The sequence below is a fragment of the Lactuca virosa genome, chromosome 1, assembly GCF_052849685.1.
Source record: "Lactuca virosa cultivar CGN04683 chromosome 1, Lactuca_virosa_CGN04683_v6, whole genome shotgun sequence".
Taxonomy (NCBI): Eukaryota; Viridiplantae; Streptophyta; class Magnoliopsida; order Asterales; family Asteraceae; genus Lactuca; species Lactuca virosa.
The window spans coordinates 202966739-203038827 of NC_136426.1; the positions used below are offsets into that span (position 1 = coordinate 202966739).

The following is a 72089-nucleotide window of genomic DNA, read 5'->3' on the forward strand; positions in this document are numbered from 1 at the left end:
AGGATCTTTTGTTCATTATTTCCAGTCACAAGAACATCATCTACATAAACTACCACAATAACCAATGAATTGTCACTTTTCTTGACGTGCGTTCGGGCTCTTCTAAAGCAGATGACAATTTGTCATACCATTGACGTGACGCTTGTTTGAACCCATACAACGACTTTTTCAATTTACAAACCATAGTTGATGAAAAATCCATGTCTCGGGGTAATTTCATATAAACAGTTTCATGTAAATCACCATGCAAAAATGCATTATTCACATCAAATTGATGAATCTTCCAAGCCTTTTTGACTGCAAGATTAACTAGGCATCGGACTGTATTGAATTTTATGACTGGTGAGAAGGTTTCATGAAAATCAATACCTTCTTTTTGAGTGAATCCCTTTGCTACAAGCCTGGTCTTGTACCTCTCAACTGTTCCATCTGATTTGTACTTCACTTTATAAACCCATTTGCATGAAATTGGTTTCTTACCCTTTGGAAGAGGAAATATATCCCAGGTGTGATTAGGATGTAATGCATCAAATTCTTTCTTCATTGCTTCTTCCCATAAAGGGTTTCCCTTAGCTTGATGATAAAATTGAGGCTCAACAATCTTAGATTGGACATTTAAAGCTAAGAAATCAACTTGATTGATATAATGATCAAAAGATGGTTTGTCTGGTATGAACCAATTTGTGATTGTGTTACAACATTCATCAAAACAATCACCTTGATTTTGAACATTTGAGCAAATATAATCGTTTAAATGAACATGTTTGACAGATCTTCTGGTTATTCTTCGTAACTGGGTTTGAGGTTGAGGAGGAATTTGTTGAGGTGGTTCAGGAATATGATCATTCGGTTCAATGAATTGATCATTTGAAGAAAGAAAAGGTTGAGTTTCATTTAATGACTGAGAAGGTTCTTCAAAAACAGTGGGAAAGTATGAAGCATCAAGATTATAACCATTGTGTAATGGAAATTTGTCTTCAACAAAAATAACATTCCTTGTGACAGAAATACCCTTGGTATTCAAATTGAGAACTTTATACCCTTTTTGACCAAAAGGATATCCAACAAATATACAAGTATCAGCTCTTGGTTGAAATTTTGTCTCTGTTATGAGAATTTGTAGAAGCATAACATAGACATCCAAAATATCTTAAGTTGTTGAGATCTGGTTTGACTTTGAACAACATTTCATATGGTGAAGAATTGTTGATAATCTTTGAAGGTATTCTATTGATAATATATGCAGCAGTAAGAACACACTCTCCCCAATATGCTTTACCAATTCCAGATTGAAAAAATAGTGCTCTAGAAACTTCCAACAAGTTCTTATGTTTTCTCTCAACAATTCCATTTTGTTGAGGGGCATTGGGGCAAGATTTTTGATGAATGATTCCTTGTTCTTGGAAAAACTTAATACCTTCATTGCTTGAAACCATTGCAAAAGCATTATCTGTTCTTATAGTTTTAACAATGATGTTGAATTGATTCTTAACATATTTGATGAAAGCTTGAATAAGAGTGAATGCAAACTCTTATGTTTCATCAAATGTACCCATGTGCATCTTGAATAGTCATCAACAAGTGTTAAGAAATATTTAAATCCATTATAAGTCTCAACCTTATAAGGTCCCCAAACATCAGCATGAAGAAGATCAAACGGATTATTTGACACAGAATCACTAGTAGTGAATGACAGCTTATGTTGTCTTGCTTGATGACAAATACCACAAGAATCAAAAGTCTGTTCATTATAATTTTTCTTTAGTAAAGACATACTTTTCATCTTATAGATTGGTAAAAGACCTAATCTATAGTGCCACAGATGATTATTATCAATCTTATTACAGTTCATACAATTTTTGGAAAAATTGTCTACAAATACAGGATTCTTCAAAGTCTTGTAGTTTCTGATGTAGAGATTTTTAATCCGTTTTCCAATGATGAACTTATTCCTAGATAAAGGGGCCATCATTGCACAAAACTCATCAGTAAAAATCACCCAAACCTTAAGTTGAGAAGTGACCTTTGAGACTGAAATGAGATTGTGCTTGAACTTAGGAACATATAATACTTGTGAGAGCATGATTTTATCATGAATGGGTACAGTTCCATATTGAGTAACTTGTATAGACTAATCATTTGGTAACCCAATCAAATGAGACCTTGAAAATTTGTTTAAAGTAGTGAAAAGCAATTTATCACAACAAATGTGATATGAAACCCTGAATCTATAATCCATGTCGACTGTTCTTGATTTGAACCCATAACAACATTGAATGCATAAGAAACATGTTTTCCATGAGAATCAAGAAAATTACCTGATGTATCCATAGCACCATCAGTAAGAACAGAATTAACACGAGTAGAGTCATTTATGTTGACCTTTGATAAGATTTCAAGGAGTTGTTTGTATTGATCAGGTGAAATGACTTGATTTTTGTCTGGAGTATTGTCAACAACGTTGTGAGCAGTGGATTCAAATTTCTTTAACTTTGTAAATTTGAAATCAGATGGAAAACCGATCAATCTATAACATTGAGACTTGACATGTCCAGTTTTCTTGCAATTTGAACAATACTTATTGGATGATTGATAATTTAGAGTTGAATTGTTAACATGCATCGCCATAGAATCAGTAGTCAGATTTGGAATAGCAGAAATTTCTCTTTGTCTCTCTTCATGAATTAACAAAGAATGAACAGTAGAAATTGAAGGAAGAGGAGACATCATTAGGATTTGGCCTCTAATAGCTCTGCATGAGTCGTTCAATCCCATGAGTAACTGAACAAGCCTTTGTTCTTCCAGAAATTTGTTGATTGCAGCAGAAGATCCACAAGAACAATTAGGAATTTCATGTATAGTTTTCAGCTGATCCCAAATTCGATTGATCTTTGTGAAGTAAGTGGAAAAATCATCTGAACCTTAACTTAAAGAGAACAATTGCTTTTGGATTTGAAAAATCAACACTCCATTGGATTGTTCATACCTTTGATTGATTTCATTCCATATTTCTTTTGCGGTTTGCAAGAAAAGAACACTTTCAACAATTTCCTTAGACAACGAATTCAGCAAACAACTGATGACCATAGAATTAACTCTGTTCCAGTTGTGATAATCTGGAGAAGTAGAATTTGGCTTCTCAATAGATTCATCAATGAAACCGGTCTTATTCTTTGCTGATAACGCAAGAACCAGATCTCTTCCACATCACGAATCCAATTCCATCAAAGACCTTTGAAACGAGTATAGTACTCGGATTATCTGAAGAGCTGAGAAAAAGAGGATTTGAGATATCAATCGATCCTGAAGGTATCGATCCCGTAGAATTACTTGAGGAAGCAGGTATCGACATGATGAATTAAGAACATATACAGTAATGAATTCGAAAATGAAAAGAATGAATGAGAAAGCAGCAATGGAGAAATTACAGATTGAAAAACCCTCTCTCTGATACCATATTAATTTCTAATGAATCAAAAGATGAAATCATTTTCTCATTATTGAAAGAATGAATCAAGAAGATTCATTATATACAAGACTCTTTCTAATTCTACCTTTCGTCTAACAGATACAATGACTAACTTTACCAAACTCAAAATATTTACATAACCAACCCCTGAACTATATACAACTATACACATTTGTCTTAAAGTAAATATATTCCAATACCCATTAGTGATGAACCAACCTACTACCCCCCTTTATTGTTATGCCCTGGGCCGTTGCCCAACTCGCCCTAGGCTTGGGCCGGCCCTGTGGAGGGAACATAATAAACCTTGAAATTTTAGAGTTTATCAAGGTTCAGAGGTGTTAAGAAGGTTGAAATCTTCAAGATCCATGCTTCCTTGCCTAAGCTTTCATGCATTACCACCCAAGAACAACATAAGAGCATAAATGAACACCAAAATGAATTTAAGAGAGAGGATGTGTTTCAAACATCATAAGGGAGGCTAGGATTTCTTTAGAGATAACTTAGAGGTGGTGGAGGATGAAAATGGCAAACCCTAGAGTTAAATGCACTTAAATAGGCCCAAATCCCAAGGCCTAAGGCCTAATCCCAAGCAACGGGGGCGCTTCACACCCAAAGTGAGGCACTCCGCGCTCCGGGCCTCATTTTAGTTCACTTCTGGCTTTCTTGTGGCGGATTCCTTCACGCTTTGATCCATAATTCTATCTTTTCGTAGACTATAAAACCCGCAAACCAAAAATGAAAATACAATCGGAAAACGGGTATTACAATTCTCCCCCACTTGAATTAGATTTTGTCCTCGAAACCCGTCTCGGCTAGAATCTCAAAACCCAGCTACATGCTTAATACATATGCTTCCTCTAAACCACTTCATAAAATCTAGGCATCCGTAATGGGATTTTCGAGACCATTCGGAACCTAACCAATGGCAAAAGAACACACGAAACACTTGGAAACACTCAACTACATCGACTACTTTTTTCCCACTGATAGAACGACTCGTCTCCTCGGAAAGACCACTCAAACTAGGAAACCACCAGTCTATAACTCCAAAAATCATACCAAAAAGTATGGCGATCATCCCTCCGTCATGCCCACCCCTAGTCCATAACTAGGAATACCACCAAACCATGTTGAACCGAACACTCGAAAAATTATGATCATAAATTCCCAACCAATCCCGGATCCAGAAATTTGTGCCTAAAAGACCTCAAATGCACACTTGACTTCCTAACAAGTGATCGCTACCTCATCGCTCCCACGAGCGTAATCCAAGCTGATCCAAATTATGCATGACCACCTGATAAATTACCCAAGAGATCCTCAACTAACATCCTGGTTTGAAGTTCCTGAACCAATTCCCAACAATGGTAACTAAACTCCTAGTAAACAACCCGCAAAAGCAAACATGGATCCATGAATGCAACACTTAGCTAGCGAGTTTCGATGTACAACTAAGACTTCCAACAAAGCAACATTCCACCAAACACATGATCAAAAACCAACTGGCCACTAAACCTTCAATAGTCCACTAATGCTCTAACACCCAACCTTGCCAAAACATACTACGAACCGAGACTTAGAGTCTCAAACACATAACTATCGGGTCCAACCCACATCATCCATAAACTCAATGGTTCACGATACGTTGTGACACCATTTAACCATTGGGATGATAACTTCACGGTTCAATATTGTTCTTGATATTATCCCTCCATGGACCTGAAGACTCACAACCAACACCTCAGTGGGCCTATAGGAATTTGACCATCATCCCACCGACCTGTTGGAACCCAATCAACATCCCCTACCAACCTTTCCAATTGGTCGGACACATCTTGCCAACTATCCAATACATTTTTGCCGATAAGGCAGTTACTGATGACTGACCACGTCCTTACTCACATATTTCATCACTTCCCATGTCTCCTTCATGTATCCACAAAAAGGACACATTAGTCACCATGACTCTCAACATTCACTGCCTTCTCATGTCTCCTCCAGGTTTGCGATGTACATGGAAGAGATGTGGGAAAAATTGGTCGCTAAAGATAAGGGAATACAAGTCTCCAACCGGAAACCAACTGTCAGTATTATACAAGAACAACGTTTCCAGAATGATGACACAACAATTTTGAAATCCTTTTTTTGATACATCAGATGCCAACCGTCAAAATCAAACTCGATGATCAGATAGAACTCCTCTCAACCGAATAAATCAATCGGTCTCCAGTCACTATAACCACTCCTCGGATAGAAATCGATCAGTTTGTCTAACCTCATGCAACATCAGCTAATGAAGAAGCAATGGGTCCCGTTGATAGACGGTACACTCACCTATCGTCTACTGTCTGAACGTTGTGCTACGACATAACTCTAGCTTTCTACCTGTTAAACTGTATGATTGCTTTTACCTTATTAAAATTGGTCTTAGTATTCATTGACCCATGATAACATTGCAACATTCGTTACACACGAGCAACCAAATCAAAACATGAAAAATTGCTAAGGTAATTTGACTAGATTTTTCGCATGTAATTGTACATTTAGCAAATGAACATATGCTAAAATGTACGATTACCTACTAAAATATCCTGCCAAATCCTATGATAACTAATTTTCGGGCTAAAAACAATAAAACATAGATAGAGATAAAAAAATCTAACCGATTGTGTTGTCATTTCGAACCATTTTCTTTAGAGAGAATTTTATAGTGCTCTCTAACAATGTAGAGTAAAAATGAGAAAAATGATTTTTCCTGTTTTTTTTACCCTCCAACCGAATCAGCCCTTGGCCCAAAGATTTTCACAGCCTATCCATACATATTCATAGTCAACATGTCTAAGATGACCCCGTTTTAATCAAGAAAATTTTGTTAAAAATATGATTATAGACAATGTTTTAAAAACCGGTTTAAACCGGCCGGTAAAACCGATTGGACCGGGAACTGGGGAAATGAGTGATTCAACTATCACTAGTTTTATGCCTATTTTTGAACTAGAACGAACCGGTCAATTTTTACAAAAGTCCGGTTAAATTACACCGGTTGAACGGGCTATATTGAATAAAATACATGAAAGAAAACTATTTTGCATAATAATTTTTGTGATTTTTTTCACATTTATTTATATTTCTTCAAATAAAAATATATGGTAAATGTTATGAAGTTTTTTGATGCGTTTGTATTTATCTAAAACTATATTTTGTTTCGATAATATTTTATTTTGTTTTTAATGTATGTAGATTGATATAAAACTTATGATTATGTGTTATTTTAATGTATTTTAATTGATTTACAACTTGTTTTTATATGTATTTTTAATATTTAAACTTGCGGACGTCAAATTCTTGATTTATGTATGTATGTGTAGGAAAACAGAAAAAAAAAAAGATAAAAATCATAGAAACCGGTTTACCCTGCAGTCGAACCACTTAAATCGGTTGAATTGGAAATCAATCACCATACAAGTTCAACCAAAAAACCGGTTTCTAAAAAACTTATTATATGAAACATTTTTTTATTAATTATTGATATTTGATAGTAAAAAGTTGGAAAATGACTTAAAAAGGTAATGGAGTTTTCAAAATGTTCAAAAATATCATTGTTGTTTTTTTTTTAATATAAAAAAATAACATTAAAATATATTTTTTGTACACAGAATACCAACGAAGTACACATGTGTTTAAATAAAACCTTATGATAACCTGTTATATTAAGTAAACGGAAAAATGACTTAAAAAGGTAACGAAGTTTTTAAAATGTTCAAAAAATATCATTGTTTTTTAGTACAAAAAATATCATTGAAGTATATTATTTGTACACGGAAAACGAAATACATATTTTAGTACAAAAAATACCACTGAAGTTTCCAAAATGTTTAAAAAATATCATTGTTGTTTTTTCAGAACACATTTTGTTAACTTCGTTGTTTCCGGATTATATAAAACATGGTCATCGGAGATCATTCACCTTCATACCCGTTCACATCAATTGTACATTCTCTTTCATTCCCTTACTCGATCGGTTTGTATCTAAATACAATCACAGAAAAACACATAACTAAGAATACATCAATTAGGATGCAAGTTGTTCAAACGCTCCAACACATATGATTCTCTCTCTACTTTGACTACAAATCATCATCAAATCATCTACATGACGTTGAGTGTTCCTGACCATTTATCTATCACTAGTCCCGGAAATTAAACGCAACTCCTACTTTCTACATCCACATTTAGGAATTCTCACTGCATAACGTCAGATTCATTTCTCCTTTGTGTTTCTCTTGTGCCACAACACTAATAAACGGCTAACATTGATGTATAATATGTGTATCTATATAACATTTATATGTTTTAGGTTTGAGACATATAATGTGATCGGGAAACAAGAACGTTTAACTAAGGTTATTACCCACTTACTTCTCATGTTATCACAAGAAACGATCGAGTAAGGGAACGAAAAAGATTACACAACTGTTGTGAATTGATATGACGGTGCATGATCTCTGGTGATTGTGTTCTACATAATCCAACAATAACGAAGTTAACAAAAAGTGCGGTATTTTTTGAACATTTTGAAAACTTCGTCATGTTTTTAAATCATTTTTCCGTTTACCTGAAGTAACCGGTTACCATGAGGTTTATTTGTACTAAAAAAGCAACAATGATATTTTTTGTACAAAAAAAAACAACAATGATATTTTTTTTAACATTTTAGAAGTTTCGTTACCTTTTTATGCACTAAAAAAAACAATGGTTTTTTTTATACATTTTCATAACCGAGTAACATGATTATTACCTATGATAGTCGGTTAATGATATTTTATGTATTAAAAAAGTAACAATGATTTATTATTATTATTTTTTTATATTTTGAAAACTTGTTTACCTTTTGAAATACTTGTTCTCTAAAAAGTCTTAGAAAATTGACAGGTTATTTTCTAATAAAATTATTTAAGATCCTTTTTCTCGTCATTATCTAATTGCCAGGTGGTGCTACAGTGCCCGCCACCAATCGCTGCGGCGACGCCGCTTCCCCCAAATGAACTTTAAATCCTTTTCAAGCAAACTCGACCTGCGTTTGTGAATAAACTGAAATATATCGAAGGGAAAAGACTAGCATTTCATCGGTAGACTCGTCGATCATCTACATTTTGGGGAATGGAAGCTTAGTTTTCGAAGTGTAAATTGCAATCTGCGGATTCCAGAAGAAACACCATATGCTTCTGAAGAGTGCGAAATTTCGAATATGTTTTCTTAATCAATTGCTAGTTTGCTACTCGTTCTAAACCCTCACTTCCGCGAAGGAAAAGAAACCGATCGCCGATATGATTCCAATGCATTTCCAACAGCTACAGCTCAAGGCCGAAGAACTACAATCTCGACCTTCCAGGTATTCTTCCGTGAATCGAAATGACATAAACTGCAAGTATTTGTTGATTTACAGAAGTATACATATTTGCGGAAGTAAAGTGTCCATCATTTACTCGATCTGTTACACAACACATCGATACACATTGTTTGAGATGATTTCTTGTAATTACAACATAACATTTTATATCTTAATATGCTGCAAGTCATTGTAAGCAACTAATCTTGATTTTGCTTTGAACTGAAACAATCAATTCTTGGTCCTTAATTCATTTTGATTCATGGTTTATAACTCCTAAATTTTCATTGACTATAAATGTTACTTACTGATACCAAATTCAACCACAGCAAGCATGACAAATTCCAGTGAAGCTTGATATCTGTCACAGAGAAACTAGAGTCAGGTCTACCCATGGGAAGTACTATCTTACAGGTAAATGTCAATATTCTGATCATCAATTAATTGACTATTATCTTTGCTGAATTTTTTGAGATTCATTGGTCTTCTAGCATCCTGATAAAGGTAGTAGGGAGCATACTAGGTAACTTTTTATTTTATTTTTATATATGAATAAAAGGTAAGCTGACTAGAAGTCTAGAATATATAACTTTTAGTGTCAAATATATGCCATTCAAGTATTCAACCATGTGGTAGTCATTATTGGAATCTGAAAAAGCTGCTACTTCCCTTTTTGGATGCTCCTCAAGTCCATATAGGCCAGTGATGTTTTGTCAGTAGATATGTCAATATTGCACTTATGGTGCATACTGTCTCCTTGATTCCAGCCCTAGAGTTTTAACTGGAGTTTCATCAAAATCATAATGAAATTTCCTGCAGTAAATAGTAATCTACTATTCAATCAAAGACATAAAGTTCATTTAAAGGGTTTCCAATTCACCAACATTATGTGGTTCAACTTCTCAATCATTATTACTATAAAGATTCCAATTTCACCTATTTTTTGTTCAAGTTTTTCTTTTTTTCAGTGACAACTTTTTAAAGATTACACACTAATTAATATGCAAAATGACTATGGAATTGTGATCCTTTTGGAATTTCGAAAGTAGTACCAGTGATGAAGTTCAATTGTCTATCCTTAAACTCATGAAACTTAATTCCAATCCTTTTTAATTTGTATAAATGACTGAAATACCCTTTCGAAACCTATTATTAACATTGCACTATGCTGCTTTCTTTGTTTTCTGTTATTAAATTTATCTTTTTACCTAAAGATAGTCTTAAAGAAGTTTCATGAACACGAAATTAATAAAAGGGTAATTTAAATACTTTGACAAGTACTTAAAAAGCTTCTTGATCGAGAAATCAGTTACATTCTAAATCATTTGATAGATTTAGAAGCCAAACAAAAATCTACAAAGTGTGAAAATTTCACTCTAGATTGTGATGCAAATGTCATTCAAGTCATGATATAAGTCATTAGAAAAGAGTGAAGGGAAAGATTCCAAGTGGAGAGGCATTTTGGCATTTAATGAAATAAATTCCACTATTTTCATGATATGCCAAGTCACCCTTGACAATGAACTTTATAAGTATCTTATTATTGTTGATGTAGTCCATTAATACATTATATCTTATTATTTTAAACATATTAATATTAGTTTTGAACTATTTTAAGTATGTTTATTGTGTAAAAACACTCCTACAAGCCTACAACAACATGAACAATAAATATCCTAATAAGACAAATAATTAAAGATTGGAGATTTGTCAAAGTACAATGCCTTCATAAGAAAAAAATTGAAAATACAATGTTGTAATTGTGACTTTGACTTTGACTTTCGGATTAAAAAGGCTATATTTAGCTTGTAGATTGATATATATATATATATATATATATATATATATATATATATTACAAATTTACAAAGAGTCAAAGAACTTAATATAACTACATTACACAATATAAACAATACTATGTCAGAAAGAAAAAGATTTTCTTATAACTTGTAAGATAATTTACATCAAATTTAGAATCAATTAAGTGCCTTTTTGACTTTAGTATTCAAATCAAGAAGCACTTAATCTCAAAGAATGAACTTTGACTCTTCCAAGAAACTCTGTTGACCCAAATTCCCAATTTTCCAACTCTTTTCAAAAAAAAGAGTTAATTTCCCAAAAAAGTAGAAAAAGAAAATCCAAGTCAACTCCTGTGATAATTTGAGTCAATGATATGGAGGTCATGATTTTTTTTTTCTTTTTTCTTTTTCAAATTCCTCCACTACCACACGTTGCTTTGAAAGGTCATTTTCGACTTTTCAAAATAATTATGATTTTTATTTTTGGTCATAAGTCCAATATACCCTTTTGAAAAATTCTCTGGCCAGGAGCAAGGATTGCTAATGGGTCATAAGCCATTTTCCTCCGTTGAAAAGTCTTCCATGTTTGACCAAAGTGGGCCCTCCACTCATCTTGTGTGAGAAAATGTGGTAAATATTGTTTGACTCCTAAGTGGGCTTCTTTGCAGAAATCCAAGATTTTTTTATTCTGACTCAGTAGATGTTGTAGACTATCTTTTCCTTTGGTGGATAAAGGATTTGCTTGTGATAGAAATGCCACTAAGTAGAATATATCTTCATCTGGTATTACTGCTGAACTCCTGTTGCTCCATCTGAAAAATATAAAAAAAAAAAAAGTTTACATAAGTTTCACTTCACCCCCCTGTACAATTTCTCCTTTGCAAAACTACCCCCTCCGCTTCACTAAATGTTTTTGTAAGCAATTGAATCTATCAAATCGTGAAATTAGTTTTAAAAAATTAATAGTTTTATATATATATATATATATATATATATATATATATATATATATATATATAAGGGTTAATCTCATAAAAGACCTTGTATTTTGTGTTTTTTACGGATTAAACCTCAAATTTTTTTTTCCCGAAAAGCCTTCAACTTTGTATTTTATTTTTTTCTGAAAAAAACCATCAACCTTCTAAATGCTTCTAAATAAACCCTGACTTTTTTAGTTATTCTTGAAAAAACCCACACATTTTACCATTTGTTTTGGAAAAAAATGACTATAAGGGCCAAATCGGAAAAAATTAAAAAAATACAAGGTCTTTTTCAGGAAAAAAATAAATTTGAGATTTAATCCGGAAAAAACACAAAATATAAGGTCTTTTATGAGATTAACCCTTTTATCAATTGTAATTATATACAATTGAAATTGTTTTTATTTATTTCAGTATATATTATAGGGTTAATCGTATAAAAGACTTTATATCTTGTGTTTTTTTCCGGATTAAACCTCAAGTTTATTTATTTTTCCTGAAAAAGACCTTACATTTTTTCATTTTTCCCGATCCGGTCCTTTTAGTCATTTTTTTTTTCAAAAAGGTTGAGGGTTTTTTCGGGAAAAGCTAAAAAAGTCGAGGGTTTATTCGGAAACAGTTAGAAGGTTGAGGGTTTTTTTCGGAAAAAAAGACAAAGCTGGGGGCTTTTTTTGGAAAAAAAAAACACAAGATCTTTTTAAAAATCAGGAAAAAACATAGATCATATAAGGTATTTTATGAGATTAACCCTATATTATAAGGGTATTTTTGTCTCTCGATAAAAAAAAATTGAATCTCACATTCCAATTCCTTCATATTCCACTTGAATACGTAAACAAACGATGAAAGTATATAATAATAACCCAGTTCCACGTATTCAACATTCATCATTGTGTAATTTTATAAAGTAGAGGGGTTGATTTGCCAATCTGAAATAGTACAAGGGCTAAAAAAAGTTACTTTGATTTGTTGACGGGGTAAACAAGGACAGGGCCATTGCTTGTATCTGCTAAAATCTTCCCAAAAACTTCATCACCAAATCTCTGAATTTTACTACTTGGAACAAGAAGATTTAGCCATGGATGTGGAACATCCCATAACCCTTTTGCTTGTAGTTTTATCTCTGCTGTATGTACTCTATCCAAAAACTCTATATATGTAACTTCAGTCATAAAAACTGTTGATGGTATATACCTCAACTCAGATAACATGCTCTCAATTTCCTGTATCAATTTAAATCACTAAAACTTTAATAAATCAAAATCAAAACTGGTTTGTATTTGGTTCACATTTATCTCACCTCATAAATCTCACCAGTGTTATCTGATGGATTGAAGTATTTTGCTAACTCGAGGCAAAAAAGGGTTTTTCCTTCTGACTTAAATTGACTTGCTTCATCATCATCTTTTGGGTTAAAAGATGATCTCCAATTATTGAGAAGACCTGTTCTGTTTATAATTACAAGTCCTTCTATATAATCAAATGATTTTTTTGCGGATATTAATCGCTCTTGATCTCGAGTAAATGTTGAAAAATCTGAATACAACACTCTGATCCAAATCACCTGTTCATATTCGTTTCAAATATTAGGTAAACCTTTCTTAAATTTCTAACTTTTTAGGGAAAATTACAAAAAAAAAAAAACATTATAGTTTTTGCAGTTTGCAGTTTAGCCACTAATATTTATGGTCTGATTTAAAAAAAAAAAGTTAGAAGTGGTTGTTAAACCACAAAAATGCTCAATATATAATTCATATATTTGGTAAATTTTGAATTTTTCAAGGAGAATTACAAAAAAAAAAAAAAACATTTTATTTTTTTCAGTTTTGCAGTTTTACACCACTAATACTTTTTTTTTCTCCAATCGAACCCTAAATTTTTTTGAGAATTTTCCAAATTAACTATATTGACCTGTTATATCTGGTCAAAATGTTTAAACTGAGAAAATATCTGAAACATTTATGGTCTGATCTAAAAAAAAAAAAAAAGAAAGTGTCAAACCACAAAATTGCTCAAAAAATAATTCAAGTATTTGGTAAATTTTTTACATTTTGAATTTTTCAAGTAAAAAAAAAAATTATATTTCAGCATTTTTACGATTTAACTACTTTTACTTTATTTTTTCCAATTAAACCATAAAAGTTTCCAACATTTTTCCAAATCAATCATTTTGACTAGTAATTTACAGAAGTACCCATTTTGACCTGTCATATTAAGTCAAAATGGTTCGACTGAAAAAATGTACGAAACTTTAAAAAAAAAAAAAGTATAAATCGTTAAAACCGCAAAATCACCCTTTTTTATTTTCCCATTTTTTTATTATATCAAAAAACAAACAAATTACCATTTCCGCAGCCGGTTCAAGTAAAATCCTTGCCCGTGTAATTATCCCAAACTGCCCAAGCCCTCCAAGAACACCATTAAAAAGATCCGCATTCTGTTCCTCAGAACACGTCACCACCTCTCCCTTTCCTTTATCCCCAAATCATTAATATTATATTAATAAATTATACATTTTTTTATTTTTATATATTTATATATTTATATTTTATACAAACCTGTAACAACTTCAAGCTGGCGGACATTACTAATCTGAGGACCATGCCAAAACGCCTGACCACTAATCCCCGCATTCGACAACGTCCCTCCAACCGTCAAATGCAAATAATCCGTCCAAGATTTTGGCGCGAATCCAAACTTCAAACTCTCCTTCAAAATATTAATCCACAACTCCCCTCCCGAAACATCAACATATCCAAAATCAAAACCAAATTCAAATTCCATTTTCGGTTTCTTCAACGACTCCATATTCACCACAATCCCTCTGTGCGCCTGAGCCTGACCCTGAATCGAGTGTCCATGCCCCCTGGCTGCAACCGTGAGCCCAGACCCTGGCCCGAGGTCCCACACATGGCTCACGGTTGCAGATATGTCAGACACTGACTCAGGGTGCAGGACAGCAAAAGGAAGGAATTGATATTGGTTTCCGTAATCTTTCGCCGCAAATTCGTTGTTGGTGAAAGTGAAATGCCCGTTGATTTGTAAATCCGGGAGGGAAAATTGGGTGTTGGAAAAACAGAGGTTTAGTTGAATTGCTAAGAAACTTAGCAACATGATTGTGAAACTAACGCTTCTTATGAAGAATGATAAAGATCTCATTCTTATTTTTTTTTTCTGGCTAGAAATAAAGAAAAGAGGAGGGGATTTAAAGAGATTTGATAAGGATCCGTGTGTAGACTGTCTCCTTTAAAAGTTTCTGACTCCCAAGGGTGCCTTTTTAGCTTCCTTTTTCATGGAAAAAGTCACAAGAAAAAAGAAAGATTTTGCAATCTTTGCACTTATTTGGTTACAGTTACAACCATATTTTTTAACTTCCCTTTTACTATCTATTTGCCAATTTTTAGGAAAAAGATACATTCTTACATAGTTACAGGTGTCTAAAGATTAGTAGCGGTTTAGTTTTAGTTTTGATTTGCGGGAATTAAAATGGCAGTGTGGGGTCCATGAAATCATGCGAATTTCAATAAAGTTTTTGGGACCTCTTTCAACCAATGGTGTATGGACAATTGAAGAGTTGACAGGTCATTAGAAGACATCAATATCTGGTGCCCATAATCACCCATGCTTTAGTTTTAATCCAAGTAAGAAAGTTACATCCTTTTTTAGCATCTTACTTTTATATAGTTTAACATGCTTCAATTTACTTTATATAAAATATTGCTATTTTCCTTTTCATAATACAATATATTTTTTGGTCCTTAAGTATAGTTGAGTTTTGAAATTTGGAAGTCATTTTACCTTGAACAGGGACCAAAAATGTTACAAGAACCTCAAATAAGAACCAAAATGGCAAAAGAAAACTTTAATGGACCAAAATTGAAAAAACTCGACCAAAAACGTAATTACTATATTTTCTTATTAAAAGGGTGAAGTGTCTAATGTTGAATGCTTAAGAGAAATGAAAGCAAGAAGCTATAAAATTTAAGAAAGTACGTTGCTATTCCTTGGCTTTAATTCTTTTAAAATTGTAAAAAAATAAAATGGTGAAGTTGGGGTGTAGTGCCTTGAATGATGTTGTGACATATATGAGTTTTTTATGGAATATTTAATGCTCAAAGTTGTCCATTGGATGCTAAGATCCATATCTTGTCCCTCCTTACCACAACACACTTGACCCTTTTTCCTTTGTGGGCTATGTTGTGTGAAATCTCAACCATCAAACCCTACTCCCATTTTGTGGTCCAAAACCTAATTTGACCTAATTCTCTACATACTCACCGACCATTGACAAAATCAAAACAAAAAAAAAAATATCAGCAGTCTGCAGTGTGATAGTTTCAGTTCCAATAAATTAACCTCCTTACAGGCACTAGGGGGTCACTGTGTACCTGATTGTACCTGATTGTAAATGGAAGAATAATTTTTTTTTGTAGAATTTAGGATGATGTGATGAATGTACAAGTGTTGATGCATAGGGTACAAGTGGAGTAGTGAGGAGTAAGGACATATCTTTGTGAATGATAAGGGGACAAGTGGGGTGAGATTGTATGCCACTATGAAAGATGAGATTGGCTAGGCTGCCCACTAATGGGGTCCTCTAGAAGTTGGTGATAATAACCATAGATGCCTAAAGAAAAAGAGTTGGTAGGATTTAGACTGATTTAGGATTTTGCTAATTAAGATTACTAGTAATCATGGATGTTTTATCTAATCATGTTACATGTCTAACTTTCAATTCATTCTACTCGATGTTGTTTTGTCTGATTCACACTCAATCAAAATCTAATTTGATTTTGATATCATCTCTCCATTCATGTCTCACATATCAGACATTGTACTTGGACACAAATAAATCCATCTCTACCAAATCTTCACTTGTCTGTAACACTCTATTTATTTCGTTATTCGTATTGTTACAACTTGTTCTTAAATAACGTTGATTTTGATAGGGTATTTTAAGATAATCTTGTTGCTAATAATATAACTGTTATCTGATGTTTATCTAGAAATTATTTTGTTAACTCATAACTTTCTTTTCGTAATTATTACTTTATTTTAATGCATGTGTATGTCGTGCAAATGATGAAAGATACCATCCATATTCAACGGTGGCTTTTATTACCACCGTTTATTCATTAACATCATTTTTCTTATTCCCTTAGACCAGACATATTCCAACTAGATCCTTATCGACCCACATACAGATATAAACAAATACAAAAACATTAAAAAAATATTTTGTGATGTTAGTATAAAAATAAAGAATTGAATTATTAGTATATATACAAATTTTGGTTTAGCTTATTTATGGCTATACATGGTTGTTGTTCGGGTATATTTTTTGAATTTTAGGTTAATCAGGTATTTTCTGTTTTAAAATGTTGCTTAAACCGGAATCGAATTGCATTTCGGGTTGGCCGGTTATTTATACGCATACCTTAATTACATAGAAAAATAATAATTACATATCTAAGAAAAAAAGAAGCAACCAAGACACTTTAGCAAAGAAACGTGGGGACTAGAAAGAAGAAGAAAGTGTAAGTGGACATATAAAATGAATAAAAAATGGCAACCAATTTGATTAATAGAAGCTTATGTTTATAGTCAACATATGCCATCAAATAGAAACTTTTTTAATATATCAACTTGTTTTGTACTTGAAAGATGTATGAAACGAAGCCTTGAAAAGTGAAAACCACAGTGAAAACCCTTAAAAATGCCAAAAAAAAAAAAAAAAAAAAAACTGAAAATTCTATAATTTATCATGGATGCCCACTAAAACTATTAAAATTGCATAAGAAACAGAATTAAAATTTTACAGAAGTTGGTGAATGTGTAGTTTGGATTTTGAAAAACCTTGATAACCGAAAGGCGGGAGGGTTTGTCATGGGTTTTGGTTAGGGTTCTCTCATAATTGCGTTTCAAGAACAATATGGTTATTGGTGTGTTTTAGGGAAGGGTAGAGAGTTAAGATGTTAAGTACCTAGGGAATATTTGCTTTCTTTAAGCAATTCCGTAAAATTTCATACCTTATACCCGAATTGAAAATAGAGTAAATTACATGAATAGTCCCTATGGTTTGGGGTAATTTACATGTTTGGTCCCTAACTTATTTTTTTAATTCGAAAGGCCCCATTGTTTGTTTTTATTACGCGCTTGGTCCCTAATGTTTGTTTTTGTTACTTGCTTAGTTCATGTCTTACCTAAAAAGACTAATATTTAAATAGAGAAAAATGATGGGGTAAGTAAAGTAAGGTGAGGGGGTGGGGTTGGAGGTGTGTTTATTTAAATAAATTAAAAAATCAAGGGCAAAGTAGTCTTTTTAGGTAAGATAGGGAACAAACGTGTAACAAAAACAAATAGTAGGGACCTTCCGAGTAAAAAAATAAGTTAGGGACCAAACACGCAAATTACCCTAAACCATAGGGACCATTCGTGTAATCTACTCTTGAAAATAATACGAGTAAACAGATTACCTTGTTTTCAATACCAGTGATTAACCCATAGCGATCTACCCAAATCGTATACAGGAAGGTCATTCGAGTATCAGTTTTTTACTTTTTTTCCAAAATGCTTATAGGAGAACGTTCAAATGAGAACAATATAAAGGTTGGGAACAAGATAATGAATATGTCGGACATCTATTTTAAAATGTTGTTTTTTTCGAAAAAAATTATGAATACATCAAAATTTGTGATTTTTTTATTCTATATAAATAGACGTTTATATGAATATAATATTTTTTTTTTATAAAAATGGAAATTTTTTTTACACCAAATCTCGTCATTTGTGTTATTTACAAGTTATTAAACTATGTATCTGATTTTTATTATAAGTCCTTTTTTGTTTACATGTGATGATGTGAATAACCAATATATTATAATGAAAACAAGATACAAAGTTTATTTATATGCGGATCATATGTATTATAATGAAAACAAGATACAAAGTTTATTTATATGCGGATATTACATATGATGAGAGTTTTATAAAATAAAAAAATAAGAAATTGTATTTTGAAAGAAAAAAATATCGGTATGGATGTCCATTTATAAAGAATAAAAAATAATAAATTTTGATATATTATATTATTTTTTTATATAATGAAATGTTGAAAGTTATGTGGTCGAAATTTGTTATCGTGTTCTCAACTTTTGTTTTTGTTCTCATTTAAACATTCCTATATCTATAGGGGTGGATGATGAGATAGAATGTTGCCAATTTGATGTGTAATTGTGCAAGGATTATACCATTAAAGATGACACAAGTAGTTTTTTAACAACAGTAAAGCTGAATCAATGTCAACACATCTGAGCCCTAGTGGATCACCTAAGTTCTACATGAAATATGCTCTTAAAGATTGTGCAATGTCACTACTATGAAGAAAGGTGAAGATTATATCCATAAGTACTTATTACGTTCTAGGCAACATTTGAAAAAATAAAAATAGTTGATAGTATAAAAACGGTAATAATCAAACTCAAAATCACCCATCAGAATTATTGGTTCTCAAGCTTGCGTTAATAAAATTCAAGATGAACCATGACGATAAAGTTATGGTATATGCTCTTCAAGATAAATAGATAAAACCATAAATGATAAAATGTTATCACCAAGATTCACATATCTTAAATCCTTAAAGGAAGATGCCATATTCTCAACATCAAGTTATGGTATAGCGTTAATAAAATTCAAGATGAACCATGAGAATAAAGTTATGGTATATGCTCTTCAAGATATATAGATAAAACCATGATTGATAAAATGTTATCATGAAGATTCACATATCTTAAATTCTCAGAGGAAGATGCCATATTCTCATATCAAGTGGTCCATGACATATCTAACATAAACATAGGTAACGCTAAACCATTCAAGTTATTATACAAATCTTGGGATGGATTTGACAAAGTAAGTGTTACTTCTGTTGGTTTAAAAACTTGCAAACATATACCAATTCAATTCATTGGTGAATTTGATGAACACATGGTCATGATATATGAAGAAAGTGTACTTAACCAATACATGATTTTTGGAATAATTTATATATTAAACATCCAAAACACCCAAAAATCTATCTATAAGTATATAAGTTAAACATTAAACATTCAACACCCAAATTAAAATATGAATCTTAAGTTTTTATCTAATATCCAAAATAACATTTTTCAAACACGAATTAACTATTCGGGAATATTAATTGGTTGTTTTCCCTTTCCATCTCTGTTCTTTATCGCCTCTTCTAAAGCTTTCGCGACCTCATCGTCTTTCAAAATTTCATTAATGTTGTCCACAATTGGCTTTCTTGATTTCCTTACCCAATCTTGAGTGCAAACCAAAGCCTCTACTATATTTGCAGACAAATTTGTTCGATATGGATCCAATATCCGCCCGCTTGTACTAAACGCCGCCTCTGACACCACGATAGAGATTTGCAGTCCCAAAATATCTATCAGCATAAACATAGAAAATGTTAAAATATAATTAAAAAAAAGTATACAAATAATAAAGTTATACCTTTCGCCATACGGGATACAATAGGGTAACGAGATGCATTTTGTTTCCACCAAAGTAGAATATCAAAATCTTTATTGTATTTAACTGGCTGCTCGTTTAGGTATCGTGTCAAGTCCGTTTCCATTGATGCCGATGGGTAATCAGTTTGTACTATTAAATCACCCATGAAGTCATTCTCATCATCAATCACAACTACATCTTCATGACCATGTGTTTGATTTTGAGAAGAGTCGGTATTGTCAAACTTTGATTTGTAGAAATAAAAAAAATTCTCAAATCTTTGTTGAAGACCTCGTATTAAGACCTTAGCCTTCAAAATGACTTCCGAGTTGAGCATAGGATCTTTTTGTGGATTCTTCAACTTAATCAACTTCTCAAAAACTTGTTGAAGAACAGATGCACATCACAGAACCGAATACGTAATTGTGCAAGGAAAAAAAAACGACTCTTCATATTCGGTTCGGTTCTTTGGACCAAATAAGCCCTTATTCGGGTAACCCGGATCGAATAACCCAAAAACCGAATAAGCCTTATATAGATACCCGAAAACCGAATCAAATTGCTTATTCGGGTCTAATTCGGTTCGGTTCTCGGTTCGGTTCGGATTTTCGGGCCAAATTCTCATCCCTAATTTGTATAAGTGGTTGTTACCGGCGTTTTAAGAAAACCTTTGGTAAATATGTGAATATATTTTTCAAGGATTAGAGTAAATTATACGAATGGTCCCAATGGTTTGGGATAATTTGCACGTTTGGTCCCTTACTTATTTTTTTAACTCGAAAGGTCCCTAATGTTTGTTTTTGTTGCGCGTTTGGTCCCTGTCTTACCTAAAAAGACTATTTTGCCCTTGATTTTTTAATTTATTTAAATAAACACACCCCCAACCCCACTTTCATCTCACATTACCTTACCTATCCCACCTTATTTAAATAAATTAAAAAATCAAGGACAAAAAAGTCTTTTTAGGTAAATCACGGACCAAACGCGCAACAAAACAAACTGTAGGGACCTTCCGAGTTAAAAAAACAAATTAGGTACCAAACATGCAAATTATCCAAATCATAGGGACCATTCGTGTAATTTACTCCAAGGATTAAGATCCTTCTATCATAGAAGCTATTCTACTTGTCTTCCTAACTACAAGACATCGTGTATGTGGCATATAAGGGAGAGATTTACTATCGAGGTAAATACATATATGATGATTTTGTTATATTGAATCATTTGTTTATTTTGGTTCATTTTCCCGAATCAACATCTATTTTATTATAAATTTTCTTAATATTCCATTACAGCTTCACTCTAATCTGACAAAGTCTAGTATTAAATCATTTAAATAGTTTAATTTGGAATCAAATGGTAGATATTAATGTTGTTTTGAGAAAGAAGGGCGGTTGATCATGGATAAATTGATGTTAGGCAACAAGTGATTTAATTAATTTTTTGTCACTCGTGAAAAATGGATTATGCAAATTATAGAGATTGGGCGATTTCAATTTGCAACTTTGATGAGGACCAGATCAAGAGTGGATTGGGTTTCGGGTTGGGTCGGTTATTTATCCATATACCCAAATTGCATGACACAGAGCTAAGAAAAAAAGCTACCAAACCACTCCACTTTAGTAAACAAACTTGGAACTGAGAAGAAAGAAGAAAGAGTAAGTGGACAGATAAAATCAATGAACAATGATAACCAATTTGATTAATAGAAGCTTATGTTTATCGTAAAAAACGTGCCATCTAAGAGAAAATTAAAATTCTTAATATATCAATTTTATTTTATTTATTTATTTATTTTTTTGTATTTGAACGATTTAGGGTGACACGATTATTTTTATAGAACAGATTATCATAGAGAACTGTGGTATGCCATAAACTTCAAAAATGGTCCCTGTGGTTTTTGAAAATATCAAGTTTAATCCCTAAGTTCAAAAAACCTCACAGAAGGTCCTTGTGGTTTTAAAACTTTTAACATTTGGTCCTTCCGGCTCACTCCGTTAGCATTTCACCGTTAAGTAAGGGACATTTTTGTCATTTCACTACCCAGGGACCATTTATGAGGTTTTGTATTATTTTTTTTTTAAATAAATAAAATTTAATATGCAAGGGGTCCCACCCTCTCTCTCTCTCTCTCTCTCTCTCTCTCTCTCTCTCTCTCTCTCTCTCTTCTTCTTCTTCTTCTTCTTCTTCTTCTTCCTCCTCCAGAAAAAAAATCCCCCCCGCTTCCCTTTTACTGATCACGATTTTTTTAGACCTAATCTAACTCCAATCTTCATCTACGTTGCAACAACAACCATCGTAACTATTGGGGGTTTTCTTTGCTCATTTTTGAAAGAGTCAAAACTAGTTAATAACACTTCTACAGGATCGGAATGACAGATTCCTTCTTCCCAACAAAACCAAAACTAGCTAGCAACAACGCTAGGTCGAGATTGAGAAAAACGGTGAGGTATCAATTCCATGGTGGCAGATCGTCGGAAAAGATGATTTGGGTTCAGCTGTTTCAAAATGATCAAATTCACATGATTGTAATGAGAATCATCTTCTTCCAAGATCAAATCTAGAAAAGATGGTCAATCCATAAAAGATGAACATTCATTTGATATCTTATTACCATGGTGAACCAACGCAGGAAGCAAAAACAAGAAAACTTGACAAATTACTCGGAATAAATTCAAAGGCGAACATGAATTCGAAGGCAACAACACATCATAGTGTGCAAAAGACCACTGAATCGATTTACTGGGTTCACCAGGGCCCAAGCTCGTCTTCATTGTTATCGAATCAAAAGCAAATACTAGAATCGTATGCACAACGATCAAACCTCAATGTGATGGACCCTGGTGAAAAGCGATACCATAGCCTTCGCTTTCAATCATCTTCTAATGGTCTTCGAATCTCAGGATTCTGTTGGGTTCGATGATCAACCAACTATTGTTCATCAACCAGCTATTGTTCATGGTTATCAGATCAAGTCTTACATGAATCAAATGGAGTCATTAACCCCAAAATCACAATCATTTGGTTCTTTAAAAAAGTATAAATGGTCCGTATTCTTTAACGAAAGGCCTGCAAAACCAAACCCTGTGAGTGAACCAAACAAGGGAATGATATTGGAAGCTCTAAGACATCCTCAAACACGAGGAGGAGAATCAGAAAACGCATCAAAGGAAGCGTATGTAGAGAAAGAGAATTTGTTGAAGGTCGTTTTGAGACAGGCATCAGAGTTGCAGTTGTTTGCTTGCAGACAACAGGGAAGCAGGGGGATTTTTTCTGGAGGAAGAAGAAGAATGGGGAAGAAGAGAGAAAAGGGAGGAGACGAACTAAGAGAGAGAGAGAGAGAGAGAGGGTGGGACCCCTTGCATATTAAATTTTATTTATTTATTTGTTTTTTTAAAAAAAGTAATATAAAACCTCATAAATGGTCCCTGGATAGTGAAATGACAAAAATGCCCCTTACTTAACGGTGAAATGCTAACGGAGTGAGCCGGAAGGACCAAATGTTAAAAGTTTTGAAACCACAAGGACCATCTGTGAGGTTTTTTGAACTTAGGGATTAAACTTGATATTTTCGAAAACCACAGGGACCATTTTTGAAGTTTTGTCTATTTAATTAGATATATGCTATTATTTGTTATATGCTTGTCTCCAATGTTCTTTTTCTTTTATATATTTTTGTTGTAAGTCTTTATCAATCATTTCATTCTTATCTAATCTTACTCTTAGCTTATTCTAAGATCGCACACATAAAATATGTTTGAGCATTATTTTCATGTTCATCAAGTCTTTCAAAAAGGTGTTGCCAATTATTATATCTGGTATTTGCTAAAGAAATTTGATTATTATTAATAGGTTCAAATAATTTAAAACAAAAACAATACACTTTATCTATTCGTTTAGAATAAACTAACCGATCACCTGTTTCACCATTACATAGTTTTTTGGTGTAGGTACCATAAGAAAAATGCCTAGATAAACTATTTTTAGGAAACACAAGAATAAATTCTCTAATTGGTCATTTTTCAACTAAATTTTCTTTTAATTTATTGTCAATATTATCCCACTTACGTAGATCATAAATATTTAAAGGATGAACAAATTTATGGCCATTTTCATTAATATCATTTTCATTACTAGTATTATTTTCATTATCATTTTCATTCTCGTTAGTGAAATTTTATTTCATTATCATTTGTTTTATTTTCATTCTTATTAGTGACATTATTTTCATTATCATTATCAATTTCATTCTCATTATTGTTATTTTCATTCTAATGGTTGACATTATTTTTATTACCAATTTCATTCTCATTAGTGTTATTTTCATTCTCATTAGTAACATTATTTTCATTACCAATTTCATTTCTCTTTTGTGATATTTTCATGTTCAATTGAAGCATTAGAATGATCTATTTATTTATTTATTTATTTTAAATATATTTTTATAAATTTATGCATGGTCCCTTTTGAGCATGTACTTTTATTCTATTTTTTGTTTCTTTTTCTTTTTTACTTCTTATAGTTATTATACGTGGACTTTTTAGTTAAATAAAACAACGATGATATGAAAAAACAATGGAAAAGAGCACCTTGTAGGCAGTAGGCTCTTGTCAAGTTGCTTCCAGCAAAAAGTTTATACTTCTTTTTTCAAATTTCAATTACCTACACTCATTACACATACAAACATACACATTACTCTTGGATATGAAAAAATAATCAAAAACATAAATTGAAGACTTGTTAAGAGAAATCAAAAAAAAAAAAAACACTTTTGGATCCGGTAAAAGTACACTTTTGGGTCTAATTCAATGATCGAAAATTCGAAATCAAATTATTAAGGTTCAAAAATAGATTTTGGGGTATGATAGAATAAACAAAGAAATCGGTTTGGGGCTTATTCAGATAAAATAGAAGAAATCAAATTCAGAATATAAAAAAATAGACAAAATAAAGCAATTAGAAAATCAAAATTTGATATCTTATTAGATGTTATTGCTTCTAAGCTTCTTAATGGATGATGACTCACACATTCAATGTCACTGGAAGTCTGGAACCAATTTCAGAAGAATAAAAAAGAAACTCGATGAAGATGATGGACAATGGATCGATATTACTGATTTGGGAGTGTAGAAAAATCATAAAATTAAAACTCGTTCTCCTTCAATACTAAGAGAGAGGAGGGGGACGGTTCAATGCTCGATGGTATTGAAAACTTAAAAATTGTTAGTCCTCTTCAACCTTCAACGAACCGGTGTGCCAACAACATGAATGGAGCCAGAAATCAGGCGCCTTTTTTTTCCTGATTTTATTGTTATTTTAGCATAATTTGGCAATTTTAGGGCCCTGCGTTATTGCTCAACCTGCCCCCACTTATTGGGTTTGGCCTACATATAGACAGTCTCTACCTACGTATGCATCCGAATAACCGAATGAGATCATTGAGGTACCCCGATCATTACCAAACACCATTGTTGGCACTTAGGCATACGCAACGAGCAATGCATGTTTTGGTATGGTTGAAGTTTCCATGGATAAAGATGAAAAGGAAAGATATCACAAGCGTACGCCCACCACTGTTAGACGATTGTATAGATGATAGCATTACTGTCACAACTAGTATTTTAAGGCTAGGAAATTATGTCTATGTGTAATTAACTTTTGGTGTATCTTGTAACCCTAAGTATGATGTTATACAAATTATTCATTCAAAAATGACAATTCGAATCAAAACTCACTCGTGCAAGCTCTAAACCTAATTCCATACACTACATTCACTCAACTTTGGGCTTGTAACCCTAACTTCCCGGTTCAAACCTATTGTTGGACCAGGATTCACTTATTGGGCCTGATGGGCCAGTAACCCCTCAACTTGGTTCTTTTAGGCCAAGAATCCTTATTTGGGCCCTAATTGGACCCACATTCATTAAGCGATAGTATTTTGGGCCATAAGACTCTTCATGGGCCTTATTGGGCCGAAAACCACTCAACTTGTCTCTATGGGCCGAAAACCCACCTATTTAATCACATTGGGCTGAAAACCCATTTCTTTTACTCTTTTGGGCCGTAAACTTGTATGTGGGCCCAATGGGCCGAAAAATTTCTTATTGGGCGTTATATTTTCGGCTGATATTCAATTCAAGCCCAATATTCCTTTTCTTTTCACCCCTCACCTTATTCTCGGTTATATATATATATATATATATATATATATATATATATATATATATATATATATATATATATATATATAAAAGAGAGAGAAATTGAATTAATTTAAATTAGTGACACCTCATTGTTGTTTAGAGGTTATCCATGCAATTTGCCTCACATATTTCTAAGTTCAAACCCTCTAATCCTCCATTTAAGAACCAAGCTAATCCTCTCTCTCTTCTCTCCTTAAAATTCTCGGCCTAAGGCCATTCCTTCCCTCATAAAATTATCTCAAACTTCATTCCACTCCTAATTTCCTCTCAAAACTTCAAGAAATCCCCTCACTTCCTCTTGCAAATTTCGTGACTTTGGTATGGGATTTCAAGAAGCTTTGCCTCAAGTATCATCGTCTTGGTAAGTCTTTAACTAAACTCAAGTTGATTTATTCCATTTTGTGCTAGATCATTCCTCATAAACCGTCACACCCCCGAACCAGACGGCGGAAACGTCCGAGGGCTCGCGTGACTTAAATTGAAATATCATCACAATGAATATACATGAAACATAACATAAACATCACCATGCATTAATACATTACAACTGACCTTGTTCACATCAAGTACATTGTCTAAATATTACATATCCATAGCATAAATTGTTTGAGAGTTTTCAAAACATAACATCCTAACACACTTGGTATTGTTCTTCAGCTTATCCGTTACCTGAGAATACAAGTTATTTCGAAAACGTCAACATATATAATGTTGGTGAGTTCATAAGCAGGTTTGATATGAAAATATTTTGTATAATTTGTAAAACCCAGAAAATCCGATTTTTTTATGAAACGGCAATTGTTTATACAATAGGTGTGATGATCCATAAGTATATGCGTGAATAATTTCAAAACGTGTAAAAATGATATGTTTCCCATGATAAATTCTTGCATTATAGTTATTGAAAGTTCAAGTGAATAATGTTGTTTCCCCGGAAAACCCGATGTTTTTCGATAAAATAGTATGATCGTTTTGTATTATTGTATCGTCACAACGAATGAATATGATTTCCCATGATTACTTAGATGGTGTTGGATCTCTATGTGAGTCGTTATAACCATGCATAATAATGACTAGTTCGTCTGTCTTGGCATTCTACCGAACGCCAGAATTGATTTAAGATTTTGTCACCCTAGACTGGCCGAGTCTAACTGTAGCGAACAGCTTAGGTGTGGGGGAGTCAGCCCCGTATAGATCTATACACAAACTCTCACTCTCCCTCCAGGAGACTTTGATTATAACTACAGACTACGACCGACACTTATTGGTGTCGCCCGTTATTACTCACTAATCCAAATGAAATTGAATAACCTTGATTAACGACCTGATTTTTGTTTACTTGAATATGAGGTAAGCGTAACAGACGAAGAGAAGAGGACTACGGGGGCCCTACTAATCACGTATGTTATTTAAGGTTGTCGAGTATACGAAGGACGCGTTAGTCCAGTACGCATATGATTTATTTGGACCTTACTAGCAATGCCAATGGGCCACTGAGGCCCAATAGCATGTAAACGCCATTGAGGGTCCCTTAGGCATGTAACTGGATCACAAGAGGCCCAATAAACATGTGTGAATACATCGGGCCCAATAAACATGATATTGGGCCACAGAGGCCCAATAACACGTATAGAAGGTAATTGAGCCCAACTTTTGAATCGCTTATGTTTTATCGAGTTTGAGTTCGTATTGTTGGTATTCGTGGTATGTTAAATGTTTTATTCGCAATAACGAAATATTTTAACGTTTGATTTATAACGAAGTTTTTATTAAACATATATATGTATATTTTTAAAACTATGCGTTATAAACTTGCTATTTTTAACCCCAAAAGTTATAGTCGTTTTAATTGGCCCAAAAACGTTTAGTTTAACCATTGTGACACCTTTTTCTATAAAAATGACAGTTTTAGTCCCTTTTTACGAAAATTGACATTTTTGGTCCTTAAACCATTTTTTATGACATTTTCCACCCAAATATTATTTGAATAGAAATTTTTGCCCAAAACTATTGCATTTGTCATATCCAGCCTTTATTTGTAAAAATTTTACATTTTTGGCCCAAATTCCTTAAGTTTTACAATTTTGACCCCAAAATAAAAAACTTTGCATTTTTAGTCCAATTTTCGTAATATCTCATTTTTAACCCCTGAAAAAGTTTATTTACATTTTAGACCCATAATTTGTTAAGTTTTCCAATTCAGCCCCTCAAAATCTCATTTTTTCGCAACCTTGGGCCCAAAACCTATTAGGCCCACTTTTAAGCCCATTAAGCTAAAATTTATGTTTTTGACCCTTTGAAAAGTGTTATTTTCATAAAAATCAGCTTTTATACAAATAAACAACTTATAACACTCATAAAACCGACAATTTACAATTTATACCCAATCTTTGTTATTTTTGCAAAAATGACACTTGTAAGGTTCTTTTGGTTTTGTTTTTCACTTTTTAAACTTAAGGACCCTTAGATCTATGATGTATATTGTTTATTATGTTTTTGTTTATGATTCTTTCACCCTTTTTGCTATAGATCTCGAAATATAACAAATATTACATATTATCACAACCAAAAACTAAAGAAATCACATATAGCATGCAAACACACATAGATAATCACATAATACTTGTATTCTCCCCCAAAAAACAAGTAAAAACCGAAAACAAGGGGGTATGAACTCACCTTGCTTAGTTGCTCACGGTTTTGTAGAAGAAATGGAAAAGATTGATTAGATTCTCGGCCCTAACAATCTTCTTGAAGAGACCTTCGAATTTGAAGAGTTCTAGGGAGTATGATCAAGAATTTAAGATGGTAAGAAGAGTGATTAAGTTGTAGAAAGAAAGTATGTTGACAAGATCTTACCACAAGTATGTATCTTGGAGTGATTCTTGGATGAAAACCTTCTTGAAATGCCCTAAATCTCGAAAATTTTGAAAGAGGGATGAAGGTGTTCTTGAGAGGATTTGGAAATGAATTAAGTGTGTGTGTGTGTGTTGATGCTCTCGGCCGAGAGTAGAAGAAGGAGAAGAGAGAGAGAAGTGAAGGGATGGGTGCATGGAGACAAGTGAAGTTACATGGAAGTCCAACATGTAATAAGGAGGTGGCTAACCCTCCTTAACCCCCTTAATTCCCCCCCCCCCCTTTTTGTTTTCTACTTGGGCCGAGAGAGGGAGAAGGAAAAGAATGGTTTGGGCCTTTTGTGCTTGAGTCCCATATTATGAGGCCCCATTTGATGGTTTTCGGCCCATTGGGTCTTTAAAGTAGTTCACGGCCCAAATCTTGCATAAAAGAATGGATTTGAGTCCATTAAGGGTAATTCGATTTGTCATGGCCCAACAAGGCCCATTAAAGGTAAACTAGTCCATTTTAGACTTATAAGGCCCAAAAAGGTTAAGTCTCATGAGAGTGGTTCCAATGAGAGCCCATTTAAGAGTTCTAAGCCCAAAATAGTCAAATTGGAAGCTTATTGGTCCAATAGGCCCAATAAGGAAATCCTAGTCCATATTGGACTTAAACCGGGATTTCTAGGGTTTCCAACCTTTTGTTGACTATTTGAGTGTTTGTATAGAGTGTTTGATGGAATTTTGTTGTCATTGAATAAGCATCATATATGCTTTCAAGTTTTAGTTACAATGTTATCCTTGTTTATTGTTTACAAAGCATTAAAATTCCTAGTTGTGACATCATCCCCCCCGTTAGAGGGAATTTCGTCCCGAAATTCTTTTTGAAGCTAGATTTGATAATGCGAGAATAGGTGAGGGTACTTTTGCTTCATCTGGTCTTCGCGTTCCCATGTGAATTCCGGTCCACGTTTTGCGTTCCACCGAACTTTCACAATCGGAATGCGACTTTGCTTAGTACGCTTCACTTCCCTGTCCATGATTTCAACTGGTTCCTCGATGAACAGGAGATGCTCGTTGATTTCGATTTCTTCCAATGGGATGACGAGAGTTTCGTCGGATAAGCACTTCTTCAAATTGGAAACATGGAACACGGGGTGTACACTGCTGAGTTCAGCAGGTAGTTGCAGTCTATAAGCCACTTGGACCGATTCGGGCAAGAATGTCGAATGGTCCAATGTACCGTGGGTTTAGTTTTCCCCGTTTCCCAAAACGAATCACCCGTTTCCAGGGAGAGACTTTTAACAACACCCGATCCCCGACTCGAAATTCCAAGGGCTTTCGCCGTTTATCAGCGTAGCTCTTCTGTCGGTCTCGTGTTGCTTGAAGTCGAGCTCTGATTTGAATTATCTTCTCTGTCGTTTCACGTATGATTTCTGGTCCTGTTAATGCATTGCTTGGTGTCTGTTCTCTTGCTAGCTGAGTGTCACCTACCTCAGCCCAACACAACAGTGATCTACATTTACGCCCATATAATGCTTCAAAAGGAGCAACTTTGATGCTTGAGTGATAACTGTTGTTGTACGAAAACTCGATTAAAGGAAAGTGGGTATCCCACGACCTTCCAAAGTCTATCACACATGCGCGAAACATATCTTCAAGCGTTTGAATGGTTCGCTCACTTTGACCATCGGTTTGTGGGTGGTAGGCAGTGCTCATGTCGAGTTGTGTTCCCATCGCTTTTTAAAGCGATTGCCAAAACGTGAAGTGAATCTACTATCTCGATCTGAGATGATAGATATTGGTACTCCATGGAGTCTCACGATTTCCTTGATGTAGATTCTCGTCAATCGTTCCAACTTGTAAGACTCCTTTATTGGCAGGAAATGAGCGGATTTTGTCAACCTGTCGACTATTACCCATATGGTATCCAATCCATCTGTTGTCTTGGTTAATTTGGTCACAAAGTCCATAGTAATCCTTTCCCATTTCCACTCGGGTATTACCGGTTGTTGTAATAGTCCTGAGGGCTTCTGATATTCTACTTTCACTTTAGCACAAGTGAGGCACTTGCTAACGTAAGTGGCAATTTGTGCCTTCATGTTAGGCCACCAATACTGTTGCTTGATATCCAAGTACATTTTATCTGAACCCGGATGGATGGAGTATCGTGTCTTATGGGCTTCATTCATGACTACCTCTCTGAATCCCCCAAGTTTAGGGATCCAAATTCGGTTCATGAAATAATATGCTCCGTCCTCCTTGACTTCGAAGTTCTTTTCCATTCCACGTAACGCTTCGCTTGTTTTGTTTTCTATCTTCATGGCATCGAACTGGGCTGCTTTGATTTGCGAGAACAGATGGGATTGAATGGTTATTGAAAGAGTCTTCACACGCCGATTTGAGTATTCTTTCCGACTCAAGGCATCAGCTACTACGTTAGCCTTGCCTGGGTGGTACTTGATTTCGCACTCATAATCGTTTAGCAGCTCAACCCATCTCCGATGCCTCATGTTTAACTCCTTTTGATTTAAAATGTGTTGGAGACTCTTGTGGTCGGTGAAAATGGTGCACTTTGTACCATAAAGGTAGTGCCTCCAAATCTTCAAGGCGAAGACCACAGCTCCCAATTCGAGATCATGGGTGGTATAATTCACCTCATGTGTCTTTAGTTGTCGGGATGCATAAACTATCACCTTTCCACGCTGCATGAGTACACGGCCTAAACCCTGATTCGAAGCATCGCAGTAAACTACGAAGTCCTCTGTTCCCTCTGGTAATGATAGTACTGGTGCACTACAGAGAGCTCGCTTCAGAGTTCGGAAGGAAACTTCCTGCTTTTCTGTCCATTCAAATGGCACGCCCTTTTGTGTAAGCATGGTAAGTGGCTTGGCTGTTTTGGAGAAGTTCTGAATGAATCTCCTGTAATAGCCTGCGAGACCTAAAAGTTGACGAATTTCAGTGGGTGTCGTTGGGACTGCCCATCCTTCAATGGCTTTGATCTTAGAAGGGTCCACATGTATCCCTTCTTAACTGACAACATGACCTAAAAAGTTTACGCTACGGAGCCAGAACTCACACTTAGAGAGTTTTGCGTATAACTTCTCGGTTCGTAGGGTTTCCAAGACTTGCCGGAGATGTCGGCTATGCTCCTCTTCGCTTCGAGAATAGACTAGGATATCGTCGATGAAAACAATGACAAAATTGTCGAGGAATGGTCGGCAGACTCGATTCATCAGGTCCATGAATGCGGCAGGGGCATTTGTTAGACCGAAGGGCATTACAACAAATTCATAATGTCCATAGCGAGTTCGGAAAGCGGTTTTGGGGATATTCTCTTCCCGGACCTTGAGTTGGTGATATCCGGATCACAGATCTATCTTAGAGAAGTAACTTGCTCCTTGAAGCTGGTCGAATAGATCGTCGATTCGTGGAAGTGGGTAGCGATTTTTGATAGTGAGCTTATTCAGTTCTCTGTAATCAATACACATCCTAAAGGATCCGTCCTTTTTCTTAACAAAGAGGACCGGAGCTCCCCAGGGTGAGAAGCTAGGTCGGATGAATCCTTTGCTCAAGAGTTCGCTAAGTTGGCTTGACAGTTCTTGCATCTCCGCAGGAGCCAACCTATAGGGTGATTTGGCAATGGGCGTAGCTCCCGGCATAAGGTCAATTCGGAACTCGACTTGTCTTTCTGGGGGTATCCCTGGAAGATCTTCAGGAAAGACATCCGGGAAATCGCAAGCCACTGGGATGTCTCGAATATTGACCTCTTCCTTGGACTTATCCATTATGTGAGCCAGAAACGCCAAGTCTTTCTTTTGTAGATACTTCTGTGCCTTAATGCACGAGATAAGACGAAGGTTCGTACTGGGTTTGTCCCCGTATATAATTAGGGTTTCGTGGTTAGTGTCACACCCCCAAACCAAGGATGGCGGAAACGTCCGGGGGTGGAGGACTTCATGTATAGTATCATAACAACAATTGTAATAGTAATTCAAGCAAACACAACCAACATATATATAATTGAAAAAGTTACATCATTGTATGAATTACATGTTTACGAATCAATTACAATATGTTGACAAAATATGAAATAGTAGACGCCTTAGCGTCCCATCCTCAAAAGCACTTGATTACCTGTTTAATGATTTCCTGAGAATACAAGTTGTTTGAAAAAGTGTCAACACAAAGGTTGGTGAGTTCATAAGCTTTTGTTTGGTATTATTAAAAGCCTTTCGTTTGTGAAAGTAGTATTTGTGTTAGAAAATCCAATATTTTCCTTAATGTGTAAATATAGTCTTAAAACCCAAAGACCGAAATGTACAAGTAATTTGTCATATTTATAGTAAAACAATGCAAGTTTAAATCGACATAAACTCGTTAAATTTTAATGAAGTTCCCGTAAATTCCAACGTTTATTAATACTTTATGTGAGTTATTATAACCATGCTATGACCTAGTTGGCCTGAAACGACGTTCTTCAGGCGTCGGAAATGTTATGACATTTGTCACCCCAGACCTGCCGGTCTAGCTGTTGCATGCAGCTTAGGTGTGGGTTTGTCAAACCCAATATAGATCTATACACAAGTATCACGCTCTCCCTCAAGGAGACTCTGGTTACAATACAAGACTTAATGGTAATTTGAAGTAAATGTCTCACAAAGTCATTAACGGAATTACGTGTTATGAAAACTTGGTACCGTATGGCCGTACCTTGCTTAATGAAAATATCCTTTGTATAAATGTACCCTTTTTAAATGTATGTGTTATGTAGTGTATCATAAACTATACCTATTATAGTTTATCAACCAAGGGTAGTACGTGGTAATGTATGGAAACTATATTCAAAATAGTTTATTTAATGTATGAATGTATCGATTGTACTTTGATTATAATCACTTGTTATTCTTTATATTTTATATGACCAAATCCATTTGTAAACTGATGTGTGTCTAAATATTAAGATAAAATGTCATATATTGCAGTAACATATAATCACATAAAGATATACACCTTGCTCAACATGTTACAAGGTGAAATGAAATTAACAGCAACTTTTCGTTAAAAACAGTTTCTGTTACCGTTCTTAGAAAATTTATAGAAAAATCATCAAAGCTCTAAATCCAAATCCGCAAATTTTGAGAGTTTGGAATATGAGTCTAGTTTGTTCGTAAATTTTATCATGATTTTTAGTGATCTCTAACAGAGGTGAAAATGTTCATAATCACAGACTGGTCCGGGTTTGCCTCTGAAATGACAGGCAGTTTTGTAAAAATCACCATAAATTGTAGAAAAATCATATGGAGATGTGCAAGTAGCCATTTTAAAGCTAAGAGTTTGAACTACTTGCACCTGAAACAGTTTTGAAAACTAAAATATTTAAGTTGACCAAAACAGTCCGTGATTAACGTCCATCTTTTCTGATGTAATCTGTAAGAAAAAGTTTAATTGTGTTCTTGATGATTTTACTTGTATTCCCCCCTTAAAACTTAAGAAAAACATGTAAATGTATGGGTATGAACTCACCTTATGTGATTTCAGTAGATGAAAGTGAGATAGAGGAAGTGTTCAACCCAAGAACACTAAGAAGATGTCTTGATGATTCGAGAATCTAACACCGAATAAGATGGAATTTGTGTAAGATATCAATGATTTGAGTAGAATGGAGTTTAATAATTATGTGAATGATGAAGATACTTACTAATTGAAGGAAGAAATCCCTGGAGAAAGCCTTGAAGTTCTTGAAATTGAGAGAAAAGATGAGAGAATTTTGGAGAGTGTCCTTTGGTTGCTAAGTGTAGAATGAAAGAACTTTATGGAGAATGAGGAGAGAGGATCAATCCTCCAGCTCTTAGAACATGGGAAGAGCTGGAGATTGGGTGTAAAGGTCCACTAAGGTGACAAGGAGTAGTGGGAAAGAGTGGATGATCATAGAGTGAGGTGGTGGTGGCTTGCTTTTGTCATAAAATAAGGAAAAGCAAATATTCCCTCAATAATTAGTCCAACCACCAATTCTTTTAATACATTTTTATAAAAACCCTGGAGATTTATATATTTTGGGGCCTTAGTTTATAAAATAAAGTTTTGGGTGAAAATCCCACGTTAAAATAATGAAAAACGGAGTTAAAACGAAGTCGTAGTCGAAAAACCGGAAAAATTATGACACGCAAACATGCATGTCGTCTTCTTTTATGACAGGGGCTTCCTTGATACTCATTGCGTGTCATCAACACGCGAGTCGTAAGGTTACGACAGACAAATGTGTGTCGTCTTCCTTTATGACAGGGACTTCGGTCCTGAAGCTTCAGTTTTGGGTCCGTAAGCCTATTTTACCCGTTTTTACCCCGTTTCAAGTGGTTTTTGACCCAGTTAAGGGTCGGGATGGCCCGAATGATTACAAAAAATTAAAGGAACTTTTGAGAGAGATTTGGGAGAGATTCGGGAGAGATTTGGGAGAGATTTTAATAGAGAGAGGTTGAGTGAAAGAGATTGTGAGAGGTTTCGTTTGTGATCTTTTTGAGTGTCCGGCTTCGCAACGAAAGGTCCATAAACCCCGTTAAGCCATGATTTAGTGTCTTACACAATCCCGATGATTGTGCAATAGTGTTTTATCGCTTTGGTTTGTTGTTTAGCACTGTTAAGGCTAAGGAAAATCAAACACATGAATTTTTCAAATGATGTTTTCTCATTGAAATAGCGAATTGTATAATGTAAACCCTAACATACAAGGGTTAATGGAGTTGACCGGTTTGACTTGTTGACTTTGTTTGACTTTGACTTGAGCGAAATTTGACGGTTGTCACAGTTAGGGAGATGAAGGCGAACGGCCTTCTCGCAACACATAATTTCGGCATGATGGGGGCTCAACCAGTCCATGCCGATAATCACATCAAAACTCCTAATAGTTACAAGCATCAAGTTTATTTGAAAGGCGTGGTGATTTAAGGTTAGGGTACATCCTACGTAGATTTCCCCAGTTGATTCTATTTTCCCATTAGCCATTTCCACCGTAAAGGTTTCATTAAGCTTTTGGGGTTGTTGTTTTAGCAAATGTTTGAATTTATTACTCACAAAGCTTCGCTCTGCCCCGATATCAAACAGGATGCATGCATATGAATGGTTAAGGAGAAACGTACCAGTGACAACAGCGGGATCCTGAATCGCTTCTCCTTGACCCATGGTCAGCACTCTCCCTATTCCTCCATTCCCTTGGTTGTTGACATTGGGGCAGTTTCGACGGAAATGCCCAGTCTTTCCACATCCATAACAGGTGTGGCTAGCCCCAGTGTTGTTGTCATTGTTGTTAGTGTTGTTGTTGTTGCTGTTGTAGTTGCGGTTATTGTTGTTGTTGTTTCCCTGCTGCTGGTTCTGGGGAGGATAGGTCCTGCAGTATTTTGCCGTGTGACCCTTTCGGTTGCAACTGGTACAATGCATCTCCCTGCATTCGCCATTGTGATGGAGATTGCACTTGTTGCACTTTGGGAGATTACCGGAATACTACTTAGGGGCACTTGGAGTGGATGAGGCTGGAGCATGTGGTGTGGAGGGAACTTGGGTGGTTGCAACATTAACTGTCACTGTTTGTTGTTTCTTTGACGACTCTGAGCCTTGTCGTCCCTTCCTTTTGTTATTCTTTCCTTTCTTGTTGTCACTCTCCTTCTTGCTTTCAGTTTCCCCTGACTTCTCGCCCTTCTTGGTGTTGTGGTCGTATAACTTCTTGGCCAACCTCTTGGCACTGTCAAAAGTTTCGGGATTCGCAGCAATCACGTTTCCTTGAATTGGGGAAGTTAATCCCCAGATGAATCGTTCGGTTTTCTTCCCTTCAGAAGTAATCATGCCAGGGCACAACAGAGACAGTTCACTAAACCTTGTTATGTAGGCATCGATGTCGGAGTTTCGGACAGTGAGATTCCATAGCTCTTGCTCCATTTTCTGAACTTCGCCACGCGGGCAGTATTCAGCCATTAGCATTTCCTTTAGTTCCGTCCATGGCATGGCATTATTCACTGGAAGAGTCATAGCCTCCACATGTCCATTCCACCAGGTGAGAGCTTGATCAACAAATGTACATGCTGCAAACTTCACCTTGACTTCATCCGGGCATCCGCATATCTCGAACACTGATTCCACCTTTTCAATCCATCTTTTCGGGGTTATCACTCCCCCTGTGCCATTAAAGGTTCGTGGCTTAGCGTTGGTGAAGTCTTTGTAAGAGCATGTCTTGGTAGGTCCTTGATTTATCCCGTTGTTTGAACTTCCAGCCCCCTGCCCATTTCCTCCACCATTGTTCCCATTGTGGATTTGCGCCATGGCTGCCGTGACTGCAGCAGATACAGCTGCTTGAAACGCAGCTGAGCCGATTCCTAGTGGTGTCGGTGGTTGATTATTTCCGCGGTTTGGTTTTTGTGGCATCTTGTTGTTACGGAACAGAAAGATGTTGAGTATGTATTGTTTTTAAGTTGGGAATTTCGTGAATCGATTTGCGCATCTAAGTGTTTCCATAAATTTACACTAAGCAATAAGAATATAAAACACATAACAGATAACAACATCACAAATAAACACATAATATTTTCCATTAATATTATCCGTACTTTGATACATGAAAATTTGCTCGAAAGAGCATACATAAAGGTACAAAGTTCGACAGCATAACGATTCTATGAGTAGTGTAATCACTTAAACATGGAGTCGGTAGTACATAATATAGTGCGTACAAAAGAAACCCAACACTAGTAGAGAGGTCTACTGGTCCGAAGTGCTCTGAGATGCGTCGGGCGGTGGGGCTGATGATGTGGATGCGCCCTGAAGACGCGCCACCTGCCGTTCTGTGGCTCGTAGTCGATCCTCCCATATTGCTTGACGTACCTGAAAGTTATGAATTACTTCTTGAGTTTCTCGTTCCGCTCTTGCCACTGCGGCGCACATCTGATTCAGTTGCTCGGCCGTGTCCTGGGCTAGGTCGCCCGTGTTCCGTAACCGCCTCACTATGACAGGAAGTGCCCGGTCGGCTGGCCCTCCGTCTCTTAGATCATAAAATTCCCTGGCCATCCCATATGGGGGTCGCTGCCCCGGCTGCCTGCTCCATCTCCAAATATCCACGCCCCATGGAGGCGTGGGGCCATTTGGGCCCATCCGATGAGCGGGCACCCTAATCGGGTAAGGTGGGTTGATGACTTCGAACTCCGCGTCCGAATCGCCATCGCCGTCATCACCGGGTTCTTCCTCGGACTCCCCTTCGTGGTCTTCTTCGGCCTCTTCTTCTTCCAAGTCTACCACTGGCTCAGTAGGTCCGCCCTCGACTTCCGCTTCAGGTTCCTCTTCAGACTCCTCCTCGGGGTCTTCTTCAGGTTCCTCTTCCAGCCATCCGTTATTTCCCTGGTTAGGGAAATACGGATCTCCAGGATGATGGAAGCCGGCCATACTGTCTGCGAGAGGGTATATAAATAAACTATTATTACTCCTAAGATTTGTTATTTATATATAAATTTTTTTTTGGGTGGATGCGCTCTTCTTGTTTAACAATAGGGTATGTCTTAGGTTTACTGACCATCGCGATCGTTCCAGGGCTTGTGATAGTTGTATTACGAAGAAATGTAGTTGATCAGACTACATTCATCCCTAATACAACTGTGAACAGTCCTGGCTTAACCGGGACGTCTGATTTTCCCAATCCTCTTCTTTGATTTGTTATTATGTTCGTTTTTCTAAGTCGCACAAATAAGAGTGTTTATTAATGTATTTTATTTGTTTTGTTCAGAGTTATTTAGTCCCTCACTGGGTTTATAGTTGCATATCAATGTGTGGTTAGATATGCCAGTTCACTATAAACAGAGCTCTGATACCAACCTGTCACACCCCCGAACCAGACGGCGGAAACGTCCGAAGGCTCGCGTGACTTAACTTGAAATATCATCACAATGAATATACATGAAACATAACATAAACATCACCATGCATTAATACATTACAACTGACCTTGTTCACATCAAGTACATTGTCTAAATATTACATATCCATAGCATAAATTGTTTGAGAGTTTTCAAAACATAACATCCTAACACACTTGGTATTGTTCTTCAGCTTATCTGTTACCTGATGTCACACCCCAAAACCAAGAACGGCGGAAACGTTCAGGGGTGGAGGACGTCATGTAAAGTATCATAACAGTGCAAAGTAGTAAACAAGCAACAACATCATCCATTGCATTAAAAGTAAAGTTTTAATACATGAGTGTTCTTTCATTGTAATAAGACACCAAAATATGAAAACAAAATAAAGACGAGTCTTGTCTGTGCTCCGTCTTCTCAAAACCCTGGTCATCGTACCTGTCTACTGGTGACCTGAGAATACAAGTTATTTTGAAAGTGTAGATCAGCATAAAGCTGGTGAATTCATAAGTATTATGGTGTCATTGATTCGAAAAGCTGTTATGAAAGACTTGTATATGTTTAATGAAACATTTAGTATAAGTGTGAAAACCCTAGAGAATCCCATATTTCCTACTAGTATAAAAAGTAGTCTTCTACCAAGACCCGAATGCTTTGAAGGTTTGCATTTCTGTATCAATGAAGATTTTTCCCCTGTACAACTATTATTATAAAAATATAGTCTACCTCTTCGTTTATGTGAATGTGTCACAAAATAAAAGTAATAGGGAAAATTATATAATCATTGAAATCGTATCCTTTTGCCTTAGGATAATCACGGCGTGGAAACTCGCCGAACAGTACAACCGAGAACATCAGTCGATGAACAGGTCCCGCTGTAGCTAGCAGCCAGGTGTAGGATGGTCAGTCCCGTATAGTATATATATAGTATTTCTCTCTGTATAGATATAGTATTTCTCTCTGAATAACATGTAATAATATCTCTTCATATAGTAGTATAGACTCATGAACGAACTGACTCTTGTGTAATTCCTTGTAATAGGAATAGTAATTTGTATCCCCTAAACTATACCTATAATAGTTTACTGGAATGTAAATTGAATGTCCAAGTAGGTTTATACACCTTTGCTACTCAAGAGTGTTGGAACTGAAGAAAGAATGAAAGCTCTCATATCAATACATATATACATGAAACATAAGTGTATAGATATGGTTTTTAACAGTAAATTGAAAGAGGTTTTGTAAAACATTTAAGAGTTTTGAACAATAAATAATAATGACTTGATGTCAGTTTATAAAATAATTCAAAAGTAATTTGTTGATAACAAAGTAAAAATAACTGAAAAGCATTGTATTTATCACATTTTGAAGTATGTGAAATCAGTTGTTTGAAAACACAGTTATAAATCACATGTGAGTGATTCTATAACTTCCTGTTTTCTACTTGTATCTCCCCCCATGAAAGCATTTAAAATCATTTAAAAGATTGATTAAGGGGGTATGAACTCACCTGTAGGGAGTAACTCGAATGAAAGATCGATATAGGATTTGTTGGGTGTCAATTGGAGTCTTGAGCACAAACGAATCCTATTTAACATATAATTACACATATATGAATACATTCCATGTATATAACCACTAAAAGTGTTAGGGACACGCCTTAGGGACATAAAAACACTTAGAATTAAGTGTTACAACCATATATGATTGTATATAAGGGTTATATGGCTATACAAGGGAGTGTATGGTCAAAATGCACAACATTTATGTGTGTGCGGCCAGGATGTGTGTGCGGCCGCACACTCCCTATGAAATGTGCCAAAACGTATTTTAAGGCTATAGGACTCATCTAGGAAGGTTTCTTACTTCATGTCTTAGCCTTATATGGAGTTTATTGCCATTTTTGGACCTAAAAAGGGTGTGTGCGGCTACACATGGTGTGTGCGGCCGCACACCCTTTATGAAGATGATAAAATCGAGTTTTTCTAGTATATCATCAAGTGTTCTTAGCATATAACAAGTTATGATAAGTGTATACACGTTATAGAGGCTTGAAAGGGTGATTAAGGTCCAAAACTAGTGTGTGTTCTTGGTGATCTAACACCAAATAGGTGTTTTCATGGATCAAATCAAGGAGAAAGGCTAGTTAAGGTCATATATTAGCTATTCAAAGGATGAATCACTCACTTGATTGAAGATTGAAGTGAAACTTTGGATGATACTTGAGAGAAAACGAGTTCTAGCTTTGAAGAAGTGGAAAAAGTGTTCAAAATGGCTAAGTGTTGAATATATAGGTGGGAGTGTGCGGTTGGGATGGGTGTGCGGCCGCACACTCCATGTGTTGGAGTGTTTGGCCCGATTTTGCTTGATATGCATCGTGTTATCCCATTTCTAGGTTCCTACCTTAATTGTACTGGGTTTAGAACACTCAAATAGACCCCAAACAGTGCTAAAAGCTAGCGAAACGAGTCTATCTTTGATTAAATTGATCCATTGATCGAGATAGAAATTTCGGGTTGTCACATCATCCCCCTGTTAGAAGGAATTTCGTCCCGAAATTAGAGTTTAAGCAAATAAGTAGTTACAAATAACTAAGTAAAAAGACGAGGATATTTCAGTTTCATCTGATACTCTCTCTCCCAAGTGAATTCAGATCCTCGCTTGGCGTTCCAGCGAACCTTCACTATTGGGATACGGCTTTGCTTTGTTTGTTTGACCTCTCGGTCCATGATCTCTACAGGTTCTTCCACGAAGTTGAGGCTCTCGTTGATCTCGATCTCGTCGAGTGGGATTACAAGAGTCTTGTCGGACTGATACTTTTTCAAGTTCGAGACGTGGAAAGTAGAATGTACGTTACTGAGTTCGCGTGGTAAGTTAAGTTTGTAAGCTACAGGGCCGATTCTTGCGAGAATCTCGAAAGGCCCTATGTACCTTGGATTTAGCTTTCCACGCTTTCCGAAGCGTATCAAGCCCTTCCAGGGTAAGACCGTCAATAGAACACGGTCGCCCACCTGGAATTCCAACGGTTTCCTTCGCTTATCAGCGTAGCTTTTCTGTCGGTCTCTAGAGGCTTTCAATCGTTCACGAATCTGAACGATCTTCTCTGTTGTTCCCCGAATGATCTCCGGACCTGTGAGAGTGCTTTTAGGAACTCGTCCTTTAGCTAACTGGGTATCTCCCACCTCAGCCCAACACAGATGGGATCTGCACTTTCGGCCATAGAGGGCTTCGAATGGAGCATCCTTTATGCTCGTGTGATAACTGTTGTTGTAGGAAAATTCGACAAGGGGTAAATGAGTATCCCATGCTTTCCCAAAGTCGATCACACAGGCTCGCAACATATCTTCCAAGGTTTGGATAATCCTCTCACTTTGTCCGTCGGTCTGTGGATGGTAAGGCATTTACTTACGAAGGTAGCAATCTCTGCTTCCATGTTAGGCCACCAGTATAGCTTTTTAAGATCCAGATACATCTTATCTGAGCCTAGGTGGACGGAATAACGAGTGTTGTGTGCCTCGGTCATGACCAAGTCTCTGAAGCCACCGTGTTTCGGTGTCCAGATCCGATCCATGAGGTATAAGGCTCCGCCACCCTTGACTTCCAAATTCTTATCCATCCCTCTTAGGGTTTCACTCGCCACATTTTCAGGTTTCAAAGCGTCGAGCTGAGCCTCCTTAATTTGCATGGACAAGTGTGAATGGATAGTCATAGTCAATGATTTGACTCTACGACCAGAGTATTCTTCCGACTTAGGGCGTCGGCTACTACGTTGGCTTTACCCTGATGATAACGAATTTCACATTCGTAATCACTGAGTAGCTCGACCCACCGTCGTTGTCTCATGTTGAGCTCCTTCTGGTCGAATATATGTTGTAGGCTTTTGTGGTCTGTAAAGATAGTGCTTTTTGTACCATACAGGTAATGTCTCCAGATCTTCAGAGCAAACACAACTGCTCCTAGCTCAAGATCGTGGGTGGTGTAGTTGACTTCATGTGTCTTCAGCTGTCTCGAGGCGTAGGCGATGACCTTACCACGTTGCATCAGAACACAGCCGAGCCCTTGATTTGAAGCATCGTAATAGACAACGAAGTCTTCTATCCCTTCGGGGAGGGATAGTATTGGTGCGGTGCACAAGGCTCGCTTGAGCGTTTGGAACGCTCTCTCCTGCTTCTCTTCCCAGTCAAAGGTTACGCCCTTCTGGGTCAGAGTGGTAAGAGGTTTCGCAATTCGGGAGAAGTCCTGAATGAACCTGCGATAGTAGCCAGCGAGACCTAGAAATTGACGAATTTCTGTAGGTGTCTTCGGTGCTGACCAGTTCTCAATGGCCTTGATTTTGGAAGGGTCCACGTGAATTCCCTCTTCACTAACTACGTGGCCCAAGAATTCGACTCTTCGAATCCAAAATTCGCACTTAGAGAACTTCGCATAGAGCTTCTCCGATCGTAATGTTTCTAAGACTCTTCGTAGGTGTTGACTATGTTCCTCCTTACTTCGAGAGTAGATGAGTATGTCATCGATAAAGACAATGACGAACTGATCTAAGTAAGGACGACACACCCAATTCATTAAATCCATGAATACTGTGGGCGCGTTGGTTAATCCGAACGGCATCACCACAAACTCGTAATGCCCATAACGAGTTCGGAAGGCTGTCTTGGGAACATCCTCCTCTAACACTCGTAGTTGGTGGTACCCGGATCGTAGATCTATCTTCGAGAAGTAGTTGGCTCCTTGAAGTTGATCAAATAAATCGTCAATGCGGGGTAAGGGATAACGATTCTTAATGGTAAGCTTGTTGAGTTCTCTGTAGTCGATGCACATACGAAACGATCCGTCTTTCTTCTTGACGAACAAGACCGGTGCTTCCCATGGTGAGAAGCTTGGCCTAATGAATCCCTTCTTGAGAAGTTCGTTAAGCTGACTGGAAAGTTCCTGCATCTCTGCTGGTGCCAGTCGATATGGAGATTTGGCTACTGGAGTAGCCCCTGACACTAAGTCGATTTTGAACTCGACTTGGCGTTGTGGTGGTAATCCTGAAAGCTCTTCTGGAAAGATGTCGGGAAAGTCGCGTACTTCTGGGATGTTCTGAATATCTTTCACTTCTTGACTCGTATCGACGATGTGTGCGAGGAATGCATGATATTCCTTTCGCAAGCACTTCTGAGCTTGTATGCACGAAATGATGCGAAGGTTCGTACTAGGTTTGTCGTCGTAGATAACTAGAGTTTCGCTGTTAGGAAGGTTAAGACGAACTGCTTTTTCAAAGCACAAGATGTCGGTGCGATGAAGACTCAACCAATCCATGCCGATAATGACGTCGAAACTTTTAATAGGAAAGTTGATGAAAATGACTCATGGACTAACTCTTCATAGCCCAACAGCACGATTGAATGTAGATCTAGAACTAACAGATGATAGCATTTGGATAATAATTTCCATGAGATTAGGTACCTGTCAATATTACTGGAATTACAGATGTAACAAGTTCGGGAAAAATGGCCTAGTAGGAGGCCTTACATCAACCATGATGGGAAAATTTTTGACAGGACTATGACCTAATCAAGACCTAATAGGTCTAAGATTTACAAAGATAGGAAATTAGACCAGAGTTTTACATAACTAGGTTATATCCAAAAGAGAAGTCGATGAGATTCTATCGGCGACGAGAACTACTAGAGTGAATTCTTGATTCCGACAGAAGGCGTTCTATGTCCCTCACACGCCTGTCAGATCTTACTTGCTGAGCTCGAAGTTCCCTGACTTCAGCTTGGGTTCCAGCAAGTTCTCTCTACAGAGCTGCATTGTGGACCAGAGTCCTTTCATGAGCAGACTCTAGTTGGCGAATGCGGACAGTGTTAACGCCAGAGTTGGCGTCAATCTCCACAACTCGGTCGATAGCTGCTCGACCTTGTTCGGTGTTCCGGGAAATCCTACGAACCATGATGGGTAGGACTCTGTCAGCTGAACCTCCCTCAGTGAGGTAGTAGAAGCTTCTGTCTCCATTGTAGGGGATGGGTTGACCCTGTTCCTGACTCCATCTATTCAAGTTTGTGGCCCACAGAGGTGTGGGTCCTTGAAATGCTGGGCGAGGGTTTGGGTCATGAGCAGCTGGGGGTAGGTTGTTGACTTCTGGTTCTGAGTCAGAACTATCAGAAAAGCCTTCAGCTTCGTGATCATCCAAAGGAATTGGGTGATCATTCTCTGGCTCTTCTCCGAGCCATCCAGCATTGTCGTGGTTAGGATAGTACGGGTGGCCGTGGGGATGGAATCCCGCCATAATATCTACGCGAGAAAAGGGATATAAGAAATAACTAAATAGACGTACTAATTAGATAATTATAAGATGATCTTTATCAGTTACTTCAATACTTGTTTAGTGCATACCAGTTATATGTATTCAGGACAGGATAGACATTCGAATAGGTGACCCTAACTCTAAGTCTACAACCAAACAAGGACAAGAAGTAAAGCAAAGATTCACAGATTCTAAGTCTATGACGTCCTAGATACATATAACCTTAGTGTATCCACTCAGCAACTATTAACCTACTGATAAAGACCTTTTTAGTTCTCAGATAAGTAATTATAGTAACACCAAATACCCCTATGGTATTTCATTGTGGTAGTGTTGGTAAGTTTTTAGACTTGTTGCCATATCACAACCATTCTTGGGCATATGCTAATCACTCCTCGGACCAGCATAGTTGATCAGGCTATGCCACTCCCAGGACTGACCATAAATCCCCGAGCTTACTTGTGATATTCAACAATCGTAATACTTTTGTTCTTGTCATTGTGACACTGATTTTAGTATGAATGCAGGCATGTATACTTAGTTAAATATTTTATTATTTAAAAGTATAAACTCTTGGTCAGAGTATTTTAATCCCATTGTATTTATAGTATGTATATCTTTTATGGGTTGATATACTCAATTCACTATAAACAATGCTCTGATACCAATCTGTCACACCCCAAAACCAAGAACGGCGGAAACGTTCAGGGGTGGAGGACGTCATGTAAAGTATCATAACAGTGCAAAGTAGTAAACAAGCAACAACATCATCCATTGCATTAAAAGTAAAGTTTTAATACATGAGTGTTCTTTCATTGTAATAAGACACCAAAATATGAAAACAAAATAAAGACGAGTCTTGTCTGTGCTCCGTCTTCTCAAAACCCTGGTCATCGTACCTGTCTACTGGTGACCTGAGAATACAAGTTATTTTGAAAGTGTAGATCAGCATAAAGCTGGTGAATTCATAAGTATTATGGTGTCATTGATTCGAAAAGCTGTTATGAAAGACTTGTATATGTTTAATGAAACATTTAGTATAAGTGTGAAAACCCTAGAGAATCCCATATTTCCTACTAGTATAAAAAGTAGTCTTCTACCAAGACCCGAATGCTTTGAAGGTTTGCATTTCTGTATCAATGAAGATTTTTCCCCTGTACAACTATTATTATAAAAATATAGTCTACCTCTTCGTTTATGTGAATGTGTCACAAAATAAAAGTAATAGGGAAAATTATATAATCATTGAAATCGTATCCTTTTGCCTTAGGATAATCACGGCGTGGAAACTCGCCGAACAGTACAACCGAGAACATCAGTCGATGAACAGGTCCCGCTGTAGCTAGCAGCCAGGTGTAGGATGGTCAGTCCCGTATCGTATATATATAGTATTTCTCTCTGTATAGATATAGTATTTCTCTCTGAATAACATGTAATAATATCTCTTCATATAGTAGTATAGACTCATGAACGAACTGACTCTTGTGTAATTCCTTGTAATAGGAATAGTAATTTGTATCCCCTAAACTATACCTATAATAGTTTACTGGAATGTAAATTGAATGTCCAAGTAGGTTTATACACCTTTGCTACTCAAGAGTGTTGGAACTGAAGAAAGAATGAAAGCTCTCATATCAATACATATATACATGAAACATAAGTGTATAGATATGGTTTTTAACAGTAAATTGAAAGAGGTTTTGTAAAACATTTAAGAGTTTTGAACAATAAATAATAATGACTTGATGTCAGTTTATAAAATAATTCAAAAGTAATTTGTTGATAACAAAGTAAAAATAACTGAAAAGCATTGTATTTATCACATTTTGAAGTATGTGAAATCAGTTGTTTGAAAACACAGTTATAAATCACATGTGAGTGATTCTATAACTTCCTGTTTTCTACTTGTATCTCCCCCCATGAAAGCATTTAAAATCATTTAAAAGATTGATTAAGGGGGTATGAACTCACCTGTAGGGAGTAACTCGAATGAAAGATCGATATAGGATTTGTTGGGTGTCAATTGGAGTCTTGAGCACAAACGAATCCTATTTAACATATAATTACACATATATGAATACATTCCATGTATATAACCACTAAAAGTGTTAGGGACACGCCTTAGGGACATAAAAACACTTAGAATTAAGTGTTACAACCATATATGATTGTATATAAGGGTTATATGGCTATACAAGGGAGTGTATGGTCAAAATGCACAACATTTATGTGTGTGCGGCCAGGATGTGTGTGCGGCCGCACACTCCCTATGAAATGTGCCAAAACGTATTTTAAGGCTATAGGACTCATCTAGGAAGGTTTCTTACTTCATGTCTTAGCCTTATATGGAGTTTATTGCCATTTTTGGACCTAAAAAGGGTGTGTGCGGCTACACATGGTGTGTGCGGCCGCACACCCTTTATGAAGATGATAAAATCGAGTTTTTCTAGTATATCATCAAGTGTTCTTAGCATATAACAAGTTATGATAAGTGTATACACGTTATAGAGGCTTGAAAGGGTGATTAAGGTCCAAAACTAGTGTGTGTTCTTGGTGATCTAACACCAAATAGGTGTTTTCATGGATCAAATCAAGGAGAAAGGCTAGTTAAGGTCATATATTAGCTATTCAAAGGATGAATCACTCACTTGATTGAAGATTGAAGTGAAACTTTGGATGATACTTGAGAGAAAACGAGTTCTAGCTTTGAAGAAGTGGAAAAAGTGTTCAAAATGGCTAAGTGTTGAATATATAGGTGGGAGTGTGCGGTTGGGATGGGTGTGCGGCCGCACACACCTGTGTGTGGCCGTACACTCAAGTGTGCGGCCGCACACTCCATGTGTTGGAGTGTTTGGCCCGATTTTGCTTGATATGCATCGTGTTATCCCATTTCTAGGTTCATACCTTAATTGTACTGGGTTTAGAACACTCAAATAGACCCCAAACAGTGCTAAAAGCTAGCGAAACGAGTCTATCTTTGATTAAATTGATCCATTGATCGAGATAGAAATTTCGGGTTGTCACATCATCCCCCTGTTAGAAGGAATTTCGTCCCGAAATTAGAGTTTAAGCAAATAAGTAGTTACAAATAACTAAGTAAAAAGACGAGGATATTTCAGTTTCATCTGATACTCTCTCTCCCAAGTGAATTCAGATCCTCGCTTGGCGTTCCAGCGAACCTTCACTATCGGGATACAGCTTTGCTTTGTTTGTTTGACCTCTCGGTCCATGATCTCTATAGGTTCTTCCACGAAGGACGCGTTAGTCCATTACGCATATGATTTATTTTGACCTTACTAGCAATGCCAATGGGCCACTGAGGCCCATTACGCATATGATTTATTTGGACCTTACTAGCAATGCCAATGGGCCACTGAGGCCCAATAGCATGTAAAAGCCATTGAGGGTCCCTTAGGCATGTAACTGGATCACAAGAGGCCCAATAAACATGTGTGAATACATCGGGCCCAATAAACATGATATTGGGCCACAGAGGCCCAATAGCACATATAGAAGGTAATTGAGCCCAACTTTTGAATCGCTTATGTTTTATCGAGTTTGAGTTCGTATTGTTGGTATTCGTGGTATGTTAAATGTTTTATTCGCAATAACGAAATATTTTAATGTTTGATTTATAACGAAGTTTTTATTAAACATATATATGTATATTTTTAAAACTATGCGTTATAAACTTGCTATTTTTAACCCCAAAAGTTATAGTCATTTTAATTGGCCCAAAAACGTTTAGTTTAACCATTGTGACACCTTTTTCTATAAAAATGACAGTTTTAGTCCCTTTTTACGAAAATTGACATTTTTGGTCCTTAAACCATTTTTTATGACATTTTCCACCCAAACTTTATTTGAATAGAAATTTTTGCCCAAAACTATTGCATTTGTCATATCCAGCCTTTATTTGTAAAAATTTTACATTTTTGGCCCAAATTCCGTAAGTTTTACAATTTTGACCCCAAAATCAAAAACTTTGCATTTTTAGTCCAATTTTCGTAATATCTCATTTTTAACCCCTGAAAAAGTTTATTTACATTTTAGACCGATAATTTGTTAAGTTTTCCAATTCAGCCCCTCAAAATCTCATTTTTTCGCAACCTTGGGCCCAAAACCTATTAGGCCCACTTTTAAGCCCATTAAGCTAAAATTTATGTTTTTGACCCTTTGAAAAGTGTTATTTTCATAAAAATCAGCTTTTATACAAATAAACAACTTATAACACTCATAAAACCGACAATTTACAATTTATACCCAATCTTTGTTATTTTTGCAAAAATAACACTTGTAAGGTTCTTTTGGTTTTGTTTTTCACTTTTTAAACTTAAGGACCCTTAGATCTATGATGTATGTTGTTTATTATGTTTTTGTTTATGATTCTTTCACCCTTTTTGCTATAGATCTCGAAATATAACAAATATTGCATATTATCACAACCAAAAACTAAAGAAATCACATATAGCATGCAAACACACATAGATAATCACATAATACTTGTATTCTCCCCCTAAAAACAAGTAAAAACCAAAAACAAGGGGGTATGAACTCACCTTGCTTAGTTGCTCACGGTTTTGTAGAAGAAATGGAAAAGATTGATGAGATTCTCGGCCCTAACAATCTTCTTGAAGAGACCTTCGAATTTGAAGAGTTCTAGGGAGTATGATCAAGAATTTAAGATGGTAAGAAGAGTGATTAAGTTGTAGAAAGAAAGTATGTTGACAAGATCTTACCACAAGTATGTATCTTGGAGTGATTCTTGGATGAAAACCTTCTTGAAATGCCCTAAATCTCGAAAATTTTGAAGGAGGGATGAAGGTGTTCTTGAGAGGATTTGGAAATGAATTAAGTGTGTGTGTGTGTATGTGTGTTGATGCTCTCGGCCGAGAGTAGAAGAAGGAGAAGAGAGAGAGAAGTAAAGGGATGGGTGCATGGATACATGTGAAGTTGCATGGAAGTCCAACATGTAATAAGGAGGTGGCTAACCCTCCTTAAGCCCCTTAATTCCCCCTTTTTTGTTTTCTACTTGGGCCTAGAGAGGGAGAAGGAAAAGAATGGTTTGGGCCTTTTGTGCTTGAGTCCCATATTATGAGGCCCCATTTGATGGTTTTCGGCCCATTGGGTCTTTAAAGTAGTTCACGGCCCAAATCTTACATAAAAGAATGGATTTGAGTCGATTAAGGCTAATTGGATTTGTCATGGCCCAACAAGGCCCATTAAAGGTAAAGTAGTCCATTTTAGACTTATAAGGCCCAAAAAGGTTAAGTCTCATGAGAGTGGGTCCAATGAGAGCCCATTTAAGAGTTCTAAGCCCAAAATAGTCAAATTGGAAACTTATTGGTCCAATAGGCCCAATAAGGAAATCCTAGTCCATATTGGACTTAAACCGGGATTTCTAGGGTTTCCAACCTTTTGTTGACTATTTGAGTGTTTGTATAGAGTGTTTGAAGGAATTTTGTTGTCATTGAATAAGCATCATACATGCTTTCAAGTTTTAGTTACAATGTTATCCTTGTTTATTGTTTACAAAGCATTAAAATTCCTAGTTGTGACATAAACACTTTGTTTTCGTGATCATGCTCTTAGAACTCTCTAGGATTCGAAAACTCATCTCAAAGAATCATCCAAGGCTGAAAACACCTTCATTCTCTTTCACTTCTTCATCAAAACCGATCCATCACCAAGGTGAGATTCATACCCCTCCTTTTTCGTGATTTACTAACTTTTGGGGGGGAATTCAAGTTGATTTTGTGTTAAATCTAAGTATTTATGCATGCTTGTGTGTATCTTCATGATATGTTGTGTAAATATGTTATGAATCTATGTTAAACTCTCATAAACTTGATATATTTTCCAAGTCTTGAAGATCTTAGGAAAACAAGTTACTTTATGTAACTCACTATGATGTTGAAAAGACTAAGCATGGTAAAGGATACCATAAAACTAAAGAAAACCTAAGGAGGGGCTATAATTGTCAAATGAGCAAAAGTGAGCCTTTTTATGAAACTCACGGTTTTTGAGCAGTCAAAAGAGTCATTTTCGACAAAAAGGGCTTATGATGATAAATCTCGGTTTTATAAGGTTCATAAATGTTACTTTTGTCAAAATGAGTTTCTTATTGGGCCTTCTCGGTTTTTATGTGTCAAAAATGTCATTTTTCATAAAAATGGGTCTTAAATGACAACTGACGGTTTTATGGGCCAAAAGTGTAAACTTCTAACAAAAGTGGGCCTTACTTGTAATTTTCGGCTTATTGGGCCTGGTGTATTCAATTACATATTTACTGGGCCTTGTATATTCATTTACATGCTTATTGGGCCTTGTATATTTATTTACATGTTATTTGGGCCTTATATGCCCATTCACTCTCTTATTGGGCCTTACATACTCATTACATGTTTATTGGGCCTGTTATACTCAATTTCATGTTTATTGAGCCTCACGACACATTCTATATTAATCGGGCTGATAACAATAAATACTTGACATTTTGATAAAAACAAATGGTGTTTTTATCACCGATGATTTGTATTCAAGATACATACTTGAAACATTACTTAAAGCGTTAAACAACGAGACACACTATTCGCATAGATTTAGTTAAGGCTCTTGTGAGACACGCCTTCATTCGTACCTACCTAGTGTACATCATAAGTCATGTAGTTATAACCAGAGTCTCCTAGAGGGAGTGTGAGAATTTGTGTATAGATGTATACGGGGTTGACACCCCCGCACATGAGTTGTTCGCTACAGCGAGACGGGCCAGTCTAGGGTGACAAATGTCTTACCTAACGCGACGCCTGAAGAACGTGATGACAGTCATCACAATCATATCAAGCATGGTTATAGCGACTCACATAGAGATTAACAAACACAATAAATTTACGGAATATACATACTATACTCTTGATACATTGTACGAACTATACATTTACTACATTAGTCGGGTTTTAGGGTTAAGACCAGACTTTTTCGTTATACAGAAAATATAGGATTTTCTGGGAAACTCTTTTTATACATTATCAGACAAGATCACACATGCTCTAATACAAGATTTGAGACAAAACTTACAAACCATTTTTACAGAAAATATCGGATTTTCTGGTGTTTACAAACTACTACAAAACTTTTCATACAAACATACTTATGAACTCACCAACATTTTGTATGTTGACGCTTTTCAAAATAACTTGTATTCTCAGGGACTCGCTAATCAGGTCGATCGTCAAGGAAATGTGGACTTTTGTTGTAATTTGTTTTCATCATACATTTAATATATTTGGGGATGTAATTTGTGAACAATGTGACAACCGTCAATTTCTAGTCAAGTCAAAGTCAAATAAAGTCAACAAGTCAAACCGGTCAACTCAACTAACCCTTGTATATTATGGTTTACATTATGCTTACTATTGTACAACTCACTAACTTAATGCAAAGTATCACTTAGGGTTTTCACGTGTTTGGAAAATCTAAACCCTAATCAGGGTAAATGATGTAACTACTCGATAAAATACTATTACATACCCTACGGGGGCGTATAACACTCTTAACAAGGTTTAACGGGGCTTACGAACCTTGCATTTCGACGATAAACACTCACAAAGGTCACAAACAAATCTCTCCCAAATCTCTCTCAAAATCTCTTTCAACTCTTTATAATCATTCGGGGCATCCCGACCCATAACATAGTCAAACACCACTCGAAACGGGAAGATTTCTTGGAAAACAACCATGTAGGGCCGAAACCACTATATGAACCGAAGCGTCCCTATAAGAACCGAAACTAGCTATAAGAACCGAAAATAGCTATAAGAACCGAAACTAGCTATAAGAACCAAAACTAGCCTTAAGAACTGAACCCTAAGGACCGAACCTGCCAAGACCGAAACCTCTTAAAAACCGAATCTGCTTAAGGACCGAACTCACCCTTTGGTTCGGATCAGACGCTTCGGACCGAAGCTTCATCTACTCTTGGTTCATTATGCCTTCGCTTCCCATGTGACACTTTCGCCTGTGAGCTTCTCGGACCGAACCTACTTTCGGTCCTCAACAACATGAACCGAACCCTCGCAGGTTCGCTCCTCATTTCCCGGTTTTCGACCATCTTCGAGTTTTGAGCCCGTTTTTCATGATTTTAACGTGGGATTTTCACCTAAATCCATATTTTATCATTTTCAACCCTCTAACATCAGGATTTATCCATATCTTGGAGTTTTTCTAAGATATGATCCATAACATTGAGTAGGATAAAAGTGCAAAGTACAAGAAGGCACTTTGACTTTTCCCAAAAAGCTATGACAACAAGCCACCCCCCTCCTTTTTGCACCTTCCAACACTCCATATGATTCCCTAACCAAATCTTAGACAAACATTACCCTTCCCCTCTAAGACTTCACTCTTTCACCAAAAAGCAAACATATATCTTTCTCTCATTTCCCCTCTCACAAAACTCGAGATTTCAAGGGCTGATCTCAAGCTTTTCATCCACTTTTGGTAAGTGTCTTCATCCTACACTTGAACATTCTACACTTCTTCACACAAATCATGGATTCCTTATACAAAGATCGTCATATTTGTTCTTAGATCTTCAAATCTTCAACATCTTTCAAGTGTTCTTGACTTGTAAACTTCTTTTCTTCATCATCTATCCCAATAAATCAGTCAAGGTGAGTTCATACCCCTACATTTTTCATGTTTTCTTCAACTTTTAGGGGGAGGGGGAATACAAGTTAATACACCAAAAACTTAACTAAACTCAAACATCAGCTTTCGTCAGGAAAGTTTAGTTCCATTCACGGACTGTTTTGAACATCTTAAACATTTTAGTTTTCAAAACTATACAAGATGAAAATAGTTCAGGTTTATACCTTTCTAATGACTACTTGCACATGTTCATACGATTTTTCTACAATTTATGGCGATATTTACAAAACTGGCTATCATTTCAGAAACAACTTCGGACCAGTCTGTGGAGTTGAACATTTTCACCCAAGTTAGAGACTTTTAAAAATCATAATAAAAATTATGAACAAACTAGATACATTTTCTAAACTCTCAGAGTTTACGGACTTAGTTTTAGACTTCGTATGATTTTTCTGTGATTTTTCTAAAACAGTGCAGAAAAGTGAAAGGCTAGTTAAATAGCTTACAATATTAACAACACTTTGTAGCATGTCGAGCAAAGTGTATAACAATAAGTTTCTAAATTTTGAATGTATTTCTTGTTAGTTTAACATCATAAATAGAAATTAGTCATTCAAGATAAGGGTTTTCATTCAATTCGAACACGTACAATAAACTATAATAGGTATGGTTTATGGATTCTACATTTCAAACATACTACATAAAAGGGGATTTACTTCTACCACGGAAAAGGTTTTACATTCAAACCACACGTAAAATCGTTAACGTAAGTTGTGAGACAATTCTTCATTGTACTCTTAGAGTACGGGTTAAAATTCATGTAAGTTATAACCAGATTCTCTTGTAGGGAGAGCGTGATAATTGTGTATAGATCTATATTGGGATTGACACCCCACACCTTGCTGCTAGCTACAGCGGGACCTGTAGGTCTACGGGTGACAAAAGTCATAACATTTCTAACGTCTGAAAAACGTTGTAGCAGGTCATCCAGTTGTAGTATGGTTATAGCGACTCACATAGGGAGTTAACAACACTTAAAGTTTACGGGAAATTCTACTTTAAAAAGGGGTTTTATCTATTTAAAATTGCATACTTCGTTACAATTACGAAACACACTCATACATTATGTCTTGGGATTTAAGACTACATAACATTTTATAAGGAAAATATTGGATTTTTCTTGAGTATACATTACATTTACAAACAAAGGTTTTCCAACACTACATCCAAAAGCTTATGAACTCACCAACTTAATTGTTGACACTCTTTCAAAACTACTTGTATTCTCAGGAAACCAGTGAAACAGGTAACCAACCGCTTTTGAGGATGGGATGCAAAGACATCAATTAATACATTTTTGTCATCATAATGTAATTGATTTTGAAACATGTAATTCATACTATGGTGTAACTTTTTCAATTATATTTATGATGGTTGTGTTTGCTTTGGTCACTATTATACTCGTTGTTATTATACTGTACATGAAGTCATTCCCGCCCCCGGACGTTTCCACCATCCTTGGTTTGGGGGTGTGACAAACAAACACACTTATGTAAAACTCTGATGGTTATTATATTTCATGTACGATGATGATTTTGTCCTTGATTCATTTATATACACTATGATGATATTACAAGATGAAGTCACCCGCCTCCTGTCACAACTAGCATTTTAGCTAGGAAATTATATTCTCATGTAAACATTCATCTAGTGTAATGACTTGTACTCTAAATGAATATCATACTCTATTCTCATTCAAATACATCTCATATGTTCAAATAAGGGTTGGAAGCCCTAGAAATCCCGGGTCAAGTTCATTATGGACTAGGATTCTCTTATTGGGCCCAAGAAACCCTAATTGGGTTCTAATTGGACCCACATTCATAAAACTTAACATTTTGGACCATATGGGCCTAAAAATGATTCCATTTACCCAAATGGGCCTTGTTGGGCCATAAATAATTTAATTAGCCCTAATGAGCCATAAACCTTTCTAAGTAGGCTTTATTGGGCCGAGAACCTTCATAAAGGCCCAATGGGCTGAAAAATAATTATTAGGCTTCCTAAAATCCAAACAAAGCCAATAATGGGCCCAAAACATTTCATCCTCATCTCTCCTTAGCCCAATTCTCGGCCCATTATGCATATAAACAGAGAAAAGAGAAAAAGGGAATTAATTTGCAAGTGACACATCATTGTTGCATGGTGGATTTCCATGCAACATCACCTCAGATCTCTCTCTCTTCTCTTGATATTCGGCCGATACCTCCCCCCTCTCTCCACATCTCACTTCAAAAATTTATTCAAACTCCCTCTCAAATCCTCTCAAGCTCAAGGAGAAACTCTCTCATTTCCTTTGCCATTTTCGTGATCTTGGGTGAGACTCCAAGAAGTTTTTTTTCACTAAGATCATCATCTTTGGTAAGTTCATACTTGGATCTATAGTTTAGTTTCTTGATTACTTCAAAAATCTCTTCTTAACTCATGTCATTTCATGATCTTGTTTCTTAGGACCATCTAAGTTCAAAAATCATTCTCAAAAAGCTTCCTAGGACCGATATCTTCACCAAAAACTTAGTTCAAACCTCAAAGTGAGTTGATACCCCCTTGTTTTCGGTTTTATCTTGTTTTGGGGGAGGATACAAGTCATTATGTGTTAGATCTATGTATTTGTGCATGTTATGTGTGTTTATCTTGGTTTAAGTTGTGATTATTTGATGAAACACTATAGATCTCGAAAATTATAACCAAAAGTTGTGATATATGTAGCTAAAACACTTCAAACAACATACTATGAAGTTAGATGGGTTTAACATGTGAAGATCCATAAGAAGTTGAACAAAATCTTGAAAAAGGGCCATTTTCGAATAAATAAACAAAAATATGAGATTTTATGACACTTTCGGTTCTACAAGGGGTAAAATGGTCTCATTTACATAAAAAATGACTTTTTCTAATATTCATAGTCTCTAAGGGGCTAAAAGTGAATTTTTTTCGCATAATGGGCCACAAGATGGGCCTTACGGTTTTCTTGGGCTTAAAGTGCAAAATTTTGGTTTTTGTGGACTAAAATGTCATTTTATACAAGTTTGAGTCGAAAATGTGAATTTACGGAATATAGGGGCTAAAAATGTCACATTCCTCGAATTTGGGCCAAAAATGTTATTTTTATAAAGTTTGGGCCGAAATTGTCATTTTTATCAAAAATGGGCTGAAAATGTAAATTCTCATAATAAAAGAGCTGAAAACAGCAATTTAAATATATTTGGGCCAAAAATGTTAATATTTATGATTTTGGGCCAAAAATGAAGTTTTTACCAAAATGGGCCATAAAAGCTATTTTATTAGAATTAAGCCCATAAAAATGAAAATTCTTAGCCTTAAGGGACCTAAAGTGTCAAATTTTCCAAAAATGTGACTAAACTGTATATTTTCGGTCTAATGGGCCAAAAATGTCACTATTACGAAAACTAAACATTTTTATGTCATTCTGTTAAACTCTTAAACAAAAACAAACAACGAAATAATAACGATTGGACTAAAAACGTTGATAACATTTCATTGGGCCTAATACCCTCGTTACATGGCTAATGGGCCTTAGGGGCCCATTTAAATGTATATTGGGCCTAAAATTTTCCATGAGATGTTTATTGGACCTTTATGATCCATTTCCATGTTAAATTGGGCCTGAACTATGGAACATGTTTATTGGGCCTTATGGGTCCATTTACATGTTAATTGGGCCTGGACTAAAGATCACATGCTTAGTGGACCTTAACTGTCCCACTATATATTTGTTGAACTTCATGTACTCATATATATACTTTTGGATTTGAAAACTTAAAACATACCCGTAAACGTTATACTCGGTGCAGTACATTACTCGTGAACAAGTTAAGGATCTAGTGAGACTTGTCGATTGACACCCTTGAGTGTATGATCGTAGCCTGTAGTTATAACCAGAGTCTCCTGGAGGGAGAGCAGGAGTTTGTGTATAGATCTATACGGGGTGACACCCCACACGTGAGCTGTTCGCTACAGCTAGACTAGGCCAGTCTAGGGTGATAAACCTTACGTTCGACAAACCGACGTCTGATACGCCATGACAGGCGAATTAGTCATTATTAAACATGGTTGTAACGGCTCACATAGATATAAATATCATCAGAATATTATGGAATACAAATACAAATCGTGGCGACACAAAACGCACACACACTAATACTTGGTCTTAGGGTTTTAAGACTATAATACTTTTATAATCAGAAAATATCGGATTTTCTGGGGGGAAAATATACATTTGTACACTGCCTTCAACTTACAAAAAACAGGATTTTTGGGAACTTATTCTTACATATTTTCTACAATGGAAACCACACATGCATTAATACTTGATTTGATACATCATTTTCAAACTCTTTTGCAAAAAATATCGGATTTTCTGGTGTTGTACTATCAATACAAAAATTTTCATTTAAAATACTCTTATAAACTCACCAACATTGTTATGTTGACCGTTTTCAAAATAACTTGTATTCTCAGGAACTCGGTAAGCGGAAGAATCAACAAGAACATGGATTTTGTTTTGTGTACTGTTAAACATCTTACTTTGAATTTTATGGTCATGTAATTTAAAATGTTGTACTTGATGTGAACAATGACATTTGTATTATATTATGCATGGTGATGATGATGTTATGTTTCATTTATATTCATTGTAATGATATTTCAAGATGAAGTCACGCACAAGCCCCCTGATGTTTCCGCCGTCTGGTTCGGGGGTGTGACAGATTGATATCAGAGCATTGTTTATAGTGAACTGGCATATCTAATCATATACTTGATATGCAACTATAAATACAATGAGACTAAAACACTCTGAATAAAGAGCATACATTAAAACAATAACATTAAAAGTCTCTGGAGGAGATGGAACACTGTGATTAAACCCTGGCAGTTATGTAGTCATATTGGGGGTAAATATAGTCTGATCCACTATATTTATTCAAAATATGACCAACATGTGTTTGGGGGTAATCATAGCGGGAAATTGCCCTAGAAACTTACCTCGTATCCAAAACTTCTCAGGAATTCAAACACAAATAATTAAAATACTATAGGAGTATTTTGGAAATACTATATGCATACATTTTCTTACAACGTCTTACACCCCTCGTGCAGACACTATGGCCATCTTTCATCATCCTGGAGATCCCTATTTCCCCAACCACGGAAATGGTGGATGGTTAGAACCCGAGGAAGAACCCGAGGAAGAGCCCGAAGAAGAACCGGAAGAGGAACCCGCGGAAGGACCGGCAGAACCGGTAGCCGACTCGGACGAGGAGGAGGCAGAGGGCAGCGACACAGATGACTCGGACACGGGATCCGAAGTCATCAATCCTCCGTACATGGCCAGGGTGCCCCCATACCGGATGGGCCCCAATGGACCTACACCCCCATAGGCACACGACATCTGGAGATGGAGCCGTCAGCAGGGGGTGCGGCCCCCATTTGGTATGGACCGGAACTACTACGATCTGAGTCACGGGGGACCCGCTGATCGAGCCTTGCCAGTGATAGTGAGGAGGACTCGCGACATCGGCGAGCAGGCGCAGTCGACTGCTGGCCAAATGGTGGCCATGAGAGCCGCAATGGAGCGCACAGAGAGGATCACACACGAGGTAGTCAGGGACTACCAGATGCTTCAGGCAGCTTTGGAAGCCCGACTTCAGGACGCCGAGCGCCACTTGGCTAGACTTCAGGGCGCATCCACCCCGTCGCGACTAGCACCTGTTCCTGTACTATCGACCATATGTTTAAGTGATTACACTACTCATAAGGTCATCATGCTGTCGGATTATATGTTTCCCCATGTACTGTATGCCTTTGGCAAATTTTCATGTATTAAAAACGATTATTATTAATGGAAATGTTCTATGTTTTATCGTGATGTTGTTATCTGCTATGTGTTGTATTTACTTGTTTAATGTTAATACATGAAATCGCTTAGATGCACAAAATCGATTCGCCGAGTCTGTGAAAATCTAAACTATGAATGCGATATGTACTCAACATATTTCCGTTCTTTGACAGAAAGATGCCTCAAAGATCCAACCGAGGAAACAACACAACACCGACCCCACCTGAAATAAACTCAATGGCATTCTAAGCAGCAGTGTCCGCTGCGGTCACTGCAACACTTGCACAGATTCGCAACGGGAACAACGGAGAAGGCAACGGACAGGGAACCGGAAGCACAAATCAAGGAACAAACCACAGAACCACACAAACATGCACCTACAAGGACTTCACCAATGCCAAACCTCGAACCTTCGATGGAACAGGAGGCGTAATAGCCCTGAAGCGATGGATTGAGAAGGTGGAATCAGTTTTCGAAATCTGCGGGTGTCCAGATGGGTGCAAGGTCAAGTTTGCGGCATGCATATTCATTGATCAAGCTCTCTCCTGGTGGAATGGTCACGTAGAGGCCATGACCCTCCCGGTGTCAAACGCGATGCCATGGGAAGAGCTTAAGGAAATGTTGCTGGCTGAATACTGTCCAAGAGGCGAAATTCAGAAGATGGAACAAGAGCTGTGGAACCTCACGGTTCAAAACTCTGATATCTGCGCATACATATCCAGGTTTAGTGAGCTGTCTCTCTTGTGTCACGGAATGATCACCTCTGAAGGGAAAAAGATTGAGAGGTTTATCGGGGGATTGACCGCGCCAATCCAAGGGAATGTCATTGCGGCAAACCCTGAGACGTATGATAGTGCAAAGAGGCTGGCCAAGAAATTGTATGATCATGGCAACAAAAAGGGTGCCAAAACAGGAGAAGCGGAGGCTAAGAAAGAAGGTGAGAGCAAGAAGGGGAAAAACAATAAGCGAAAGGGAAAACAAAACTCTGAATCATCAAAGAAACAACAAACTGTAACTGTCCATGTTGCAACTCAAGCTACCACCACACCACATGCTCCAGCCTCATCCACACCAAATAATTCCAAGCAATACTCAGGGACCCTTCCTAAGTGCAGCAAATGCAATTATCACCATCAGGGAGAATGTAGAGAGATGCACTGCATAAGCTGCAACCGAAGGGGTCACACTGCAAGGTACTGCAGAACATATCCGCAACAAAACCAACAATCAAACAACAACAATCGCAACAACAACAACAACAACAATCGAAACAACAACAACAACAACAACAACAACAACAACAACAACAACAATGATGGGGCCAGTTACACCTGCTATGGGTGTGGAGAAACCGGCCATTTCCGGCGCAACTACCCTAAAGCAAACAATCAAGGGGCAGGAGCAGCAGGAAGAGTGTTGAAAATAGGTCAAGGCGAAGCTGTGCAGGACCCAACGGTTGTTACCGGTACGTTCCTACTTAATGAATCGTACGCATGCATCTTATTTGATAGTGGGGCGGAGCGAAGTTTCGTTAGTAATAAATTCAAACACTTGCTAAATCAACAACCCCAGAAGCTCAAAGAAGCCTTCACGGTGGAAATGGCTAAAGGGAAAACTGAAATAACCAAATATATCTATGTAGGGTGCACATTAACACTAAATAATCACTCCTTTCAAATAGATTTGATGCCAGTAAATATTAGGAGTTTCGATGTGATAATTGACATGGATTGGTTAAGCCCCCACCAGGCTGATATCTTGTGTTGCGAGAAGGTCGTTCTCCTTCATCCCCCTAATCACAAAACCCTAATAATCTATGGCGATAAACCTGGCGCCAACCTTCACCTTATCTCGTGTATCAAGGCACAAAAGTGTCTACACAAGAAGAACTACGCATTCCTTGCTCATGTGGTGGATAAGACCAAAGAAGAAGTGAACATTCAAGCCATCCCAGTGGCATGCGACTTCCCAGATGTATTTCCAGAAGATCTTCCGGGAATACCCCCAGAAAGACAAGTCGAATTTCGGATCGACCTTGTACTAGGAGCCACTCCAATTGCCAAATCGCCCTATAGGTTGGCTCCCACTGAAATGCAGGAATTATCAAGCCAGCTAAGCGAGTTATTGGACAAATGATTCATCCGACCAAGCTTCTCACCCTGGGGAGCTCCGGTCTTGTTTGTCAAGAAAAAGGATGGATGCTTTAGGATGCGCATCGATTATAGGGAACTAAATAAACTTACCATCAAAAATCGGTACCCACTTCCACGAATCGACGATCTATTGGACCAGCTTCAAGGAGCTAGTTATTTCTCAAAAATAGATCTGAGATCCGATTATCATCAACTCCGAGTTCGGGAAGAGGATATTCCCAAAACTGCTTTTCGAACATGATACGGTCATTACGAATTTGTCGTGATGCCCTTTGGTCTGACAAATGCCCCCGCTGCATTTATGGACCTCATGAATCGAGTCTGCCGCCCATTTCTTGATAATTTCGTGATTGTCTTCATCGACGATATTCTTATCTACTCCCGAAGCAAGGAAGAGCATGGTCAACACCTCTGACAAATCTTGGAAACTCTAAGAGCTGAAAGATTGTATGCGAAGCTCTCCAAGTGCGAGTTCTGGATCCACAGTGTAAACTTTTTGGGTCATGTAGTCAGCCAGGAAGGGATTCATGTAGATACTTCCAAGATAAAGGCCATTGAAGGTTGGGCTATCCCGAGAACCCCAACAGAAATCCGTCAATTCTTGGGTCTCGCAGGCTACTACCGGAGGTTTATCCAGAATTTTTCTAAGATCGCCAAACCCCTTACAGCCTTGACCCAAAAGGGTGTGTCTTTCGACTGGACAGAAAAGCAAGAAGCCGCCTTCCAAACCCTAAAACGAGCCCTTTGTAGCACACCAGTACTATCCTTACTATCCTTACTAGAGGGAACCAAAGATTTCATGGTCTACTACGATGCTTCAAACCAAGGGTTAGGCTGTGTCCTCATGCAGCGCAGAAAGGTGATAGCTTATGCATCCAGGCAACTAAAGACGCACGAAGTAAATTACACCACTCATGATCTCGAACTGGGAGCGGTGGTCTTCGCCCTAAAAATTTGGAGGCACTACCTCTATGGTACAAAGTGCACCATATTCACAGATCACAAAAGCCTCCAGCACATTCTAAATAAGAAAGAGTTAAACATGAGGCAACGGAGATGGGTTGAGCTGCTAAATGACTACGAATGTGAGATCAAGTACCACCCAGGCAAGGCTAACGTGGTGGCCGATGCCCTGAGCCGAAAGGAATACTCAAGTCGTCGGGTGAGAACCCTATCAATAACCATTCAATCCCACCTAACCACTCAACTCAAGGAAGCCCAAATAGATGCATTAAAGCAGGAGAACGTCGCAAATGAAATGATGTGTGGGATGGACAAGAACTTCGAAGTCAAGGAGGACGGGGCTTACTATTTCATGAACAAAATCCGGGTCCCTAAATTTGGAGGATTCATAGGAATGATCATGGATGAATCTCACAAGACGCGATATTCCATCCATCCGGGTTCAGATAAGATGTAGTTGGACATAAAACAACATTATTGGTGGCCAAATATGATGGCAGAGATCGGCACTTACGTGGGAAAGTGCCTCACTTACGCCAAGGTGAAAGTGGAATACCAAAAGCCCTCGGGACTATTGCAACAACCAGCGATACCCAAGTGGAAATGGGAAAGGATTACTATGGACTTCGTGACCAAATTACCAAAGACAACAGACATATTGGATGCTATCTGGGTAATCGTCACTAGGTTAACAAAATCCGCTCATTTCCTACCAATAAAAGAATCCTACAAGATGGAAAAGCTGACACGAATCTACATCAAGGAGATCGTAAGACTTCATGGAGTACCGGTGTCTATCATCTCGGATCGAGATAGTAGGTTTACCTCGAGGTTTTGGCAGTCACTTCAGAAGGAAAGGGGAACGCAATTGGACATGAGTACTGCTTATCACCCTCAAACCGATGGCCAAAGTGAACGAACCATACAAACACTTGAGGACATGCTGCGAGCTTGTGTGATTGATTTTGGCAAGTCATGGGATGCCCACTTGCCCTTGGTCGAATTCTCATACAACAACAGTTATCACACGAGTATCAAGGTTGCTCCTTTCGAGGATCTTTTTGGTCGTAAATGCAGATCGCCTCTATGTTGGGCTGAGGTGGGTGACACCCAACTAGCGAAAGGACAATCACCAGACAGCACTCTCACAGGGCCACAGATCATTCGGGAAAAGACCGAAAAGATAGTCCAAATCAAAGCTCGACTTCAAGCATCGCGAGATCGATAGAAGAGCTATGCTGACAAACGGCAAAAGCCTCTGGAATTCCAAGTCGGAGACCGGGTACTATTGAAAGTCTCTCCCTGGAATGGAATGATTCGCTTTGGGAAACGGGGAAAACTGAACCCGCGATACATCGGACCGTTCGAGATTCTTGCCCGAATTGGTCCGGTAGCCTATAAGCTGCAGCTACCTTCGGAGCTCAGCAATGTACACCCCGTGTTCCACGTCTCGAATTTGAAAAAGTGCTTATCAGACGAAACCCTTGTCATTCCTTTGGAAGAAATCGAAATAAACGAGAATCTCATGTTCGTCAAAGAACCAGTCGAGATATTGGATATGGAAGTGAAGCGTACGAAGCAGAGCCACATTCCGATTGTGAAGGTCCGATGGAACGCTAAGCGTGGACCGAAATTCACATGGGAACGCAAAGATCAGATGAAGCAGAAGTACCCTCACTTATTCTCTCATTCATGAACCTATCTTTCGAAAGAATTTCGGGACGAAATTCCCTCTAACGGGGGCATGATGTCACAACTAGCATTTTAGCTAGGAAATTCTATTCTCGTGTAAACATTCATCTAGTGTAATGACTTGTACTCTAAATGAATATCATACTCTATTCTCATTCAAATACATCTCATATGTTCAAATAAGGGTTGGAAGCCCTAGTGTGACATCCCCAATTTCACGGCCAGAAAAGACCGGTTTAATTTATGCTTTTAAAATAATTTCAGAGTAATCATTTGATTAAAAGTGTTGCGGAATTTGTTCCTAGAAAAATATGATAAATATGTTATCAAATCATTTCCGAACAAATGTATTTTATTCACTTAAACCATTGGGATGTCATTGTCAATACAAAAACATAAGCATAAACAAAACTTACATTCATTTACACTAGTGATCTACTTCTCTTTTAATCTCTCAGTGTAAAGCAACTTCGTATCGATACCTGTGATACAATTAAACTGAGCGGGTCAGGCTTGGGAGCCTGGTGAGCATATAGGGTTTTCAACCCACAATAAATAATAAACTTATTAAGTTCTCAATCAACAATAAATTTATTAATTCCATCAACCAAAATAACCCTAATTACCCATTCCCATTATCCTCACTTTACGTCCCTAAAACAACTATCATAAGGGACCTAGCCTAAGGATTATCACTAGGGGCGACAACATTGCTTTGGGAGTTCCTCAGCAAGTTATGTCAAATAAAACAAACATCGGGTGACAACATTGCTTTCCCTCAGCAAGTTATGTCAAACAAGACATCCTAACATAAAACAACCAACAAGGTGACAACATTGCTTTCCTTCAGCAATTTATGTCAAATAGGCACGAAGTCACATCGTTGCCATGTGCTAGTCCATATCTCTTATTCATCGACGGTATTTCCCACGGGAGTTTCCCCCCGCAATACATGTCAATGGGTTTTCCATACAGCTGATGAACATACTTAAGGGGTTTTCCCCAGCCTTACTTGCCCTAAAGGCACTCATGAGGGGAATAGAGTACATCGAATGAACACTTAAGTCCATTAACACCTACAGGTTACGAGCCTGCTAGTGTTCCACAGACCATCAAAACAGTCCATGGTTGTCATCCATACTCTGCTGAATGACGGGGGTCTTAGAGTACAGCGAATGAACACTCAAGTCCATTAACACCTACAAGTTGCGAGCCTGCTAGTGTTCCACAGACCATCAAAACAGTCCATGGTTGTCATCCATACTCTGCTGAATGATGGGGGTCAACGTTGGGTAAGGGCTTTTCTCATATTGCACCACTCACGCCAACATTTGGGTAAAAGCTTTTCCCATATTTCACCACTCACTCTCAACTCATGATCTATATCACTGATCATCTCATCTATCTAACTCACCTTTCATCACACACCCACTATTTAACTCATGATCTATATCGCTAACTCATGAAGCTAGTCCGATCACTTCATAAAAGAACAAAGACTCCAAAGCTCTTCCAAATAAAAGTATAGGGAAAATACTGATAAAGTACTCCCGTACGCTCCTGTACCCCGACACGTAATAGTGTCAAAAGGAAGAACTAATGGATGAACACATAGTTCAAAAATACCTAATGAACATATAGTTCAAACATACGTACCGATTACAAGTCTACTAACGTTCCACTGGGCTATCTAAAATAGTCTGTGGCCGTTGTCTATACTCTGCTAGATGACTAGATCATCTTAAACATCGATACCTCTCATCACTTTTATTTCATCACACATCATCTAATTCATCTACCCATGTTTTACCCAACATATTTGTAGATAAAAATATATATACAGTTTAAAACTTGTATAAAACATCAATTCAACAGTCACCTCAAATAAACAATTAATATATTTACACATAGCACGTATTTTAAGGTAAATACTTCATATCTATGTGTAAGGTGAAAGTGACTATACACTCACCTGATTTAATGAAAATCGGGCAGCAATTCGTTTCCTAAAACGATCGTTTCTAATAAAACCGGGAGTTTTATTGAGAAACCGGGCTCTGCGAGGGTCGGGCTTCGAAACCGAAAAAATAAATTTCCCGGGCTTCTCGGGCACTCCGGGACGTGTTCCGGGCATTGGAAATGATCTCGGGGCATCGGGAGAAGCGAAAATGGCTAAAATATTGAAAAAGGGGGTGAAAATGCCAAATTCCCAAAAGTACCCGGGCAATCTCGCATGCCCTCTATTTATAGGAGGGGAGATCCGGAGTCGGCCGAGAAGAGGCGGTGCCAGCGAGGGTTTGGACGCGACACGCGTCGCACATGCGAAGGCAGCAGGTGGCAGCCGCAGAGCGAGGCCAGGTGGAAGGTGCGAGCTTCGGACACGCGAAGGGCACGCGACACCCTCGGATTGGACCAGCGAAGCTCGGATAACTCAGCTGCTTCGGTGACTCAGCAGATCGGAACAAGGGCGATACGCGGCTTGCTTCGGTTGGGCCTCCCTTCGGTCGAATCAGAAGCGAGCACGTGGATACTGTTCATGCGAGGTGACTCATCCATTTCGGACACGTGGCACTCATACAGCGAAGGTGACGTGGCCTATGCGAAATTTCTCGGATTTTAAAATAATTTCTCGATTTTCGCGCCAAAACTTCTATAATCCATAACTTTCGCATACGAGCTCCGTTTTTGACGTTCTTTATATGCACGCGTAGGTAAAACTACGCTCTACAACTTTCGTTTAGACTTCGTCGGCTAATTTTGACTTTAATTATTAAATTATTATTTTTAACAGACCAGGACAGGAAATCCGTTAAAAATTCATAACTTCTTCATCCGAAATCCGTTTTCGCCAGACTTTTTACCGTTGTGCTACTAATGACGAGACCTTCGATTCTCGTTTAGGTCGTGTCAGCTAAAAATCTCTCGATCTAAAATTCGAGTTTTTAGCTGTCTACTGTTAAGCTGAAACTTCGAAAAATCATAACTTCCTCATACGAAGTCAGATTTGGGCGTTCTTTTTATAACTACTCTCGGTTTAACGAACACTACGAGTTTCGTTTAGATCACTAAGGCTAAAAAGTAGTTTATCAAAAACTCACTTTTTACGACATTCGGCCCCGTGCCGGTTTTGTCGCGAAACTTCGACAGGTCATAACTTCTTCGTTATAAATCGGATTTCGACATTCTTTATATATCTGTAATCCTTGTCACGCCCACTACAAGTTTCATAATAGATATCGGCTTTATATAAAATTTAATTTTTGACGCTCATTTTTATTCTTAATTAATTAAACCCTAATAATTAAGCATAAAACACATAATTCACATAAAATTCACATAATTCCTTTTCATTTCTTCTAAATGAGTTACAAAGGTTAACCTAGACCATTATGTCAATATTAATTCCTAGCCTAGAAACACGGGCGTTACACCTAGAAATCCTGGGTCAAGTTCATTATGGACTAGGATTCTCTTATTGGGCCCAAGAAACCCTAATTGGGTTCTAACTGGACCCACATTCATAAAACTTAACATTTTGGACCATGTGGGACTAAAAATGATTCCATTTACCCAAATGGGCCTTGTTGGGCCATAAATAATTTAATTAGCCCTAATGAGCCATAAACCTTTCTAAGTAGGCTTTATTGGGCCGAGAACCTTCACAAAGGCCCAATGGGCCGAAAAATAATTATTAGGCTTCCTAAAATCCAAACAAAGCCAATAATGGGCCCAAAACATTTCATCCTCATCTCTCCTTACCCAATTCTCGGCCCATTATGCATATAAACAAAAAAAAAAGAGAAAAAGGGAATTAATTTGCAAGTGACATATTATTGTTGCATGGTGGATTTCCATGCAACATCACCTCAGATCTCTCTCTCTTCTCTTGATATTCGGCCGAGACCTCCTCCCTCTCTCCACATCTCACTTCGAAAATTTATTCAAACTCCCTCTCAAGCTCAAGGAGAAACTCTCTCATTTCCTTTGCCATTTTCATGATCTTGGGTGAGACTCCAAGAAGTTTTTTTCACTAAGATCATCATCTTTGGTAAGTTCATACTTGGATCTATAGTTTAGTTTCTTGATTACTTCAAAAATCTCTTCTTAACTCATGCCATTTCGTGATCTTGGTTCTTAGGACCATCTAAGTTCAAAAATCATTCTCAAAAAGCTTCCTAGGGCCGATATCTTCTCACATCTTCACCAAAAACCGAGTCCAAACCTCAAAGTGAGTTCATACCCCCTTTTTTTCGGTTTTATCTTGTTTTGGGGGAGGATACAATCCATTATGTGTTAGATCTATGTATTTGTGCATGTTATGTGTGTTTATCTTGGTTTAAGTTGTGATTATTTGATGAAACACTATAGATCTCGAAAATTATAGCCAAAAGTTGTGATATGTGTAGCTAAAACACTTCAAACAACATACTATGAAGTTAGATGGGTTTAACATGTGAAGATCCATAAGAAGTTGAACAAAATCTTGAAAAATGGCCATTTTTGAACAAATAAACAAAAATATGAGATTTTATGACACTTTCGGTTCTACAAGGGCTAAAATGGTCTCATTTACATAAAAAAATTATTTTTTATAATACTCATAGTTTCCATGGGGCTAAAAGTGATTTTTTTCGCATAATGGGCCACAAGATGGGCCTTACGGTTTTCTTGGGCTTAAAGTGCAAAATTTTGGTTTTTGTGGACTAAAATGTCATTTTATACAAGTTTGTGTCGAAAATGTGAATTTACGGAATATAGGGGCTGAAAATGTCACATTCCTCGAATTTGGGCCAAAAATGTTATTTTTATAAAGTTTGGGCCGAAATTGTCATTTTTATCAAAAATGGGCTGAAAATGTAAATTCTCGTAATAAAAGAGACGAAAACAACAATTTAAATATATTTGGGCAAAAAATGTTAATATTTATGATTTTGGGCCAAAAATGAAGTTTTTACCAAAATGGGCCATAAAAGCTATTTTACTAGAATTAAGCCCATAAAAATGAAAATTCTTAGCCTTAAGGGACCTAAAGTGTCAAATTTTCCAAAAATGTGACTAAACTATATATTTTCCGTCTAATGGGCCAAAAATGTCACTATTACGAAAATTAAACCTTTTTATGTCATTCTGTTAAACTCTTAAACAAAAACAAACAATGAAATAATAACGATTGGACTAAAAACGTTGATAACATTTGATTGGGCCTAATACCCTTGTTACATGGCTAATGGGCCTTAGGGGCCATTTAAATGTATATTGGGCCTAAAATTTTCCATGACATGTTTATTGGACATTTATGATCCTTTTCCATGTTAAATTGGGTCTGAACTATGGAACACATGTTTATTGGGCCTTATGGGTCCATTTACATGTTAATTGGGCCTGGACTAAAAATCACATGCTTAGTGGACCTTAAGTGTCCCAATATATATTTGTTGAACTTCATGTACTCATATATATACTTTTGGATTTGAAAACTTAAAACAAACCTGTAAAAGTTATACTCGGTGTAGTACATTACTCGTGAACAAGTTAAGGATCTAGTGAGACTTGTCGGTTGAGACCCTTGAGTGTATGATCGTAGCCTGTAGTTATAACCAGAGTCTCCTAGAGGGAGAGTGGGAGTTTGTGTATAGATCTATACGGGGTGACACCCCACACCTGAGCTGTTCGCTACAGCTAGACTAGGCCAGTCTAGGGTGACAAACCTAACCTTCGACAAACCGGCGTCTGATACGCCATGACAGGCGAATTAGTCATTATTAAACATGGTTGTAACGGCTCACATATATATCAATACCATCTGAATATTACGGAATACAAATACAAATCGTGGCGACACAAAACGCACACACACTAATACTTGGTCTTAGGGTTTTAAGACTACAATACTTTTATAATCAGAAAATATCGGATTTTCTGGGGGAAAAATATTCATTTGCACACTGCCTTCAACTTACAACAAACATGATTTTTGGGAACTTATTCTTACATATTTTCTACAATGGAAACCACACATGCATTAATACTTGATTTGATACATCATTTTCAAACTCTTTTGCAGAAAATATCGGATTTTCTGGTGTTGTACTATCAATACAAAATTTTTCATTTAAAATACACTTATGAACTCACCAACATTGTTATGTTGACCGTTTTCAAAATAACTTGTATTCTCAGGAACTCGGTAAGCGGAAGAATCAACAAGAATATGGATTTTGTTTTGTGTACTGTTAAACATCTTACTTTGAATGTTACGGTCATGTAATTTAAAATGTTGTACTTGATGTGAACAATGACAGTTGTATTATATTATGCATGGTGATGATGATGTTATGTTTCATTTATATTCATTGTACTGATATTTCAAGATGAAGTCACGCACAAGCCCCCAGACGTTTCCACCGTCTGGTTCGGGGGTGTGACACCCCCGAACGTTTCCGCTGTCTGGTTCGGGGGTGTGACAATTACAGTCTATATTTGAACCAATATGATTCGCTAATTTTTGTTCTACAGATTCTCATCCGTAAACTGATAATGGACTTTTGATGCGTATATATGGTGACTTTGGCAACGGATAGGTAGAATGTGATGTAAGTTTTATATATATGTTATTAGTTAACAATTTAGTTAGGTTACTTACTCTATTTTATACATATGTTAATCGACAACACATCATGCTTTGTATTTTGTTGCTTCTAGAGCAAAGGTCAGATGATGTTCGGTGGACATTTGTACCGACAACTTTCAATACTGATGTAAAGGATTGGCATGGATGATGGATCTGTTTGCCTAAATTGTTCTGAATGTGATACGATATACTTGTGTTTCAATTATATTACCTAAGTCATAGTCATTCATGACAAAATGTTATCTGATGATTTGTTATTCCCAACCTTTTGTGCAAGTATACATCCCCATTAACATACAAGATGCCCACTAGTTTTTGAGGGTTTTGGATTTCCGGTTGTTCACTCTCATTATATATATGATAGTTATGAGTTGTTTGGTAGCCTCTTAATTGAAAATTTTAAGGGTTATGCTCTTAAAAATTCAGATTCACATTGTTGGATAACATCTTGTTATTTGCCACTTAATAAGAAAATACACTCTTATTTGGTCATACCTATGCATCTGAAAAGAAAAAAAAGACTGTGTTTCTTATTTTTTCCTAACCATAACCTTGTCACCATATTCTTTCCTTTCTTGTATCCGTCAAAAAACACCCACATCCATCTTCTGATGGAGTTTTGTAACTAAAAATGATAGCTTTTCTTATTACGATAATGGAAGCATTATTTAAAAGGGAAATTGTCAGAAAAGTTCCAAT

The 72089-nt window shown here is 36.9% G+C and overlaps 1 protein-coding gene and 1 long non-coding RNA gene across 8 annotated transcripts; one reads left to right on the top strand and one right to left on the bottom strand.

The window, feature by feature from the left end:
• The first annotated feature begins 8429 nt into the window (after positions 1–8429).
• Positions 8430–55446, top strand: LOC145163909 (uncharacterized). 7 transcript variants are annotated; one of them, XR_013739756.1, is made up of 4 exons: positions 8430–8864; positions 9191–9275; positions 15134–15281; positions 16074–16584. It is a non-coding gene; the product is annotated as an uncharacterized LOC145163909 (long non-coding RNA). The 7 variants fall into 7 exon arrangements; XR_013739758.1 differs by having other exon boundaries at positions 16116–16584; XR_013739762.1 differs by lacking the exons at positions 15134–15281; positions 16074–16584 and adding an exon at positions 55322–55446.
• LOC145163907 (cytokinin dehydrogenase 6-like) lies at positions 10780–14882 on the bottom strand. The gene is made up of 5 exons (XM_079082651.1): positions 14199–14882; positions 13985–14112; positions 12941–13204; positions 12601–12863; positions 10780–11472 (listed from the first exon to the last, which is right to left on the bottom strand). The coding sequence occupies exons 1-5, from the start codon at positions 14797–14799 to the stop codon at positions 11148–11150; spliced, it is 1581 nt and encodes a 526-aa protein (XP_078938777.1). The 5' UTR covers positions 14800–14882; the 3' UTR covers positions 10780–11147.
• Positions 55447–72089: the final 16643 nt, after the last annotated feature.

What these genes read in the sequence shown, in the direction of transcription:
- LOC145163907 (XM_079082651.1), bottom strand. Translation starts at nt 14,799, where the DNA reads ATGAGATCTTTATCATTCTTCATAAGAAGCGTTAGTTTCACAATCATG. An exon ending in CCAGCTTGAAGTTGTTACAG is followed by an intron (nt 14,113 to 14,198) that starts GTTTGTATAAAA and finishes TTGGGGATAAAG; the next exon opens with GAAAGGGAGAGGTGGTGACG. An exon ending in TTGAACCGGCTGCGGAAATG is followed by an intron (nt 13,205 to 13,984) that starts GTAATTTGTTTG and finishes GAATATGAACAG; the next exon opens with GTGATTTGGATCAGAGTGTT.